Raw genomic sequence first — 64,653 nt, 5'->3', positions numbered from 1 at the left:
TGTGCTGCTTAAGAAGGCCAGTGGCGCCAGCGCCATCGCATTTATCAAAGGAAGAAATTGAAAAGACACTTGCTTTGATGCCGGCGACGCAGCGGAGAACATTTCCAAGAGGAAACAGTCACCTGCTACTGGCGTTTGAACAAGAAGTCAAGGATACCAAACTGTGAACAATTCTGTTCCTAAAAGCTTGTACTCTCCATTGAATTATAAAATAAAGGACTTCTTTTTTCTTTTCTGAAGAAGAGCACTGTACATAAATCTCATTCTTATATTAGATACCGCTGTGTAAAGAATATAATGTTTTGCAGAAGCCATCAAGAGAAAGCAACAACAACAATAACAATTTATTGGTATTCCCATATAGATGGTGTTACCTAAATGCAGAATCGCTAAATAAAAATTCAAAAACGAAACAAATTACAACAGCAACCAGAAAGAAAAATAAACATAGTTAGTTACAAGATTCTTCATTTTAAGTTCTAGGGTTACAAAGTTCTCCTATTTGTAGTGCTTCATATGTAAAGTAACCTAGTTTTTTACAAATAAAAGTATCAGCATTGTTAAATAGAAATATTGTTTTCTCTGTGTTATTAAAGGAATCAAATTTTGGATATTTCTTGATGATGTCATTTGTGACTTGTTGTCTAATATTATTGTATCGGTCACAATGCAATAAGTAATGGATTTCATTCTCAATTTGGTTAGAAGAACAGTACTGACAAATTCTAAGAGTTTCAGGTCATTTAAGAGTACAGTGTCGCCCAGATTCAATTCTAAGATTATGATTACCAGATCGGAGTTTTGCCAAAGCTTGTCTATGTTTGAGGTTCTTTACTTGATCTAGTTATTCAGATTTGCTTACATCTCTTTTAAAACTTGAGTAGAAATTCAACTTTCTGTTAGACCAAATTATCTCCGTTTGGTGTCTTTTCATATCATTTGAGATGTGACATCTTAGTTTTTGTAAATTATGTTTGATGATTTGTTCATTGTAATTGTGTGTGTTTATGTTATGCGGATGGTTTTGGTCATCTAAATAATTTTTGATGATTTTATTGACTGTTAACATGAAAGAGGACTTTGCTTCATTTGCCAGTTGATTGGAAATATTGAGGCATTGTTTGGCAACGCTGTCTTCTGGGAGAGAGACAAGATGTAGCCAAAATTTAATAATTCTTGGAAGAATATTAAATTTTAATGACAACCGTCCTGTTTCGTTTCGAGCAGCAATATTTGGTGCTCTTCTGTTGAGGCCGAGGTAATATTTGTAAAACTGTGTATGAAGTTTTTCCACAGGGTCTTTTTCCCATTTTTTGAGGTTTATGCTATCATATGCTCCCCAGATTTCGGATCCATATAAAAGTGTGGGTTGAAATAGAGTATCAAATAGTTTATTACACATATTGATAGGAAGTTTATTGAAATCAAGATAACGTTTGGATGCGAAAATGGATCTTCTAGCCTTCTCAACTAAAGCCTTTTTAGAATTTGAGAAGCTTCCATTAGTGTTAAAAGTAACGCTAAGGTAGGTGTACTGTGAAGCCTTAGCAATTGGAGTTCCATTTAGAAAGAAGGAAAATTTGTCACGTGTTGATTTACGATTTTGTTTTTGGAAAATTAGGGTTTGCGTCTTTTTTAGATTAATTTTTAATAACCATTTCTCGCTATAATTTTGGAGGGTATTAAGTTGGTTTTGAAGACCAGCAGCACTGCTTGATATTAATATGAGATCATCTGCGTAAAATAAACAATTGAGAGGAGACCCATTTGGTAAAATAATTGGATCTGTACCAGTTGAGGATCCTAGTATGCGTGGAAATTCATCTAGATATAAATTAAATAGCAATGGTGAAAGAATACAACTTTGTCGCACTCCTCTGTTGTAATTAAAGAAGAAGCTTCTTTTGTTTCCGTTTTTTATAGCGCATTTAGTTTTTGAATACATATCAGTGATTAAACGATAAAACTGTCCTCCTATTTTATTGTATAATAACTTGTGTAATAACCCATTATGCCAGATTGAGTCAAATGCTTTTTGAAAATCTATGAAGCGGCAAAATAATTTGCCTTTGTTTGTATGTTTTATATGTTTGTCAATTAGTGTTCTTAGGGAAAAGATGTGGTCGGTTGTTCTGAAACCGTTAAGAAAACCAATTTGAGAGGAATGTAATAAATTGTGATTTTTAAGATAAGTGAGTAATCTTTTATTTAAGACAGCCGAGAATAATTTACCCAAACAGCTAGTGACACAAATGCCTCTATAATTCGATGGATTAGACTTGTCCCCTGATTTGAAAATGGGACTTATTAGTCCAGTAGACCAATTATCTGGATAGATTCCTTTATTGAGCAGGAAATTAAATAATTTTGTTAAGGAGGTAGTCAGATAAGGAATCCACATTTTAACATTTCACTCCTTATTCGGTCAAGGCCAGCAGTTTCTTATTTTTGAGCATTTTTATAGAATGTTTAACTTCATCCTCAGAAAAAGGTTGATTTAATTCAGCAAATTGTGACAGGATTGTTTCTCTGTCTTTTAACTCTTTGATTATTTCATCTTGTTTATCACAGAGATTATCGGCATTTGGTGCCGAATGTAATTGTTGAAAATGATTGTATAGCTTGCGCAAAGGAACATTCGAGTCAGGTGAAGCTTTTTTCTGAGTCGATAAAGATCTTAAATTGGTCCAAAACTCGGTTGAGGTCCTAGTTTTAATGAGTTCATCAATTTTGTCATCCCGATATTTGAGTTTTTATGGCGTAATAACTGTTTGTACTGTCTTCTTACAGACAGATATTCTAGTCGAGTTTGCTCGTCGAAAGGATTTTTATGGGTGTTATGTGAAAGGCGGCTTAAAAGTTTTCTTACATTACTGCAGTCACTATCAAACCAAATTTGAGAGTGCCTTTTTTCGGAGTTCTTGTTCACTTTTACCAATGGTAACGAATGTTCGGCAGCAGTTTCTAATATTGCTATGAATTTATCTACTATTTCGTTAACGTCTCCTACATGATCAAAGTTTAAAATTTCAAAGTCATGAATCAACTTGTTAATTTCATCGGATTGTAGCGCAGAAGTGAATGAGTCTTTAGAATCTTCTGTCCACTTAAATTGTCTAGGAAGGTTGAAGAATTCACCTTCGTTACTTGTATCTTTGCTATTTAACAATGATGAGTCAAGTTTTATCCAACTTAGTAGCTGGCAATGGTCTGAAAAAGGTGATGGTTCTCGAACAACAAACGTTTCGAAAAGGTGCAGAATTTCATGACTAACAATTATATAATCAACCGTACTGAAACCTTGATTTCCGTGAAAAGTAATTTTTCCGAACGAGTCACCTTTGCATCTTCCATTCAATATTCTTAAATCTAATGATTTACACATTTCTAGGAGATGTTTTCCTAGATCGTTAACATTATTATCAAAACTTTTCCTGGGCGTTACCACAGTTGGTAAAGGGGAGTCACCCCCTGGTACAAATTTATAATTGTCGTTGCTGATGAAATCATTTTCTATTCCCGTGCGAGCATTGAAATCACCCGCTAGAACTATATAACTATTTCTTTTGAAAAGATTTATGTCATTTTCTAAATTTAAAAGCGTATCAGGATTAAAATAAGTTGAGTGTTTTGGAGGAATGTAACATGAACACAATAAAATATCTTTGTCTAACTGAAGAATGTTTTAGTTATTTTTAGCCATATATACTCAGGGGTCTGTTTGACAAGTGAGAAATGGGGCGTGAGGAATTTTTTCACAGCTACTAAAATCCCACCAGAAAATCTACCAGATCTCTTAGTGTTGAGTTTTCTGGGTGGACTAAGTGCAATTATGTCAAAACCGGGCAATTCATTCACATCCGAGCCCCAGATTTCTGACACTATGGAAATATCACTGCTATTAAATTGATTAAGAAAATCACTATTATGTAATTTGTGACCAAGCACCGAACTTTTGCCCAATCCATTAATGTTCCAACAACTGAGTTTTAAACAGTTTGTTGAACGAACTGATAACTGCCGAAGAAAACACATTAATTGAGATCAATAAAAAGGATACCTACATGAGCTTTGTTTAGAAAATGGATGAATTAGAGGAGTTCCTGGAAGTTGTCATCATATTCGTGGCAAGAGTAGTTACCTAATGTATTTGCGGTAGTTTATTATGATTGACGGATCATCTCGTAAATGTTTAGTAATTTTATCATAGTTTCAGGGTCTACTGAATCACAGTGCTTTCCAGGGGATTTGACCACTTCCGTAAAAAGCCTTGGCTGTTGCTGAAGTGGTGGTTGTACTGGCTGCTGCTTGATGGCAGGTGTAGTAGTGGGTGTGGTGTTCAATGAAGAGATCTGGTCCTTACGTAAAGGGAAGTGTTGAAGAGAGTTCAAATCATGGTGTCTTGGGGCGACCCTTTGAGGTGATGTGGGGCGTCTCGAAATCCTGTTGAAGGCACAGTCTTTTAAATTGGAGACCAGTGCTCCTATTTTCCGTCTTTTGACATGCTTTTGATCGTGCAACATGTCGCTTGTGATTATTTCATTATTTACAAAGTGAACATTGGGGTACAATCGCAGGCGTCCGAGTCTTCCATTGAGTTGTGATCTCAAAGTGTCAAAGGCGTCATTACGGACAAGAAGGGATGAGATAATTATCTTCGTTCTCGGATACTTTTGTGCTGCGATGTCGACGAGAACTTGGAGGTTTTCAAAACATGCATCGAGCGGTGTCTTTTCGATATCACTTGTTCCCGTGTGAATAATTATGGTTGAAGGGGTGCCGAAATTCTCCTTGTTCAATGTATCAGTTGCAGAGGCGATGGTAGGTGTGAAAGATTTGAGCACAATTGATGTTGAAGAGAATCTCTTGGTGTCGATAAACTTTCCGTTCGAATCAATGAGTAGGACATGGTTAGGTTTCTCATTGAGATTATCGGGTGTGATTTCGTTTTGTTGAGGAGTAATTCTGCTTGGATAATTACCATGCGGCGGAATAGAGGGATTTGTAAGGTCGGCTGATTTCATCTCTTTGTTATCATGTGGGATAGGGTGCACATGGGACTGCGAGGTACTTGAAATGTTGTCCTCCTCGTCGTTCGCTGTTGAAAGGACATGGAAAGGATTGCTGGTTAAAACGTTATTTGGGCTGGTTATATCTTGGCTGGTTTTGTCTTGAGATATCTTTGTTCTGGAAGGCACATCTTCAGTTTGCACAGTTTGATGACAAATTAGTGTGCTCGGTTTCAAAGTAATTTCCTGCAAAGTGTTTTTATTTTCATTTTCCAGAGTTTCTATCTTTTTATCCATCGCTTTAATGTGTTTCTTGAGGTTTTGCATCTCTGTTTTAAGTTTTGCATTTTCGGATTGGAGAAGTTCATTTGTCGTCTCTACATCAATCATGCGTGATGACAATGATTTGATTTGTACTTTGTAGTCATTGTCCAATTGTTTAAGTTTGTCTTCCAGGAGATCAAACTTCGAAGTGCATAAATCGTGTGTCACATTGGGTAGTTCAGTTTTAAGCTCAAAAAGATCCGATTCCACTGAGGCAACAACCGATTTGAGATCAGAGACGGACGCTTTACTTCTCACAGAAAGTCCCCGTGGCGAGTCGAGCGAATTCCTTCTCTTCCGGTGTACAGAAATCGGTGTCCTCTTGGTCAGAGATTTTTGATCTTTTCCATGAAGGATAGGTTCATTGGCCTCATCTTCAGAAAGGCTTTCTTCCGGTGGTAGTGAGGGGATGGTCGTAGGTTGTTTGAGAGCTTTTCCCTTTTTGTTAGTAATGGCCACTTGTGAGGCTTCTTCCAGGTGGCTGAGTGTAATTGCAATCTCCTCCGGTGTGAATGTTGTGAAATCGTGATCACTTACTGCTGTTGCGCCGTGGTATAAAGAGTATAGATGTTCTGTCTTCTGTTTTATGCGATGAAATTCCTTTGTACACCATAACTCGAAGGAGATGCCTTGGCACATAATAACCCCAGTTGTTAAATAGACAGTGATTGTGAATAATGTCGTTCGATGCTCCGGAACTGCTGTTAGGCAACTTATTTTCATTTCTATGTGTTCAAAGGCCGAGTCATCGCCGTTTAGATGATCAATCCATTTTATGTGATAGTCTTTGTTGTTATCAAGTAGATCAAAACAACATTCTTGTAGGACCTTGACCCAGAAGAGAATGCGATCTTCGTTTGTTATGAAAGCCGCACATCTTGCGGTGCTCTTGTAAATAGACAAATCGATTTCTTCAAATTTGAGCTTCTTTTGTTTGCCGGATTTCGGGGAAAACGGCTTGATTACATACTTGTCCCGTAATTCCTCCATTTTCGTATAGCCCACTTCGGTCGATGACCTATAAAAGGTCTAAAATAGGCAAATCTTATAGAGCCATGCGGACGTGACCGCCCGCCATGACAAGCTCTGCCATGCTACACGGATTTTGAATGCACGGATTTTGACTCTCGACCCCGCTTGTGCACCGCCCTTAACCACAACTTAAACAAAAGAAACTTTAACTCTATAAAATACCATTTAACTTAATCCTAAAAGGTTTTAACTGAAGGCAAAAAGTATTTCTTAAAATGTTTTGCGGAATTTCCTAACCGATAATTATTTCGCTGAATACAAACATAATTTTGCGGTTGGTTAAAATAACGAGAATAAGGAAGAAAATTTAAGGGTTCTTGTGAATGGTATGGTAAACACATCTTAAAGTATTTAAACCGAAATTATAAGGAAAAACAATAAAATAACGAGCAGTCCAAAGTATGTTCTCAAATCTTGTCCATAACAGTTATTCCGCGCGTCTAGTCACCGTGAGACACACACTCTTGTTTTGATTTTGCCGACGATTCTCGAGTGTTCGTCCCTGCATCTTCAATACACTTGCCGAATTCATTATAGACTGGTACTGAGTGTTTCTTTCAGCATACAGATCTGAATTGGAAGCTTTGCGACAGATTTATCATCGCTGCTGGTGGTTGCTGTATATCACAGCCGAAGAAAATGATAAAAGAGTTTCTTTGCTTCCACTATTCTTCATTTACCAATTTTGATGTCCATTTCCGAACTGATTACACTGTCTCCAAAACAATTATATCTTTTACAAGCAGGTTTTTTTTTTTTTTTTCTTTGAGTGAAACAAATATAGTGTTCAGTCAGCTTGCAGCTGGTTGAGTAAATGTTTAATAAAGTAATATTTCTTTCTCCCTTTTACAACCAATACCAAATTGCAGGAATCACTTTTCCTGCAAAACCGAGAATTTTTTATTCCAAATCCGCATTACGTTGTGCGCAGTATTATATAGTTATCAACTTCCTGCATAATGCTTTGGGAAAATTTTTCCTACAGCTTCGTTTAAGACAGAGAACTATTTACACACGTTTGACAAAACCCTCAGTTCATTATAAACTTTTACGCTTGCCCCACCTGGAGTACATTTTAAGCTGGTATAAGCAGAAATACAAACTATTCAAGATTTAGCACTTTGCTTTTAAAAATCGTTCAGATGAAAGGGTGTCTGGAAAACCCAAATAGCGAATAGCGAATAGTCTCCAATAGCGAATAGCGAATAGTGCGAATAGCGCGAATAGTCTCGAATAGTGCGAATAGTGGCGAACAGTCTCGAGCAGTCTCGAAAAGTGGAAAAATAGTGGCAAATCGTAGCAAATAGGGTAACCACTATCTCGCAATCAACCTCGCAGCAACGCAGGATGGGATTTTCCCGTTAAAAAGCACAGACACTTAACAGGACAAAAGGTGTTTCTAAACGTAATTTCTTCTGTTTTAGCCGCTGCAAAAGGGTAAATAGGTCTTTATTAGGTTATCCTTGTGTTTTCTGTTTTATTAAAATGAACAACCCTAGCCTGAGTCCGGAGAAGAAAGGTAATAAATTCACTGAGACTCTGTCGCTTATTTGAATAATTAATTAACGCAGGATATTAGATCTAAAGCGGTGACTATTGACGACTATTCGTCACTGTTCGCCACTTTTCGCCACTTTTCGCGACTATTTGCACTAATCGAGACTATTCGCACTATTCGGGACTATTCCCTATTCGCTATTCGCGACTATTCACTATATTCGCTATTCGGGTTTTCCAGACACCTCCTGATTTTGTCTGGACCGAGCGGGAATCGAGGCACTTTTTTGGTACTAAGTAGAGCCTTGTCTCGATTGTATCGGGATGACGTTCGTGTCACTTGTTTAGTACGAAGAAGTCCATTGCCAAACCAAACAATTGTAATGCAAGCGTAACGCTAGATCAAGTAGACAGGATACATTTTCACTTACAGCAGTTTTACGAACAAAATTCGATTTGCCTAGTAGTCTCCTTCGCAGCTGTTATTAGGGTCGTCACGCAAACGCCTCTGTCCACTAACTATTAGTGGGGAGAAGGGTTGCTTGACGACCCTAATAACGGCTGCGAAGGAGACTACGATCTGCCTCGATCTGGCCCGACTTAACCCTTATTGATAATTATTTTTGTGATTTATACCTGTTTGCTTGATTCCAGAAAGTGTGTATTTCATGTATTTTTTTTATCGGCTCATTGTGTAGCCTGTCTACATGCACTCCAAAAAAATCGGAGAGAAGGAAACTGCCTTAAGAGAGGTTTTAGGTCTTCAGTTAATTAGTAACAGCCACTTAACTGACAACTGACAAATAGACAATCCAAATTTGAACTGATAGCTAACGTTTGCTCCCCTCCTCCCCACCCCTCTCCCTCCCCCATTCACACCCTCTTATTTTGCCGACACGAAGGCTTTTAACTCTTGCCAGTAATTCAAGTTTTGCTAATGCTTGCAGTCTGGCCAAACCGCGGAGAGATATAGTGTGGCCAATGTTTTTAAATGATAGTTCCCGTTTTATCTACATAATTATGTACATGTGCAGATTCCCAGCGGCTACAGTCATGCCTGCTCTGGTCCATTAACTGTGAGTCGGACAATGTGCGCAACACCTTTTGTTTTTCTTAGTCCGTTCACAAGTAGTTTACCGATTTCTGTTTTACCTTTCCCGCGTCCTTTCTCATGTCTACCCCTGTTTGTTAACCTGTGAGTTCACTGCTCTTCATGCCAGCTGCTCTGCACTGTTCATAGCCGCGTCCTCCAATGGTCCTCGGTTGTTCCAGTTCCGGCATCCGTTTCGTTCCAGACCTCACACCAGTCCACGCATATTCAATGGCGACCACAACCACAAACAAATAAAGTCAGATTCAACACAGGTAACATTAACCTATGTTTTAATACATCTAAGCTTAAACCAGTATATCGGCAGACAATTAGCTACAACAAGATATGTAGCAGTCTCAAATTCAGCTTTTTATCTTTACTAATGTCAGTGGCCAACTGGTTAGGCAACCAGCAGCTAGCAATGTCAACACGATTAATGCACCTCCATTTTCAATACTGCTTCCGAGTTCAGTTTCTAGCATTGCACACAACTAACGCATCGAGGCATGGGTACATGTTTTAAATCATTTCATAACTTTACTTGTTTGTGTTTAAATAACCGTCCCTGATAGAACTGCTGAGACAAGAAAATCTTACAGGGGCTAGCTACCTTTCCATCTTTCCCGCCACCTCCTTCTTAATTGTGTTTTTTTTTTTTTTTTGGTCTCTTTTTATCTAAAAATTTCTTCTCGTGTATTACCAACAATTTAAACAACATTGAACGGATATGGGTTAATAAGTAGATAAGCACAAGGTTTATAATTTTTTTGTTTGTAGTATTTGACGAAAGATGGTTATCTGCGCAATTCTTGAGTTTGTCTCAACTAGATCTGTCTAGGATTATAGTCTGGATTGCATGCATAAATAGTGATTTTTTTTCCTTTTTCAAGTTAAATATGGCCTTTTAAAGTTGAAAGTTCTCGTCCATAGTGCATTATCCTGTAGACCTTTCTGTCTCTTTCTTATCCGCTGTGTTCATCAGCGTTAACGGGCAGGTTGTAGTAGGAGCGTGACTCATCATGTTTGTCCAAGTCACAATATGGTACATCCCTCGTCATGATCACCTCCAGTCGATCAATCAACTCAGAGAAACTGGGACGAGAGGATGGATCTTCATTCCAGCACTCAGACATCAGTTCATATCTATCATGGATTAGAAGATGACAAAAAGTTAAATAGCTGCATTGCGGAACAAACCCGATCAATCTACAATATTTGTAAAAGCCAACTTGAAATATATTACAACGCTAAATCAGTCAACAACTCCTAATTGTTTTAGAGCCCCCCTGGACAGCAATGGTAAGGGTTCAAAATATATCTTATGTAAATTTGGACGGATATAGTTCATATTGCTGGTTTTCAGTGTCACGCAATTCAAAATAGATCTAGATAAAAATCAAAACCGGTCGATAGATAAAGTCCAGAATCAGGGAAATGAAAGAAGGTAAATATGCAAAGACTCTCGCCAAAATTCTGGTCACAGCAATTTTTCTTATGCGAGATATGCGGAGAAATTTTTTAACCAAATTTATAGAGATTTGTGTGGAGACGCCATGCTGGTCACGCCCATCCGTATGGGCACCAACATGGCGGCCGGAAACCAACAGAAACATCTGTCACTGAGTTTTGCCACAAAAGCGTGAATTTATCCCTCGAGGAACTCTAAAACATTAAAACAATACTTTTTCTAAGACATGAACTGTTCAGATAGCCAAGTTCCCCGAAATAAGTCACTTTTTTAAGCATCATGACAGCTCTCTAGGCCGTCATGAAAATGCCGAGTCACGCAAAAGCTTAGAAATTCAAGCGTGGTGTATCACAAAACCAAGAACCCATTCGGAGCGAAAATTTGTATGAATATTAGTTTTCAGCTGCTCTTACACATCATTAAAGTAAAATCTCAATAGTTTTGTAGTTCGAATTTTAGTGACGTCATGTGAAAACCAGCTATTACAGATCCTTTGGAGATATTTAATTTAAGCCACTGTATGTAAATAACATTGGTTGTTCGCATATCGGCGAAGTGTTCGCAGTTTAAAAACGACGATGTTTCTCCACATTATTCGTAGTCTTCATGAAGGGCTGTCCTCTACTTTTAGTAGCAGCATTACCAGTTGTTTTTATACGAAATAAATATATATATTTAAGCGAGCCACGTGCATTCCAATTTGTGTAAGTACCGGATAATTGCTTGTTTTCAAGTATCAGCCCTATTTCGAAAGAGGGACTACTGATCTCAACGCAATTGAGTTACTTACACGTCATCACAACACATGTCAGGCCTTTCCATGCGATAACCTGTCTTCAGGAGTCGACACAGCTCCCGATTGGTTAACGTGGGATACGGTACACCTCCTGAAATGCAGTCAAAGAAAAAAAAAAAAAAAAAAAGAATAATAATAATAATAATAACAAGTCATAAGAAAGTAAGTTAACAGTAAGTGTCACGTGAGGACAACTGAAATGAATTCTCGCCTTAACATAACAAAGTAATGACTAATTTCGGAAAAAAAAAAGAAAAAATAATGTAAGGGAGATAAAAGAAATAATTTTTTTAAACTTACCCATGGTGGCCATTTCCCAAAGAAGTATTCCAAAGGACCAGCTACATGACAATAAAAAAAGATCAAGGAAAACCGTTTTGTAATTACTGTACACGTACTCAACACGGCTAAGATTTTTTAACGTCTTTCTCTTTTTCGTCCATGTATTATAATGACATGCTGCCCCACGAGCAACCTCTACGCTTCTTTCGTGGTCTCGAAACTTCCCGCGAATCATAACTCGATGATACACGCTAAATCCTCGAAAGAACAAGTTGTACTTCTTCATGTGTGCATCTGAGGGTTAAGGAAAAGGCTTTGCCGTCACACAGAAAGATTGACTAACACATCACTCTTGATGGTGTGAATGCTGTCATTAATTGATTCTGGGGCCATCCATTTCACAGGAAGCCTCTTTGTATTCTTTCCACTGTACACGTCCTCGTAGATTTCTCGCATCAACCCAAAGTCTGACACTTTGACTCGGTTATCACTGCCAACCAGAATATTACGAGCTGCAAGGTCACGATGAATGAAGCCTTTCTCTGTGAGATGATTCTAAAAAATTATGAGAGAATTACAAGAGCACAATATGATTTGTTTATAAAACCTTTCTTTTGGAGGCCGAGGGTCAAAACTAGAAAGTATTTTTTATACTTTATCTCATTTCGAATTAGCTATATTAATACCTACCATTCCTTTTGCTATTTTCCAAGCAAAAGAAAAGAGCTTTTGAGTAGTAAAGCTGTCTGCGTCTTCGTCGTTATCATCATCAATATTTTCAGTTGATATCAATATGGCGGCAGCGTTGCTGTTGCCCTGTGATGTCGATGGCATCGACATCTGTTCCATGCTTTTCTGCTCCAGAAGATCGTTACAGTTACCTTCGCCAGGGTCGGCGTCATCATCATCAATATTTTCAGTTGGCATCAGTGTAGCGGAAGCGTTGTCTTTTCCCTGTTATGTCGTTGGCATTGATAGTACCTCTATTTTTTCCTGGTTCAGAAAAGCATTATTGTTCCCTTCCTCTTTCTCGTCGTCATCATCACCAATATTTTCAGTCGATATGAATATGGAGGCAGCGTTGCTGTTTTTCTGTGATGTCGATGGTATCGGCATCAGTTCGATGATTTCCTGATCCAGTAAGTCGTTGCTGTTTTCCTGAATAAATAAGGCGAAAAAAAAAAAAAAAAAAAAAAAAGAACATAACGTAGCAAGTAATGGTTGTAAACTAAGCGTTTGTAAATTATTCCGTTATTCATATTTTGGGTAGGGAGGGAAGGATAGAAAATGTGGCGCTTATTTCAAACCTAATGTAGCGTGAGCTTTTGGTGAGTTTTTCTTATATTGATTGGAAAACACTTGTAGTATTATGTTGAAGTTGCGCTTGCTATACGATTGTTTTTTTTCTCAGTTGTGATTTTGGTTTTACTGTTTGTTTTTTTACATTTTTTCCACTTCTGCTTTAGCTTTAGCATTTTTAATACTTCATCATACTCGTAATGCTTTTTAGAATATATCTAATAATTTTGATTTTTACTGCCAGTTTGGCTATGTTGACCTAACTGATCTCATCATATTTGGCACGTGACCACCAATGAAATAAACATTCGTGGATACCTTACACATCATTGAAATTTCATTACCATACATAAGTACATGTACGTTTGTAGACACCAATGCAAATAATGATTTGCGTATTGACCAATGAATTTGTTGTGTAATTCTTTGTTATAATCTTCGCAAATGTAGTTTTAAGAGCTAAAGCTGCCATGGAAATAAACAATTATACTCTAATCACCCTGAAACGATTATAAAATATTTTGTAACTAATCTTAATAAACACAAACACAGCATCAGGGGCGGGCATCTCGTTTATTGATCATCATAAAGAAAATACAGCAGTGAATAAACAGAAAAATTAAAAAGCAAAGTTGAAAGAGATGCCTTTGAGTGGCTCTTGCATAACTTACAAATTCTTAAATAGCCTACTAGCCCCTTAGGGATTCACGCTTAAAATACTTCTACAGTTAACACGAACCATACATAGTGAACATACTCCAGTGTAATTAGCGAAACGTTACAAAATATATTTATACTCTAATCACCCTGAAACGATTATAAAATATTTTGTAACTAATCTTAATAAACACAAACACAGCATCAGGGGCGGGCATCTCGTTTATTGATGCCCACTTTCGAAAATAAAGAAAGAGAACAATGGAATCTAAGTGTTCAAACTTCAAGACACTGAAAGTAAAGATTCTAACTTATCGTAATATAGCCGTAGCTAGCCGTCCTTGGCTCGATCAGTCTTCCATCTGCCGTGACATAAAAAGTGTAGATTGCTGATGCCTGCTCCTTAGCGGCCCCCTGTTCTTAAGCTATGTAGATCAAACAAGTGTATAAGATATCCTAGTTCCACAAACGCATGCCAAGTCTAAAACTTTATTTTTACTACGAATTTTTTGAGAACAAAATATGCTCTATCTTCGAAGAAAATAAATTCATAAAATTAAAACTAAAAATTACATATAATAAACATCTGTTTTGTTCTCACATGTATAAATTCTGACAAATGCATCGCAAAAACTAACGTCACAACAACGAAGGCTAGCTAACTCGTTGTCGCGGAGAAAAGGCGATTAGACGGTCACGCAAATTGCAACTAAGCGAAGATTAGAAGGATTAGCCTTGGGGCCCGCAAACCTATTATATATCCTCAAAATCATCTCGGGAGTAACAGCGCCCCTCTTTTTATGGACACAGGTTTTGCAAGCTCAATTTTAGCCGCCTCGAGAACACTTCTATCACAAGTCAAATCACAAATCGGAAAGCCATACCGATGGTGTGCCCAATTTATGCCATAACAGGCAGATTCAAGTGTGGAGTAGAGGGAACTCTGCTGCAGCAAAATACTCCAAATAAGGAGCAAATGACGTCTCATCAGACGGTAAACAAGCGACTTCCTCAAAGCGCGAAGACCATTCTCTAAATGTTTGAAAGTCACTTGAATAACGCTCTGTTGTTGAAGGGGCCTTTGCTTTGGAGGGACGCAAGGGAAGACCATCCGTTGACTTGCGAAGCCGTCTGGATCTCTTGAGTGGGCAACCTTTGAAGTAAACACACATCCACTTTGTAGACTTGAAAGATAACAAAAGAAATGTGAGAACAATTAGAAAAAACAAAAATGCAACAACACGCAGATCAGAACATAAGGAAGGCCCAGAGGCCTAAATCTTGCATTCAGCACACTATATACTGGCAGTCCTGCACAAAAACGGCATGGCTCAACGGCCTAAAACAGTGTAATCACCTGAGATCAACACGTGATAAACGGGCAGTCCCGCACAAAGATGACATGGTCCAACGGCCTAAAACAGTGCAATCACCTAAGATCAATACATGATAAACGGGCAGTCCCGCACAAAAATGCCATGGCCCAATGGCCTAAAACAGTGCAATCACCTAAGATCAACACATGATAAACGGGCAGTCCCGCACAAAGATGACATGGTCCAACGGCCTAAAACAGCGTAATCGTGACCGCGCGGCATGACTTCTCCATAGACAGGTTCTACTGGATACTGTACTGTACAGCCCCGACAAGAAACTAAAATCCTCCGAGCCAAAAGGGAACTGTTATTTGCCCCATGGAGATAAACATCTTTACCGTTCTCAACGAAGAGAAAATCAATAACAAAAGATCTGAAACCCCACCTACGATCCACCAAAAAAGGCCAAAAAGGGAGCTGAAAGGCCAATAAAGAGTAACCAGTTCTATTGACAAAAACATATGTGGCGGATGACATTTTTAACTAACAAAACAGGTGGCACCAGGCAACAGGTTTCTCCTACCCAACTAAATGCTAAGGAATATTCGAATAGAAACTGGGAAAACTTGAATTTTTTTTTTCTTAAACTGGGAAAGTAATCAATTGAACAGGGACCTCAACAAGAGGTTACTTCATGAAAATAGTTATCTTTAACTGACCAGTCATCAATCGACGATCTTGCATAAGTAATCAGCTGAACGAGGTATCAACTCAGCCTCGATTTTGATATTACTTTCTTTGGCGGTATCAAATGTATCACCAGCGAGTGTAAGCGAACACAGTTTCATACTACCAGAATCGACGATCAAAGGTACAGTTTGGTTGTCAGTAAACCACTTAACAGAGCACCCTGAAAGAAGATGTGCAAACTTTTCAAAGCAAAACAAACACAGTGGAGTTCTCTCCACGTGGTACTCGATCTGGTATTCGTCTACATAGAATCTCAGTTTTTGTGCGAAAACAGGCATGTTACCAATGGTAATGAAAGCAGCCAATCCAATAGCGCTAACATCCGAGTATACAATACGAGATAGTCTGCGAGCAACCTCTGTAAAACACTGGAATTGAGATAAGAAACATTATTCTTCCAGAACTCCAACTGTATGGAAACTGACAACGGGTCAACAACAGCAGGAGCACACGCGCACTCGACCACTGAACCTGTGGCCAGAAGATCAGAAATAGCCTGCTCGACAAATCACTATACTGGACTGGATGGCTGAGCGATTATTAGAAAACTGAGCTGAGGGTAGAATGTAAATAAAGAGAATCTGATACCCATCAAAAATAGTATCGCGAATAAAGCAAGAAGCACCTATATGATTTCAAAACTCTACATTAACCTTAAGGTTGCCTTTAACTTAAATATAATGCGTTCCGTCCTGATAATCAGTCTTTTATTCATTCATTCAGTCATCAGGGCTAGTACAATCGTTAACCCTCGGACTAATGCCCCCATCGTTGTACAAGGGGGATGAAAACCCCTCCTTGGGTTTTCGTTCTATTAAGGTACAGAAAATAAATTTAAATTCATTATATAGAAAGCCCTGAGCTTGCTCTATGAAATAATGACATATTTTTTGGCTGTGATGTCGCATGACGTGATTTGACCCGCCATCTTAGATCCGCCATCTTGGATTTTACTATTTTCTTAAAAAGTCAAAAAATAATCTAGAATGCTTATGAAGCCAGAATGCTTATGAAATGTACAATTTGGTGAAATTCAGCAAAATGATGAACAAAGCTGAAAAAAAAAATACAGAAGTATGTCGAAAAAGTTGACTTTTGTCTAAACCTATACGAAGTTTGCGGTTGCCATGACAAAGTCAAAAGTAATAGACACAATTGACATATCCAACATTTACGCGAACGATGAATGAACAGCTACAGAAATTTTTCAGCCCCTTAGAGTAAATTGTCTTTTCAAGACTTCCAAAAAACCTTGAATCACATGGTTCAACGAAATTATCAATAAGTTCAACTGGGTCAAAGTATCCCAATCATTTGATTAAATTGAATAAATTATATACTCATCTTATCCCATTCTCTTCAATGCAGCTTGGTATTTGCCATAAGTATGTATTTTTACTGCTTGGAGGGGCTGCAGCGGCTCCTCTAAAACGACTTGGGCAGGAAGATGGATTTGCTTTGGCCGCAGCTGTAACAGCTGTCTGCTAGTTGAGGCTGACGTCCACGAAAGGACTGCATGCGAAAAAAACAAAAAGGCTGATCAGAAGAAAAATAATTGCCAGTGGACAGACCATGAGCAGATGGAGCTTCACTGGATGTAGAGCGGGTAGCTGTAGAGTTGGCCAGCTAGACGCATTTTTCCACTTTTTCTCCCGCATCTTGGGTAGTGCTCGTCTTTCGGCTGATCAGAGCTTTTCCTCTTCCTCTGAATCTTCGGCGAGTTCGTCCGATTCGTACTTGCACTGCTGCCCAAAACAGCGGGGTTCTTGTCCGCGGAACGAAACAACTTGGCTGCTGAAAGGTTTCCTTTTGAGATGGTCTTACTGGCCCCGTCTGTTGCATCCAGCAGAGAGTTGCTGGACTCGTATTGTACTTTAGAGTTAAAAGAACTCGAAGCCTTGGATACCGTTTTTAGCTTCTACAGTTGAGACTGAGTGGCAGCTTGTTTCTCGTCGAGATCGCGTTTGAATGTAGCGAACTTCTGATCAAACTTAACGTCCAAAAGACGAGGAAACAATGTTCGTGAAGCAGTCTTAAGAACAGGATCTCCGTCAGTGAAGGATTGCGCGATCGAAGCGGGAACGCTCGCTCGTTCAGTATCCAACGATATAACAGCAAAAGCAAAGTTGAAAGAGATGCCTTCTCAGTTGTGATTTTGGTTTTACTGTTTGTTTTTTTACATTTTTTCCACTTCTGCTTTAGCTTTAGCATTATTAATACTTCATCATACTCGTAATACTTTTTAGAATATATCTAATAATTTTGATTTTTACTGCCAGTTTGGCTATGTTGACCTAACTGATCTCATCATATTTGGCACGTGACCACCAATGAAATAAACATTCGTGGATACCTTACACATCATTGAAATTTCATTACCATACATAAGTACATGTACGTTTGTAGACACCAATGCAAATAATGATTTGCGTATTGACCAATGAATTTGTTGTGTAATTCTTTGTTATAATCTTCGCAAATGTAGTTTTAAGAGCTAAAGCTGCCATGGAAATAAACAGTTACTTACTTTAGCAAGATTCTCAGCGAAAAGGGTTATATCAAGGGTGATATCTCTGTTATCTCGTGACGGAGTCGATTCCATCATCAGCAAAGTTTGCTCTAGCCGTGGTTGATCTTGATCAATCCCATCCTGAGTATCATCTTCTTTTTCCTGAATGACAAAAGTATTGACCTACCGTGAAATACGGGTATTTTAATACCCTTATTTCACGGTGGGTCGATATTTTACAAATCTCTCTCTTCTTAAAAAAAACAAACAAACAAAAATTAGGAGGAGTGATAACCGAAAGGCGGGAGACATTTTTAAAACCTTATCATCCGTCGAAAGGTCAGAGGTGAAAAGTTACATCGGACTAGATTGGCGGGGGGAGGGGAGGGTGAGGTAATGGGGGAGTTCAAAGGCTGGGTCAATTTTTGTGAGGGTAGAAGAGGATAGCTCCTTTATCTCCGGGATTTTAAAGTAGCATCAAAACGCTCTACTACCTCCCTTTATGGGATATCCTGGGCTATTTATCCATACTTCCATCCTGCTATTTAAATGCAGTTAAACTGATCACGTTTTAATATTTTTCTTACGCCTGTCAACTTTTCTTTTCTCTTGGAATAAAATACCCTTTCAAACTTTCCTATTGAAATTTTGACGTCAGGGCTAAACTATTTTTCCAAAACAAATTTGAAGAGAATATTTGCCTGATAACATTATAGCGAAAAATTGGAGATTTATTTATAAAGTAGTATTCTGGCTGTTTCTTACCTGAGAAAGCTGTCCAGAGGACATGGCGATTTCTTTGTTAACTTGGAAACCGCCAGGAATAGGCAAGGCTCGATTTTCATCCTGAAGGTTCTCGTTATGCATCAAAAGTTAAATATTTTAATCCTTATTGATATTTTTATTCATTCACTCGCCCACTCGTTTTTTCGTTCATTTAATCCATTCAATCATTTGTCCGTCGGTCTGTTCTCCCCCTATTCCTTCCTCCCTTCTTTTATCAAACCCACCATCAATTCTTCTACTAACTGAAAGGTTGAAATTAAAAGGTTGTTTTCTTTTAAGCCTTAGATATTTGATTGCATATACACTAGATACATTATACAACATTCCCCATCCCTCAAGTTACATACTGGTGGAGTCAAAGGCCTCAGACCTTTTAGTCGCCACTCCATCACCCCGCTCATGTTCTTGAAGCCCTGAACATCTCTGATCAGAATGGGGTTAATGTAAGGTACCTACTTGGTCACATTCGCTCATTTCTTTTTGAGCATTAAATATTTTCTTGTCTTCATAGCATTTCTTCTCCTCGTTACCTCCAGTGCCTTGGTTTCGATTGATCTAGAGTACAATGAACACATAAATAACTAGCACGATTGGTATAAGCGTGGAAGTTATTAAGTTTCAAGGTGAGGGCTGAACATTATCGACTGGAAATCATGTTATATTTAGAAGTCGACACAGCCTACATGGGAGACATCTAGCCATTGAAAATCCTATAGCTGCATGTTAAACTGTGAGCTTTGATAGATTTGCAAGAACCCCATATAATTAGCACGAACTGTCTCGTGAAGGAATACACCACTGCCCTACCTTTAAATCCATTACTACCAAACACTTGAGGCAACATCAAATTGGTTAAATATTCGTTTGGGAAACGTCTTACCGATCGCCTCCTACATCGTAACCACTCCAACAGATCACCAAACGGAACGTACTCTATCACCAGGAACTTGTGTTCCTGCAAGGTGCAACAACCAACCAGGGATACAATATTCTGGTGTGCACCCAAAAGCTTCATCTGCTCTATTTCCTGCAAGAACTCTTCTTTTTGTTCTTCGCTCGGATCATCTAAACACAGATGATGTAGTTAAATTCCTATTTGCTACGAATATAAGATTTTAAAACCAGATTCAAAAATCGATCAGCAATCTATTAGGCTTTGCTTCAGTCACGGTCTGAGTGCATTCCGACAGGAAATACAGGACTACCTGCTCTCCAATTTAGGGATAATGGGACATGAAAAGAAAAAAATGCGACAAATGATTATATAGTTTTAATGATATCCACACTATAAAGGAAAATGGCTCAGTTGTGTCGTTCGTAATGTCACCTTAAGCTTAAGGCTGGGGAGATACAACTTGCAATCTGATGGCAAAAGACCGAATGCGACCGATCTTAAAAGGGTTAAAGGAGCTCAGTCACTGTTTGCGCATATTGAAAAGTTTAGTCTCAATTTTTCAAATTCGTCGTTTGTACTCCGTGTTAATCTTCACCATCCTTAGCCATCCTTGTTCCTCTATGGTTTATCATTATCTCTTTGGTGTTTTCCTATCTTGTTAAACTGTTATTTTCAGGTTTCCTACCATTTAAAGGTAATTTTGTATGTGGCCAAAATAACTCAAAATACCGTGACTGAACTCCTTTAAGTATTTTGCATATCCCCGAGAATTTAAATCTCTTTCAGGTGTATTTTAAAGACACTGGACCTACCCAATTAGCAAGTTGTGTAACGATTCGCCCTTTTATACATGATTTTGCATGATGATTGCAATTACCTTGCAGTTCTTTGACTGCAACCACCTGGCACGGCTCCTCGGGCTTCAGCGTTTTTTCAGTTTCAAACACTTCTATTCCAACTCGTCTCTTTAGAGTTGCTTTGTAAACCACACCAAATGCTCCTCGACCCAGCTCCTCCTCGTATTTTATTTCCTCGGGAAGAAGTTCCCACTTGTCAAGCGGGATAATTTCGCGAGCTGAACTAGCTGATCTGTGGACAGATGGGAAAATAGTTTATAGACAAAAAGAGTTGTTATCAAGTAGTATAGCGCAGTAGGCTATTATTTTACTTAAATCTTGCTGCTTAAAAGATGAATGTCTTAGAGCTTGGCGATGAAACTCAGCCATTCTGCATTCTGCCAATAAGCTCCCGACTGGATACCAAGTTCTGCAATGGTAAAGACTTCAGTTAAGCATATACAATCAAAGCTATCCCGACTTCCGAACGAGAGGTATTGTTATTTCCTCTAGGTAACATGCTAGTCCATTGCAGGCTACCTCAGCACATTTCCTCACGTTGACCTAGCACTTTGGCGTCATCCATTTTAAAATATCCCGAGCTGGAGAGATTCCCAAATAGATTTCATACTCAGGAACACAACAGAGTGACCCCAGCCAACCGTACCAACATGGACCGCTAGCAGATCCTGAGTCCAACGCGCTCAGGTAGTTAGTTGGGATGCAGCACGAAAAATGGCGAGCGAAAGAAGGAGAGAGGGGCTTGGTGCGAGGAGTGAACGATTGTTCTCTGGCTTTCCCATACCACACTCCTCTCTTGTTTTTTCTCTCCTTGGTTTTCTTCCACTGCTCCCCAACTAACCAGTGGGCCATTGCGCCTCCCATCATTTTGTCAAATCATTTCACATCCGATTTCTTGTCTGAACATCACAGTTCAAGGCTAAACTATGTTTGTCTTGGGGTACAGATCTGTTCTATGTAGGGTCAATTTATAATAGTAAGGTTTTCTTTGCTATTAGGTGAATAAATTTAAGCAACAAAGAAGCAAGGCCTCCATTTCGTGTCAAAGCAACGCCTGTTGAGAATGGAACCGGCTGTAGTTAACTTATAGATATAGTTTTTAGCTGCCGTGAAAATGCTATAACATTCAGAATCTTTCCTGTTAATTGCCCAGGTTTGCAATAACCGACGAATTTATTATGTTTCATCTGAAGTACGTAGTAACAACAACAGTGAATAACCTTTTGATTCGCTTGTGATGAGACCGTCTGTGGCACCAGAAACCTAGATTAAAGCATAGCACCAGCAACAGGATGAAGGCGATACCAGATGAGATGTAAATCATCCTTTCATTGGAGACCGCGTTCTCTTGTGTTGGTTGACCAAAATTCCTTTGCACTGGGACAAAAAGGATAATAAATTTGTATCTCAAGGAGACTGGGAGTTTAAGTAATGTTTGAGGACTACATTGGAAATAACTGGATGATCAACATTTCGAAGGCTGCCAAAATCGGATGAAGTCATAACTCCAATTTGTAAAACTGAATCTTTTTTTTAACTAAATAAAAAAGCGTGTCGTCCTGTTTTGCTTTAATTATATCGCGCTTGCAGCTGTTTACAGTTCATGATAATTGAGACTACTAGTACCGTTCAAATGAAAGATATGGAAAGATATAGACCGTAAAAAAAGAGAAAATATTGCGAGGAAATTTTCGTAATTTTCTAGTCTGTAAAAAGTCGTGAAATCCAAGATGGCCGATCCATTCTATGACCAGGACCTCGTGGAAGAAAGTTTATGATGTGCTATAAAACGTACAAAATTTATGGTCAGTAATGACTTAAATACCCCAAGAGTAACGGGATGTTGGCCTCAAAAGCCACTCCCTCTTTCCCCCGATCCCCCATCAGTCGAAGAAGACCTCAAGAAGTCCTTTAGCCCGGTCTGAATAGGGCTAAAGAGCATCTACGAGCCTGTGACTTCAGAAGCCACAAGTTCATGACCTTAAACGTTCTCTTAAACGTTATCATTTTATTTAAAAAAAATTATTAAAATTTAGTAAATCGGCGAATTGGTGGCGAATTTTACACGTAGTGATCAATAAATGAGCGTTTTCTATGCAAATTAAAATTATCTACCTTGCTACGTTTGGAATGATCTTCCTTGATTTCGTTTTTAGAAAATACAAATGATCAAAAGTCGAATTTTCTTGAAAGGAATGACCTTTGACCCTACAACCTTTTTCTGCAAAAAACTTGGACGGTCATTCCAAACGTGAGAGGGTGGAAATAATTGAACTGCATCTAAATTAACTCGTTTTTGTGGAATGATCTTGGTAAAAACCGCCACCAATTCGTCATATATTTGTTATCTTCCGCTAAACGTCACGAGACATGTCACGTGACCCGTCGGAAGTACAGTGGAACCCCGTTAATACGGACACCAAGGGGACATGCCAAAATGTCCGTATTAACGGGGTGTCCGTATTAACCGGGGTCCTCAGAAAAAAGTCAGGGACACGTGTTTTATCGATACAAACACTAAGGCCGACACTTGTACGGCGACAAAACGTTTTAATTGTACTGTAAATTACAAATCATTAACTGTATCACTCTCGGTGAAATTTTGCGTTTGCAACCAGAACCGGAAAATGGTGAGGACAAAAACGCAGTCGCCGTGCTAAAGGAACGTCGAGTTATCGGCCACATTCCATATCACCTCGCAAACACCAGAAACCGCACTGGTATAGTCACCCATTTTATTTCAAAGCCTTCTAATCGAGGATCAGTTGAAGTATGTGGAAACGCAGTTAATCGGGGTGGAGGCCTTGGTACGGAAATACCGTGTGTTTATATTTTTGATAGTCCTAGGAAGCACGTGGATTTACTTGAACAATTAATAGACATTGGCAAAAACCCAGCAATACGAACGGAGGCCGATGCTGATAGTGGCAAGCATAAGACGTCAAAGAGGAAGAAGGCTACAAGCAAGGACTGTAGCAAAAGACCAAGAAAGTGAAACTTTTGTGTAAGCGTATCAGGCAGAAAACTTGATATAAGGACTGCAGACTGGGTAATGCACCGGAAGAAAGAACTGGTCAAATGCGTCATGCTATTTTGACACTGTTTCATTTAGTAATAAAATTGTATTAACCCGCCGAAATCTGTCATAATTTGACCAGGGTACAAAATCTCCAATTAGCACATAATCATGACAATGACAATAGACAATGCACAGATACAAACAGTGTCCGTAAAGCGGGGTTGACGATGTATAACAGTTTGTCGCTCGGGACACAGAAAAGTGTCTGTTGTCCGTATTAACGGGTGTCCATAATAAGCGGGTTAATTTTAGAAAAAATATATGAGCTTTTCGTCGGGGAAAACGAAACTGTCCGTAATATCGGGGTGTCCGTATTAAGCGGGTGTCCGTAGAGCGGGGTTCCACTTTACTTAATCTACCTCAAAATGCTAAGGCCGTTAAAATCTAATTGTGTGCTTAATTTGATTCCATTGTCACTTGTGTCTTTGGAGATATATCTAATAGATTGTTTTAACCAGTAAAGGTCTTTGATCCAGTCCTTAAACTGCTTGAGGAGGGAGATAAACTTGATGAACTCGATAAGCTTAATCAACTTCTTTATTTTAAAAATGGTCCTGTAACCAGGTGGTTGATTCATGATTGAAAAACGTTACTCTGGCTTAAAAATGTAAAAACGTTAGTAAAAATTCTTTTTGTAAAAGTCCCAACGTTTCGGCTAAAACTTCAGCCTTCATCAGGGGAAAGTGACAAGGAATTTGTTGAAAAGGCACGTTCTTATACTACGCAAATCGGCAAATCGGAGCTAATTATGTTCTGTCCCGTAGGGCTAAATTTAAAAATTCGTACGGCAAACGCATACCATTAACACGATTCAGCGGATTCCTACAAGTGATAATTTCTCATGCTCCTAAAATACGTCTGTTGCGCCAATTTGTGCTTGTACGTAAGATCTTTGAAGATTCCCAGGAGATGGTGTGGCCAAAGTGTAAAGAATGTTCCGCTAAAGCTGACTTGTGTGAGTGTTTGTTTACAACCGCTTTTTGATGTTCTTTGAGCCGGGTGGAAAATTTTCGTTTCGTTTCTCCGATGTAGCTTTTGTCACAACCTTGACTGGTTCTTTTGGTTTGGGAAATAAATTGCCGATGGTATGGTGTGGTTTTAAAGCAACTTTGATATTGTAATTGCTTAGGATTCGCTTAATCGGTTCCGTAGTGCCCTTGACATACGGTAAAATACAAAAACCTTTTTTGCCATCCGGTGGAGTTGCAGGCGTTTGTTGAGAAGGCCGTTCCGGTTTACTTGCATGAATAAGAAAGCGTTTCGGGTAGCCATTCGCCCTGAGTGCCGCGATCACATGTTTCATTTCCTTTGATTGTTGGTCAACAGAAGACGGGATAGCTTTTGCACGATCAGTCAGAGACTTGACCACAGCCCTTTTGTGAGCAGTCGGATGGTGAGAGTCAAACGAGAGATATCTTTCTGTGTGTGTCGGTTTGCGATAGACTTTAGTGGAGACTTGGCCATCATCTTGTCGACAGACAGTGACGTCAACAAAGGATATTTTCCGTTCTATTTCTTTTTCAACCGTAAACTGGATCGATGGCTCGATATTGTTCAAATGACTCTGTAAGGCTAGCACCAGGTTGGATTTAACAGCGGCACTCACATCATCTACATATCGTTTCTAAAAACACGGTTGGGAAAGAGAAGTGGATTGTGCTCGTTTTTTAAGGTCTTCCATGACCAGGTTTGCCATAACAGCTGACATGGAGAGCCCATGGCGGTACCAAAGATCTGTTGGTAGTGATTGTTGTTATACTTGAAATTTGTTGTCGACAAACAGAAATCCAACAGGTCAACAATGTCATCGACAGGAATGGTGGTTCTATCCTGCAAGGTGTCTTCATTGGAAAGCAAATCTTTAGAAACTTGAATGGCGAGTTCCACAGGAATATATGTGAACAAAGAGACAAGGTCAAAGGAAACCAGCTCTTCATCTTCTTTGAATGAGATATTTTTTATCTGTTCACAAAATTCTACACTGTTCTTGACCGTGAAATCTGTCTTGCCCATCATAGGACTCAGGATCTGCGCCAAATGTTTCGATAACATGTAAATTGGAGAGTCTATGAACGAAACAATAGGTCTTAAGGGGAAACCAGGCTTATGAATCTTTGGTAAACCATAAAAACGAGGAGGCAGTCCATCAGAACTGCGAAGTCTTTTGTCAAGACTGTCACTGATCTTGTTCTCTCGTTTAAGATTGGCTAATTTTTCATTGAGCTTCTTCTCCGTTCGCTGTGTAGGGTCTTTATCTAACGCCTTGTAGGTTCTTTGGTCATTGAGCATTTGCTGTACCTTGTCGTCATAGTCCTTGCGATCCATGACAACAGTACAGTTACCCTTATCTGCAGGGATAACGAGTCGGTCTTGGTCTTTGCGGAGATTGTGTAAAACTCTGAGATCGGCTTGTGGCAAGTTTGGAGGTGGTACGGTGGCTCATAATTAGCTCCGATTTGCCGATTTGCATAGTATAAGAACGTGCCTTTTCAACAAATTCCTTGTCACTTTCCCCTGATGAAGGCTGAAGTTTTAGCCGAAACGTTGGGACTTTTACAAAAAGAATTTTTACTAACATTTTTACATTTGTAAACCAGAGTAACGTTTTTCAATCATGAACTTCTTTATTGTCCCACCCGAGTACCGTGTGAAACCAAGGGCGGTGAAACCGAGGCTGGTGAAACCAGCTCAGAGTGAAGACTAACCGATGTCCTCTTTGTTCAACTTAGTCGTCTGATTTAAACAACATTTTCATTTGGTTTCCAGTCACTATAGAAGACCTTAAAAAGCCCAAAAGCCCGGTCATAAGAGAATCCGCGAATTTGCGGCTAAAGACGCCAAATGCTCATGTCAATGTTTACGTTCATTATAGCAATCGATGACAAAACTACTCTGTTTCGGCGTATTGAAAATTACCACGCTCAAGAGACATCGTCTCTCACCACGCTATTGCTCTTAGTTTTGCAGAAAACTCGTGTTCCAGTTTTTCTTGTGGAAATGAAATGCGGTCAGAGAAGCTTATGCGATATAAGGCGAGATTTCTGTTATCATTTTGTTAGCAAACGGGAATTTGAGCGAGGAATTTGCCAGGCAGAAAGGTCTCTGATGAGTTCCTTGGCCGGGACGAAACGAGTGGCGAAAGACTAGCCACGAACAATGTATTATCATAAAATAACTGTCAACTCTAAATGAAATGTTAGAAATTATTTAAGTGGGAGATAAACCAGGTGTATTCTTCAAGTTTTATCAGCTTCTTTATGGTCCCACTTACCGTTTGAAACCGAGGGCAATGAAACCAGAGTGAAATTTAGCAGATATCCTCTTCGCTCGATCTCTCCGTCTGAGTGAAATATTATTTCCACTTTGTCTTCAGTCACAAGAAGATTTTGACCGGTCTTGTTTCCACAATAATCAAGTCTTTTGCCCATCCCGTCGGTAATTCTCAAAAAGTCTTTGCTACAAAGAAAGGTAAATTTTTTTTTTCACCAAACCAATAAAACTGAGTAACTTGTGATACTCGTGAGCAATCCAAAAAAGTTTATGATAAAAACTACATACTGCCATGGCTTCTTATGATTTAGCGTGCATTGTCGAATTATGATGCACGCGGAAAGAAGCACAAGAGTTGCTTGGGGGACAGCAGAACTAGAGCAACTAGCTTCTTGAGTGATCTCCAAACAGAATGATGTGTTCGAACACGAGATGAATTGTCATGACTAACTTTTGAAACAAAAACAGTTAAAAATCGAAGAAAATGATAACCTACAAATGCAGGGATGCAGTCGCAAATGACATCCCTTATTCCATGGCTTGACAGGTAATACGAGCGGACATTTTACTCCAGTCGTTGCTCTTGAATACTACGCAACTTGCAAAATATATGCGCGAATTATCTGTCGAGCAGAAAAGAAGTAGCTATATAAAATACAAAACGTGCAGCTGACTGTTTCCAGAAAGTCATTATAGCACTAAGCCTTAAAGAAGGTATGCTTACATGCACCAAATTGTACCAGGCTTTGGAAAGTCCACATATGCTTTTGTATAGACAATCGAATCAATCTAAGTAGAGTGTCTGGATAAGAGAGTTGGATCGGCTTAGTTATCAATTTTCCGTTTTCGCGGATCAGAAAATTTTGCAGAAATCAGATCTCAGCAATAAGTTGAAAAAAGCGTCAGTCCGATTCTCAGCTAACTGTTAAACCCACCCAGATGCTACGAGGAAAATTTAGAGAGCATAATACAAAAGAACTATTCGTACTTATTTTTACGCGCCTGTATTTTTGGGTTAATTTTCGAGGATTGACAGAAATCGCGAAACTTAAGACTTGCGAACAAAACACCCGGCGAATTTTACACCCTCAAAGTTTAATACTCAGCACGAAAACGGCGTCCATTAAAGATAAATCACTTTTTTCGATCAGTTCTTTCAGGCCCCGTCCACACCACGTGGGTGAAATTTGAAAGCGCAGCGTTATTTCTGTGATTACGCCTACCATCCGCACTAATCCGTCGCGAAAAGGGTACATTTCGAAAACGCTGTTCAAACCGGAGGCATTTAAACTAAAACCCCGGCTTCGCACTACATGAAAATGAGAAGATCTCCTTTTTTGGCGATTTATTCAGAATACGGTCCAGTTATGAAACCATGTGAAAGGGGTGCCATTTTTCAATTAAAGGTATACGAAAGGGTTACCTTTTCTGTCAAAATGGTACACAAAAGTGTAAGGGGTTGGACCTCGGAGCGGAGCCTCCCTGTATAAAACTTTGTAAAGAACCCCTCCTAACCCTAATACCCCTCGAAGCGATGTTCACAAAAACGAAAAATAATGACAAAAACAGTTTTAAAATGGAAATGATAACCTACAAATACAGGGATGCATTCGCAAATTGTTATCATACTACGTGTGGATCAAGCCCCTGTACATACATGCAGTAGTACTCAGGTTACGCAACAGTCCAAATTTAAGGATTTTTTTTAGAAAAATGGTTATATTCTTAAGCCTAAAAAGTACGAAGGAGTATGAATAAAGATAACCCTATGTACATGTGGTTTCCACGCCGATTTATTGCAATTTAGGTGATTTTTGGGATAGATAGAGAACAAAGCAGTGAAGCTAAAAACCTCCTAAATTGAAAGAGCTTAGAAACCCCACGGAAACCAAGTCGGGAATAAATCCTTAAATTTGGACTGTTGCGTAACCTGAGTACTACTGTTTGTACAGGGACGCTCATTTGGAATCTTGGGCCACCTGTGATTATACTATAATTTAGCAGGAGTAAAATTTAATATGCCCAACCCCCTGGAGCAAATGTCCGCCTATTGTCCGGGGGGGGGGGGGGGAAGGGTACTGCAAATTGATGAAATTAGCGTTTATCAGATCAAGAGAAACATTTCCGGTCCCACATTCAAGTAGACTTCTGAAATCTTATTACTAATAAACGTAATTTGGACCATCGTAAAGGGAGTTACGTGTGGATTTATTAAAAACAGAGTATTTACAAATAAAGCTCACAAAAGCTGATAAGGCTATGTTCGCATTGGTCAAATGCATAGATCCAGAATAGATAGAAATTCATCCGAAGAGTAACACCATCACATGACTCTACACCACATTAGATAAACGTAGCTGATACACTCGATCATCACAGCTATATCACTTACAGGCAGTGTTTACTTTTTTCCAAATCAAAATCCTAAAAGTAAATGTTCATCGACAAGCCTTCAGGAATAGGATATGCGGATATGTTGTCCATATTCCTTGGGTAGCTGTAAGGATATCCGTCACCGGTCAGAAAGCCGATCTCTGGGCCATATTCTGTCAATACAAAGACGGTTTTTGTATGTTTCTTCGACGTTACAGGGCGCACATTTTAACCGAAATTTTTAGGAGAATGCACATTCATTAACAAAGGCCTAGCAAAAATCTCTCCCAGCTTAATTTAAACTAAACTTGATATGACTTGAAGTGTTATATGATAAAGCTGAGTATAGAATGGGATAAAACTGTTCTCAGGGACGTCTTCAAAGTTTGGACATCGAGCTTTAAATTTTGCAATTGAGTATTTTTTCCGTGTTCAGCCTCATCTAAGCACTTGAGGGGCTGGGAGAATTCGAGATAGTTACTCAAACCCGACACGCAGGTCGAGGGTTTGCAAAACTTTTGAGAATTCTTTCAACTCCCCAAGTGTTTAGATGAAGCTACGTAAACACGGAAAAAATACTTAATTGCTTTTATAGAATAGCTCTTAAAAATACGTGCGAATCTAAAACATCCAAGCACTTGAGGGGCTGGGAGATTTCGAGATTGTTACTCAAACCCGACACGCAGGTCGAGGGTTTGCAAAACTTTTGAGAATTCTTTCAACTCCCCAAGTGTTTAGATGAAGCTACGTAAACACGGAAAAAATACTTAATTGCTTTTATAGAATAGCTCTTAAAAATACGTGCGAATCTAAAACATCCAAGCACTTGAGGGGCTGGGAGATTTCGAGATTGTTACTCAAACCCGACACGCAGGTCGAGGGTTTGCAAAACTTTTGAGAATTCTTTCAACTCCCCAAGTGTTTAGATGAAGCTACGTAAACACGGAAAAAATACTTAATTGCTTTTATAGAATAGCTCTTAAAAATACGTGCGAATCTAAAACATCCAAGCACTTGAGGGGCTGGGAGATTTCGAGATAGTTACTAAAACCCGACACGCAGGTCGAGGGTTTGCAAAACTTTTGAGAATTCTTTCAACTCCCCGAGTGTTTAGATGAAGCTACGTAAACACGGAAAAAATACTTTATTGCTTTTATAAAATAGCTCTTAAAAATACGTGCGAATCTAAAACGTTAGGTGCAACCGTGTTTACATTTGTTCATTTAAACACGCCTATCGACCAATCAATGGGAGCGCGCACACTATCTCAATTATATTATAAAATCTCTTTTAGAAGTAATTATTTGGCCATTTGTACAATTCATATACTCCTGACAACCAGCACTGTCCAGGGGGCGGTGGGGAGTAAATTGAAGTAAAAAATCAAGAGAAGATCAAGGTACTCTTAAGGTACTCTTTATACCTTGATCTTCTCTCGCCAAAGTGTTATGTCACGTGTGACATTACTTTACAAGTGAAGTTTTTTCTGATCATTTGTACATTAAAAACTTTACTTAACATACTTAGGCCGACTAAAGGGAATTCCCCATACAAAGTGTTTAACGCGTTTGTCTATTGAATCAAAAGTCACATACTGCGCTTGTGCGACCTGTGGATTAGTAACAAGCATTCAGGTGGTCTCAGATATGTTAAACACTATTTTGTTACTAGAGCCAAAAAGAATGAGAGTCAAAATTAAAGGCGCAAACAAGTGTAAGAAAAAAAGTACTCAGTCTGCACGGTCTGCAGTGTTTTGGCGTGACCAATTTCGTGGTATTTGAACGTGACAGTAAGAAATACTGAGCGAATAAAGTAAAATCAAGCTTTTAAGCTAATAGAACTTGACTCTAGCTTCTAACTGTTCATGAAGACAGCCAATCTCACTTTACATTTTGGGAGATTGTTTATTTTGGGGTTGCCTATGGAAACTGTCAGTGGAGTTCAGGTTGTTTTACAACAAACATGCGGTCGGCATGTACATGGAATTTAAGGCAGCGGGCAGGTAACGGAACATTAAACATTTCTTGTTTTCGAGGTTTCAAAATCTGGATTCAACTTGTTTTGAAGGTTAATCCAAGAAGACGATTCTGCTATAAATATAAATATTCAGGTAAGTATCGGTTAACATACTTCAAGTTCGCAAATTTCACTGGAATACGTTGACGGTAATTGACCTCCAATTCGCAGCAAACAAAGTTCTTGTGTCAAAATGTGCCTTTTAGCTCCTCCTTTGACCCTGTAAGATTTCATATCTGGAAATATAGTTTCTTGCAGTGATGGTTTCGGAGAGATATCACTATAAAATGTTGCAAAATAACAAAGCGTTTGCTTTTCTTGCAGTAATCGGTTTCGTTACGCCTGGGTCAAATGTCACGTTTTCGGGAAGAAGTGCTGCATTTAGTTCGCTATCTCAGCGCTCGCGATTATATTTAGCAAAAAATTTTATTCTACAAATCTGAAGAAGAAAAAATAATCTTTCAGGACAGACTATCGTTTTGGAGAAAGCCGTGCACCAGAACGCCTTTTTAGCATTTGAAAATAGGGTAAAAGTAGACCTCTTGTTAAGCTGTGTTGGGTCGTTAACTTAGAAAATTCGTCAAATACTTTAGTTCTAATAAAATCTCGACCTATTTAGCTCTAAACATACAAGAACGAAAGTACAAATACGACGTGGAATCAGTTTGTAATGAATTTTTTTTCTTTTCAGTTTACAAGCGTCTGAATATACCACTCGTTTTCGATCGCTTTTTGCCGATTTGGGGCATGGAATAGAAAAAAATTGCGTAAAAAAATAATTTTTGATTTATGGAACTTAAAACAACATTTTAGTAACTAGTGCCCGTAGGGCTTCATTCTGGGCTAGTTTGAAGAAATTCGATTTTTTCGCTATTTCCAAGCCTAGTTGATATTTTTGCGAAGCTGCTCTTAAGTGCGATCACTGCATGAGATGTCCTTTAAATCAAGAGATGCTATGGCCAACGAGTAGTCAGAAAGAAATCTTTTGATAACAATATGGACAGCATCATGGATGGAACGTCAGTTTAAGTAATAGTCTCCAACCTGTTCATTTTTTGCATTACAGGTGCTTAGTGCTTTGCACCCAGAGGGCCATTACAGGGCGTTTTCTCGAAGTTTACTTGGGACTCACTCTCAAACATTGTACTTTATTTGACAAGAAAAGAGAGATTAGGCCAGAAAAAACCCTTACTTGTGAAATTGACTTGGAGTTCTTTCACGTCAGTTCCATACTGGTTGATGGCCTGGCAGGTGTATTTTCCATCCTTGTCCAGAAGGATTGTTGCAGTGTTTGTTGTATTCACCAGTACTGTAGAGTTCCGTATCAGTGCTGTGTATATAGGAAGAGCCGCCATGAGTAGAGTAGGATGTCAACTGTTTAAGATTCCCGCAAGATCTCCAGAATTAAACAGCTGCGAAAATGTGTTCAACATCGCTGCAAGCAAATTGAGGAAAGACGCATTGGAGAGAACCATTACACGGGAATCCTATGAACAATTTTGCAATCGAGTGCGGCAAACTACTGAAGCAGTACCCGTACAGACAATAGATATAATAATCGAGTCCATGAATGGTCGTCTGCGACAAATTATAGACAAAAATGGGGAAAGACTTAAGTGTTAAAGGACATTATCAGCTTTACGAAACAGGCAAACGTTTTCAATTAAAACTGAGTTAAACGCTTTTATATTTATTAAGTTCAAGGCACCGCTAACAATGACAATTTAGTTACTGAAAGTAAGCTAATGATAGTGGTAGTTGTTTAAACGCGGTTTACGACGGTTTACTCCGCATGTATTATTGAAAAACACGTGCCTGGCAAGAGTTACAACGGTTTACATTGGTTTACAACGGTTTACATACACATTAAAAGGAACAATTAAGTCTTTTTATTTTATTGTGTAAACCGTTGGAAACCGTTGGAAACTGCATTAAACTTTTATTAACTACTTTCGAAGAATATGGAAATCGTCACAATTTCAAACAAAATTAAATAATTTTAGCCCACTGCCTGCTTATAGCGGAGCTCCGACGGCCCGAAGCGCCGCCAGGCGGAGCCCCATACTCATATAGGCACTGGAAAAGTTGAAAATTTACAGAGTATGTAAATAACATGTAATTAACATGTAAATAATCAAAAAGAGACTGTAAAGAATAATTTACATGATTTTTCCCCTTTTACATGTTTTGGAGGTTTCATGTAAATAACATGTAAATATTTTAAGTGAAACATGTAAATGATGAAGAAAACACTGTAAATGTTTCAAAGCAAAGGGCTAAGATCATGTAAATAACATGTAAACTGTTCCTGCAAATACTGTAAATAGCCTGTAAATTTCTTGTGATTCAACCTGGAAACCCGTAAATAACATGTAAATTTAATACAGGGAGGGTGCCATAATACTGTAAATAACATGTAAATAAAAAAGGGGAGGCTGTAAACAACATGTAAATAAAAAAGGGAGGCTGTAAATAACATGGAAAATGAAAACAGGAGCCTGTAAATAACATGTAAATCGAAGAAGGGAGGCTATAAATAACATGTAAATCGAAAAAGGAAGCCTGTAAATAACGTGTAAATCGAAAAAGGGAGCCTGTAAATAACATGTAAATCAAAACAGGGAGGCTGTAAATAACATGTAAATCGAAAAAGGGAGCCTGTAAATAACATGTAAATCGAAGGGAGCCTGTAAATAACATGTAAATCGAAAAAGGGAGCCTGTAAATAACATGTAAATGGAAAAGGGAGCCTGTAAATAACATGGAAATCGAAAAAGAGAGCCTGTAAATAACATGTAAATGGAAAAAGGGAGCCTGTAAATAACATGGAAATTGAAAAAGGGAGCCTGTAAATAGCATGTAAATGGAAAAAGGGACCCTGTAAATAACATGGAAATCGAAAAAGGGAACCTGTAAATAACATGTAAATTGAAAAGGGGAGCCTGTAAGTAACCTGTAAATTGAAAAAGGGAGCCTGCAAATAACCTGTAAATTGAAAAAGGGAGCCTGTAAATAACCTGGAAATAGAAAAAGGGAGCCTGTAAATAACATGGAAATCAAAAAAGGGAGGCAGAAATCCTGTACGATAAATGACTTGTAAATAATAACTTGAAGAAAAATGCATGGAATGTACTGTTTTATTGTAATCAAATCTGTTGACCCTAATTATAATATGCAAATTTAAACAGAATCAGAAATTTATTGCAATCAAAACAAACTCAGTAAAATTCAAATAGTTTTTATATGCCATGAATAAGGTTTACAATGTATACATTGCAACAAATAAAACATGTTTTCTTTTCCATCTATCCATAACAAGACGACTTAAATGTAATTTTGTGCATGACCAAAATATTTTAAAATACCATGACTGAGCTCCTTTAACCGAATTCAAGCACTTTTCAAGAAGACTACTAAAATTCAAGACCTTTTCAAGATTGTGCGAGACCATGTCATATTCAGCTCTATTTAATTCATAAATAATAAAATGATTAAGAACTATACTGTTGTCAGCTACAACTAGTAAAAGTTTTGCAATTTAGGTGTATTACTAAATTAAAATTGTTTGCGAATGGATACCTGTCTTAAATATATACTAAATCCACAAAGTCAAATGTAACATAATGATAATACCTTTGTCATAAAATGAATGAATAAACTGTTTTTTCTTACTAAGTAATTAATGTAGGATTAAATTAGCCTTAATAATGAAAAATGGGGGAGGCACGATGGCCTCGTAGTTACATGTAGTGCCCTCAACTCCTGATCGAGCGATCCGGGTTCAAGCTCTAGGCGGGTACATTCTGTTGTGTTGTTGGGCAACACACTTTACTCTCAGTGCCTCTCCACCCAGGTGTATAAGTGGGTAGCAGCGAATTTAATGGTGGGGTAACCCTGCAATGGACTGGCATCTCATCCAGGGGGAGTAGAAATAGTCCTAGTCGCTTCCTGCTACAGAAAGCAGGATAAGCTCCAGCCTGTTGGGCCACGTGGCTCGTATGCAGACTTTACCTTTACCTTATTATGAAAATTACTGCAATGTAAGTGTGAAGTATTGATCAACTTTTTTCATAGAGTGAATTGTTCTTTTGAAATAACAGAAAATAGGGAGAAAAACCATTTGCCACAAGATAGAGATTGACATTTTAAATTCATCATAAAAACATTCATGCTAAAGGAATACTACATTGCATAACATAAAACAAGGCTTCTGACATCTTTTAGGCTATGTTTACAAAGTCACAGTTTCCTTCTTTTTCCAAAGCTGTACGGAATCCAAACTGTACAAACATTTTGGACCCCTGACAAAACATTCACTGTAAACAATATTCAAAATTTTACTTTTTCTTTTTGTGATAAAAAAACTGCACTGTAAAAAAAAAAATTCATAGGGGCCTGTTGAAACTGAAAGGCCTATCTAGTACCATAGTTCCCTTAACACATCGTAAGTTAATAAATTATTGTTCTGGTACTACATGTATGTAAACATAGCCTTTTCTTTTTATGATGAAATGTTATAGCTGCTGTATTGAACAATAAGTATCAACCTAGCAGTCTAAGATATTTAAATTTGATGCTAATTCACTAACACAGGCACAGTGTAAGTGATACTTCAAAGCATTAAAAAATAATGTTTAAAGTGGTTGAATTTATGCCAGAATGCTGCCTGAGCATATCAAAGTGTTGCAGGTCACCATGTTAGACTGTAATGCACCAGGGGCCCATTTCTCGAAGGTCCCAAAAAGTTTTCGCACCCAGAAAGCCATACCAAAATCTGAAATCTTATGCTTACAGAGCTGTTTTAATCGCTTATTCTCAATATGAACAGAGGTTTCCTTCACACAAGAAGTTCCAGGCATATACAGCTCTTAGTTTTTAGACACAGCTCAATTAAAGATGGCTTTGTGGGCCCAAAAAGTTTCCAGGGCCTTCAAGAAATGGGCCTTGGACCCCTTACAGAGTCATAAGTACTGTAGACTTCTCAGTGGCTGATTTTTTCCTGATCAAGCATCAATGCCAAGGAGTATGCACGTATTGACCACTCTCAATTTTACTTCATCCTACAAGTAACATAAAACATTTCGTTAAATAAGATAAGTTATGTCTGAGTATGAATCAGCAAATTCTGTGTATGATATCAATCAGTGAATTTTACATTGGAGTTATTATTTTGTTTCTTATCATTCCAATTTATACTGTGACCTTTGAAATCGGACTGTAGCCAGTCATGTTGACTGGCCAGAGTAATTTTAGCTCAGTCACGTCTTGTTTCTGACCGGTCAGGATATTTATGCAAAAATCAAGTACATGTAATGTGAGCCAAATTAAACCCACAAATATAGTTTGTTTGTTCCAGTCACTGCTAGACCGTTTAAAAATTGGCCTAATATTTTTTCCGAACGGATTTAACCCCAGTCACTCGAATGGCATTCCTATCGATCTTGAACGCATGACAAACAGCAAGCGAATGGTCTTTAGCTGATTGAACAGATACATGTACATGTATGCATTGGTGTATGTTTTCATTAGAGGTCACAATAAAAAAGAGATTAAAAACTCTCAGATTTACAGTTGGGGATTTGATTGTTTATTCAAGAATGAACAACGTGACCGTCTCAACATGACATGACGGGTCAACATGACCGGCAAGTGAAGTTTTTGGCCAGTCAAGTCACCATTCTGGCCAGACATTGCCCATTGACCGGCCATTGTTTTGAGCCCTGAATATTCATCAATCAAACAGATCTTACATCTACATCTGTAGCTACTGTGTGACAAAACTTTGCATCTCTGATTGGAAGGCACTGAATGTCAGAGGATGTATAAGAACTAAACTCAAAATGTGTGGCGGTAAATATTCAATGTTCACTACCTTCTACATTGTAGTATTCATGCACAATACATCAAACTTCTATCAAACAATGTTTAAATACTAAGTCAAGTTATTTGCAGGCACAATTTGATTGTTTCTTACACGCACTTATGCTCTATTGGTGGACAAAGGTACAGCTGATGTCATAAATGTTTGTTTTTGTTTCTTTGTTATGTATTACGAAGCAGAGAGATTCTACGTTGTCGTGCATCTGTTCAGTAATAGATCACAGAAGACATCAAAATGTGGTAAGAACATCAGTGACACACACCTGAAAAATTCACAGATTCTGTGACACACTCTGGTAATGGCTTATGTGAATATTTTTTTGTTTTTACCACATTTTGGTGTTATCTGTGATCTACTCAGGGCAGGAAAAAACCAGGTCTGATTTCCTCAGCCAAGTGAATTTTGCTCTTGGGCAAGTGAAAATAGAAGTTCAGTGGCCCGGTGGGCAAGTGAAACTACAATGTAGCCTCAGTAGTCTTGTGAGTCTTACTAAAAAGGCCAGCTTGATAAATGATAATTTCCAGTCATTCCATTTCAAAACTTAAGACCTAAAGATTAGTTAATTATTAAGTTGAAAGCAAGAATTAGTTAGGAATCCGAGCGTACTTCATTCGCATTTGTCCTCTGATTTCCTTACCGGCCACCACACTGGCAACTAATATTTAAATGCGGGCAAGTGAAAACTGAAATTGACTGGCCCACTGGGCAAGTGACTTACAATTTTTTTCCTGCCCTGCTACAGATGAATGAAAAGATGCATGACACATGAAACCTGCATGTATTTGGTAAGAGCCCAATTTTGTATAAGTAAAATGTACAGCTGTAAGAGGTCTCTAAAATGCTGTCTGGTCATCCCAGGGTAAGGCAATCGATTGAAATTGATCCATAAATTGATATAAATCAATAAATTGAAATTAATGTAAGTGTTATCAGTGCTATCAATCAATTGAAAGAAATTCATATTCACATGCTAGAGAAGTTTCAAGTTATCAATTTGATTTTACCAAATTTATCAGTCATTAGAGAATCAATTGAAAGTTGGCCTCTCTTTGTTAGTTCACATAAACTGTAGAAAAATTGTGTCCCTCAACACAATGTTTGATTGTAACTTTTTTATGTAGATTTCAAAGGCACTACCAAAGACCCCCAAAACATAGTCCCCGATACATGTATGCCAGCAAAATATTCTGTTTACAAGATACAATGTTATGTTTTTATGCAATTGTATTCATGATTTCATATTTCACTTGGTATCTTTTGTTCATTTCTTTCTTATTAAATGTTGCTTAAAAGATAAGCTAGTATCAGCAAAATTGATAATGCTTATTGAAAGTTTGATCACAATCGATTACTCATGACGAATCCTTTTATTGATTTCTGATATCATTGACTAATTCCTATTGATTGTTATGAAATAATCGATTGACTATACTGTGTCGTCCAAGACAAGTAGATTTTCCTGCCTGGGCAAGTTACTCTTCCTTTTTTTTTTCAAGTCCTGTGTAGTTTTCATGACAGTTTGAGGTACATGTATACCTCTTTATAAAGTATCGTAGTGTTTTTTTTGTGAAAGAAAATTTCACAACATTTAACTTACTATCAGCACCAGTGGGTGCAATGTCCATGTACAGTTGTGTAGCATATTGTAACTTGCATGTAGGTACAACTGTAGACACTTGAGTAACTTCAGAATACTTACACTAGCATAAGAGAAATTTCTGTGCTGAAGATGGCACATTACATTTTAGCTTACTAGCATTCACATCAGAGGGCAACATAACCTTACAAGAGAATGCATCAGAAGGAATCATAAGGTGCATATAAGCCAATAACAAATGTCGCATGCTCTTACTCGGTTATCGAGAACAGATAATAACAGATATTAAAGCCCTTTATGCACAGCGGGTAAAGATCAACAAAGTCGATTCCACAAGCAATGTAACTTCTCCTTGATAATGACACATTCACAACCAAAGGCAAAACGAAATGTATACGTATCTTGACGTTACTTTACTCTGCTCGTTCAGTTTATGCAAAACTTGCTTACCTGTTGTTGTTGTTGCCTGTAATCGCTATCTTCAGCTTCTGGGTAACGGAAAATTTTGCCTTGAAACCGTGCACGATGACGAAGCGAAGGTAGAGTGGATTCTGGCCCGCTAAAACAGAGCTCGAGTTCGATGCAAGTTTCAACGAACTGCCAAACATGGCGGGAGAACCGAGAGGACCTGGTACCTAACATGAAGACCGCTGATTCCTGTTTGTTGGAGATCGGGCACTCACAAGGCTGGTATGCTCTTACAAAGGGACTGGGATAACAGTGACGGTAATGAAAGCACAGAACGGTAGAAATCACCAAAACAAAACAAAACAAAACAAAACAAAAAAACAAAATGTCATTTTGGGTACCGAAAAAAAGTCAGCTATCATTTTCGGAAAGGCGATAAGTCCTAACGTTTTCGGGAAATGGACAAAAAAGTCCTAATAAGTACGAGATACACAAGCTCCTCTAGAATAACCGAACACATAAAAAATTTTTTTGCGCAACCTAAAATTAACCTACAGAGCTTTGAAAGTACACCAGATAGCCTAAAACAGCGTTTCAAAGCATTCGAGAGAAAACGGTCGTTGGGCCGGCCGTGTCCCTTATGGTTCCCTGCCTAACCTAACTCGCGTCAGTTCAAACTCGGTCACCGGGGCTCTTTCCGTCTTGAACTCACACAACACGTGACGCTTTCATGGTCCTTCATGAATAAATACGTACGTGTCCGAGAATTAATTTTTCTCTCTTCTAGAGACGTAAGCTTGGGACACCTGCATGTGCAGTAACAATTCTAGTTTTATTTTGTCGTTGTGGATGCGCGGAAAGTTCACAAGAAGACAGCTTAGTGCGGTGTCGATCAATGCAGCGATTTAGTTTGGTGCATACCTTCTAACCCAACTTCAATTTAAAGCACACTATAGCACACACTTGGATTTTAGAGAAGTTCAAATGCTTCAACGTAAAAGGCACCTTAATGGAGGCTTCACGGTAGGTTTACGGAGCTTTAGGGCGGTGTTACATTTTAACTTCACGCGCCTTTAAAAGGTCCCATTTATATGTTCTCGGTTACCCGAGACAACCCTTCCTCTCTCTCCCCCCCCCCCCCCCGTCCCCCCAAGTTTTACCTGGCCGGGGTAACTTTTCATTTATTTCTTTGCAAAATCCAACCAACCGTTTACAAGAGGATAGCGAACCTGTCGGTAACTTGGAATTTACATCATTTCAACAGTCTCCGTTGGTTGAACCGTTACACCAGAGTTATATTAAATAAGCTCACTTTTCCGTTACATGGTTTTTGCAGGGTTTAGGCAGGCCTTCTCTTAAATTTAGATCTTTTTTTTTTTCTAAGAGTCTCCATTTTACATTAACGTGGTCTTAACAGTTTTTCGAAAAGCCCTCATTATCTCATTTAAATTGTTTTCACAGCCTTTGCAAGGTCCCCCTTTTTAATTTACATGTTTTTAACAGGCTATTTACAGCCCCCAACTGCACCCGTGCAACTTCTAGGTTTTCCATTTACATGGTTTTTACATGTTTCTTACAGGCTCCCTTTCTTTCATTTACATTGTTTTTACATGTTTCTTACAGGCCCCCTTCTTTTCATTTACATGGTTTTTATATGTTTCTTACAGGCCCCCTTTTTTCATTGACATGGTTTTCACATGTTTCTTACAGGCCCCCTTTTTTCATTTACATGGTTTTTAAATGTTTCTTACAGGCCCCCTTTTTTCATTTACATGGTTTTTACATGTTTCTTACAGGCCCCCTTTTTTCATTTACATGGTTTTTACAGGGTTACAAACATAACATTTCCAGACTTTTTACAGCATTCGCTTGAATTATTTACACGTTTCTTACATGGTTTAGCAAAGCAATTTACATGTTTTTTTACAAAGGCAGATACTGTAAAAGTGCGTAAAATATTTTACAGGTTTTTACATGTTCTTCAAATGATCATTGTCGACAAAGACAATGTAAATCACTATTTACAGAACATTTACATGCTGTACTAAAAGCTGTAAATTTCCTGTAAATTTATTTTACAAAACTCTAACATGTAAATTGTAATTTACAAAGAATGTAAATCAATATTTACATGCTGTAAATTAAAATTGACATGTCCATGTAAATTTTCAACTTTTCCAGTGAGGAAAGAAAAGGAAACCCATGAGTTGATTTTCTCATGGTTATCGTGGCTAGCGGTATTGCTCGTGGGCGCGTACGCACGACGACGACGACGGCGGCGGCGGAGTTGCCCAACATGGCGGCCATACTCCAAATAATAGGTTGACAGAGACATGCAGCCTTGGTTTACCGTGTACTTCCTTGATATTGGAAATCCATGTTATGATCAATTGACACCTGTCAAATCAAGGTATCTGCTGACCAGTATCACGTGACCGTACCGCGGGCTTAAGTTTACAGCTCCTCGAGGTCACGTGTTTTTTGAAGTTGACCGCTGACCAAGTGCTGGTTATCGATTGGATCGCGGGCTCATATTGGGTTAGCTTGTTGGAAACAGGGCAGGATTGTTCGGAAGCCGGATTACGCTAACCCAGGATTAAAGCTTATCGATTTATAACTTTTTCTTCTATACAAATGTTTTTTGCTGTTTTGTTTTGTGTATATGGTGATTATTAAAACTCAAAACAGAAGGCCAAACAATATACAGAAACCTCACCGCAAAGTTACAAAACTCAAATCAAAATTCTCCCCTTTTGTGGGTTAGCTCAATCGGGCGTTGAACAACCCGGCCCAGGAGCTACGCTTTTAGGCTGCCCTAAATCTATAAATTAGTTCCTATAAAGTATTCAGTTCTCCTGTTCTCCACTAGACGCCCTTCCGATTTCACTGAGCACTAGACGTGCAAAACATTTTCCGCACGGTGGTACTGCGTTTTGGTCTTGCTGCGAAATTTGGCGGCTAAGATGAAAAATTCGCCATCGTACCTGCATCATCTCGGTCTCCCTCTCATCGACCACACCCCCTCGTACAAAAACTAACTCGTGTTTGCTAGTGCCAAATATAGGTGTGTCCTTATCAAACACGATGTCTTTGCAAAAGTGTGACTTCGGAGCTGGTAGGTGTGCCGGCTGTCCCTCTAACATAAGAAGAAGATCGTGCCACGGTATTATTTGGGGGCTCCAGCGAAAGTCGTTAAGAAAAATGACTTCCGACTGCTCCGCGCCAACCCATGCGAAGGTAGCGGTTGCTGGATTCGAAAAGGTTTCGAAGATGACAGTAAGTGGCTGTAGCAGGAAAGTCTTGGCAGAATTTGCACGTCCCACGAGAAGAATATTGCGAAATTTTCCACGGCCTTTCTCTAGTAGGTTAGTGACTGCTTCCGCAAACGATTGGTGGGAAGTTCTGTTCCATTCCAATACTTCTTGGGCACAGTTGAACCAGACACCATTGCAGTCATCAGGACAAGGGCCTTCCTTGGCGTTTTCCAAGATTTCTAGCCGAGATAACCCGCTTCCCTGAAGCCTCTTGTTAGACTCCGCCATTTCCCAGCCAGTACTTAGTGCTTTGGCAACAGCTTTCGGTCCCCTGTTTAGGATAAACTCTGCCAAGTCCGTCTTTCCCTCTTGCTTTTGTTCATTGGCCAAAGCCAGCAGCTCGGTACGGGTCTTAATACCTTTGCCAACAGCGATTTCCGAGACCTCAAAAACACTCAGACGCGAATGGCGTGGGTTCTTGTCTGCTGGACGCGAACTGCCCTCTTCACCCGAATCACCACCACTGCTCTCTTTGTCACTTCCAGGCTCCCGCACACGTGTGCGGTTTATCAAGGTTTGACTAGCAGCTAACGTCCGAGGTGGTCCTTCGTTTGTTAGATCTGGGTGGTTTGGCGACTCGACATAACTGTCGTCCTCTTTTGTCACATATACCCAGGCAGAGTAATAATTGCAGTGTTTGCTTGAGAAATCAACATTAATTCCCCAGTTTTCCTTGATGTAACGCCGGATTGTATTCCAGCGTTTTACTTTGTTGAGTTTTATCGCCATGTGAAAGTGAACTCCAGACTTTCCCTCCGTTCGGCCGGATCGATGCCTTTCTTGGGCGCACAACCACTGCACCACGGAAGCATTTGTTGCTCTTACAGCTTCCAACACTATATCTGCGAAAGCTTGTCTAGTCGGTATTGCTCTGATATCTGCTTGGCTGTACGTAATTAAATATACTGCACGAGGTTGATTTTCCCTTAAAACTTCATCTGCACCCGGGCTATCCTCGCCACCACAGGTCTCGTTGTCTTCTAAACTTTCATACTGGGATAAAAGATCCATGCTGTTCATATGTGATGCCAAGACTGAGAACTGTGCTTGTTTTGGATTTTGGAAAGAAATTATTTATAGAAAATAACACTGGCCCTTAACAATGAAAGTCTAATGAACATTGCCGGTCTGTTCAGGTCTCAATTCCCTGAAAACGCTACGAACAATCGAAAAAGATTATCATTACATCTAATTAACACTTTCATGGCGTAATCCTCTTTTCTGTAACCAAATGCAAACAGGTAATAACACATTTTGATGCCGCTTCCCTTTTTTTTTTTGTCTCCCGCCAATTGTTATTAGGTTCAGAGTGGTCTCGTTCTCAACATTACAGTTCATCGTGTGGGTCTGTAACGCAATTCTCATCCTCAGACAACCGTGGACGTATTGTCTTGGAAATTTCCCCCGTGCCCCGTTCAATGTTGGAGATACCAGCGCAATCGATGGACACGAATTTCTACCCCAACATTGAACTGGGGGGAAGGGGGAATTTTTCCAACTTTTGAGACCAAGGTTGTAGATTCAAAAACCTTAACAAGTTTCTAGATCAGACCAAGTTTAACAGGCAACCAAAATTGCATATACTTTGGAGCCACCACATCATTTCCCAGCGATTTCCTCACGGCATGGTGCACGGGAACAAGTAAGTCACCACTTTCAGTTAGTTAAGCCGTTAGTAATTTTATTTTTGTGTGATCTTTTTTATTTTAGACTTAAGGTGAAATTGTAACAATGTTAAAGCGTTATGAATGTGAACTTGCGCGACAACCTAATTTGCATAATGAAGTGTGAGATTAGCACAAAGCACAGAAAGTTCGAAGTCGCTTTGGGAAAGGAAGATAAAAAGCGCAAGGTATTTTTTGCATTTCTATGCTTCCTAACCTTTTCTTAGCAGAATTCAGTTGTTTTTTTTTAGCGGCCGGGTCTGGACTTGGGAAATAAACGCCAGGGAAGACAAGCTATTTTCGCAGGTTTTCAGAAAGTGATATAACGGGTGGTAATAGATAAGTTTTCAGGATCCCCCAATACAAAATATATCAAAAGTAACGTGCATTTCTTACCTTTGAAGGATCACTTAATGTAGGGATAATAACAATTTTTTGTTACGTTTGGTGGTCTTTGAGCAACGAGCTTGTCAATTTAGACAATTTTCCGTCCTTGCAACGCTCAAATTTAGGCGTTTTCCGGCTTTGATTGTTTTGAGCTCAAAAAAAAGAGAAATATTTTGACGTATTTGCAAAACCTAAATTCTTTGCATTTACTTATGACCCAAGATAGTTCACTGAAAAAAGTTTGAGGGAAAACTTTTTTCCGACCCGAAATGCAGTGGACCGCTTTTAGAGAGACTGCCACTTAAGAGTCCCTGTCCATAAAAATGGAAAATAACTCGGCAAGGGTCGAAAATTCGATTTCGCTCATATTTTCATGGTAGATAGGCTAGGGCATAAAAAAAACTACTGGATAGTTTTTTTTGGCAAAATATCCTTTTATTTCAAAGAAATATGCAAATTACCAACTTCCGTTAAAATCGTCATTTGACGCACCATTTTATTAAGCAAGTTTGAGAGCCTCGCATGCAAAACCACATTATTCTTCCGTCTCTAAAACACTCAAATATTTTTGTGCAATGTTTAAGTGTGTTCTGGGTTGGTTTTAGGGAATGTTGCGTTGTCTTTTGGGTGCAAAATAATTAAATTTCGAAGACATGTATTTCATTCACTTAAAAGCACTTCGTGTATATAATTCATTTTCACCATGTGCGAAACCTTCAGATGCTTTAAGCTCCTGGTGGTTGAATCGCAGAAGAATGATCTACAGATTCCTGTAAAAATTTCTTTGGGCAAATGATTGTGAGCGACGCGAGAGCTTTTCAAAGTACGTTAAAAATGCAAATATTTGACCATTCCCTCGTCAAATTTCAATTTACGGGTTAGACGTATATTTTAGCATGCGCCACATGACTTGACCAATGTTAAGTTGAAATAGACACAGAGCTGATAATTTCGAAATGTTCTAACCTCATTTGTTGTAAAAGGCAGGTCCAAAACCGATTTGACGTGTTTCTCTCACCACTCGTCGCACATAAAGCAGAAGTTTGCTTTTGTTTACATATCGTCCGATGTACATCGCCAACTGTCAACTTATTTAATGGTCGAATACCATGAATCTGTGACCCTCTTTCGACACATAAAATCACCACTGCATCTAAGTCAAAAACGGCTGAGTCATTTGTAGATAGTTGCTTGCTTTGCACTACACCAAAATATTACGTTTGATCATCATGGTTTGATGGCTCTAATCCTTGCTTGCAGCGGTTCCTTGTTCGTCACGCAATACTGTCATCCCATTTTAGGGGTAGGGATAGGACAATTTCTATCCTAATACATAAGGCTCCGTAAGGCTGGGAACCATTGGGAGCACACAGTCGTGTTGAGTAGGGAGAGATTAAATTAAGAAATGAGAAGAATGAATAGTTTACAAATTACCCCTGTTGTTATCTTTAACTCGACCACCGCTACCTACATGCCCTGCGCTGAATACTGTAACGCTAAACTCATACCTAAGTCTTTTCGCCCTGTGCAATTATTTTTGGTTTCCATGTAATACAGTGGGCTGCCCCCGGCGAAATGGGTGGTGACCGTTTAATGGGGCTATCCGCTTAAATAGAGGTTGGTGTACTTTGAATATTTAATTTTTCACTATCGGGTTATAAATTTCTTGGTGAACATGCAGTCAATTCAAGACAATCATGACAGACGTGTATTTGAATTATCACTCGTCATGCACCTTCAATTTCAGACTCTTATCTGCCATCGCCCTTTCCAAAAAAAAGGTGTTTAAATTTTGGGTGGCCGCTGAATAGGGGTAAAAACAATAATGAAACCCTTACCGGAACGACCAAATGGTGGCCGCAGAGGTAACCGGTCAATAGGTGTTTTATTTACAATATTTTACTGAAAATAATTTTGGACTCTATTGACAACAGTCCTCTATTTTCTGTTACAAACACAGCAATGCCTCGCCACTAGGCAAACAAAATACGTCAAATAAAATGGCCTGGTCAGGGCTATTTACTCACGTAATTACTAGTTAAATTTAGTCTGTTTTTCTCATGAATTAGATACGTTGTGATTTCCTATTTTTATTTCAGCTAGTTCTTGCTTCATTGATCTATAATTTGGTTCATGGCGATTTTTTTAAAATTCTAGTGAGTACAGGCACTAGCTTTATCAGCTGTTGTCTGAAACATCAAAACGTACAACAGACGTGATTTGGACCGAGGCCACGTACACTATAGAATAAGATTATATAAATATACACATATTATTATATATATGAACAAACAGATGAAGAATAATTAAATTGTTTCATTTATCGTGAGAGTGCTCTATACAAAATGGATCAAAATGTGCAGCATATGCCGTGACAGCATTGTGTGACGAACAAATAACGGCTGTAAGATTGTGCTGCGCCGACACGCTTATAAGCAATGGTCAGCAATCGATCAAACGTATTATTTTGGCGCAGTGCAAAGCAAGCAACTATCTACAAATGACTCAGCCGTTTTTGACTTAGATGCAGTCATGTTCATATGTGCAGAAAGATGGTCACAGATTCATGGTATTCGACCAATAATAGGTTGACAGTTGGCGATGTACATCGGACGTTAACCTGTAAACAAAAGCAAACTTCTGCTTTATATGCGACGAATGGTGAAAGATCGACTAGAAACACGTCAAATCGGCTTTGGACCCGCCTTTTGCAACAAATAAGGTTACAACATTTCGAAATTATCAGCTGTGTCAATTTCAACTTATTATAGGTCAAGTGATGTGGCGCATGCTAAAATATACGTCTAACCCGTAAATTGAAATTTGACGAGGGAATGGTCAAATATTTGCATTTTTAACGTACTTTGAAAAGCTCTCGTGTCGCTCACAATCATTTGCCCAAAGAAATTTTTACAGGAATCTGTAGATCATTCTTCTGCGATTCAACCACCAGAAGCTTAAACCATTTGAAGGTTCCGCACATGGTGAAAATCAATTATATTCACGAAGTGCTTTTAAGTGAATGAAATACATGTCTTCGAAATTTAATTATTTTGCACCCAAAAGACAACGCAACATTCCCTAAAACCAACCCAGAACACATTTAAACATTGCACAAAAATATTTGAGTGTTTTAGAGACGGAAGAATAATGTGGTTTTGCATGCGAGGCTCTCAAACTTACTTAATAAAATGGTGCGTCAAATGACGATTTTAACGGAAGTTGGTAATTTGCATATTTCTTTGAAATAAAAGGATATTTTGCCAAAAAAACTATCCAGTAGTTTTTGTCATGCCCTAGCCTATCTACCATAAGAATATGAGCGAAATCGAATTTTCGACCCTTGCCGCGAAATTAAGAATTTGTCTGATTTTTACAGGCACTCTTAAGTCGCCAATTATTTCTACCTGCATGACATTTTAAATCCCTTTTCTTTGCGTGTCACGAAATAAAATTTAGTTTCGAGAAGTTATTTTTGTTGAACATGTTTATCTTGTGAATTACAAGCGTTACTGGCTGATAACATTCATACTCACTATGTCAATAAATCACTATGAAACGGAAAACAGTACCATTTCTTCGTTGAACTGCTTTCATCGGCTTAAAATATCGCATTAGTGGACAAATGCGTGGTCTGGCGGTCTCTCTACCTCCAAAATAAACTTCCTTTTCACTATTACTATCCGAACAGAAGTCCAGTGTGTAGTTTTCTTGTGTATTTTGATAACGAGGAACGAGAGTGTCAGTCGGAATTCTCCATTTTCGAATAAAGCAGAAATTTAAATGTTCGGAACGCCACATTTTGTTGCGATGACCGAATTTCCACCGTATTTACATTAACAATTACGAACCTTGTTCTGAGTGGATATTACAAATCACTATGTAAATAGTTCACCCCTGAACTGAAAACAATACCGTTTCGTCTCTGAGGAAACGAAACAAAACCAAGTTTTCCTCTGAATGCCCTGGTTTTCGGTTTGCTCTGCTTTATTTGCTTTCATTGACCAGTAACAAATATTTCATAAGTTTCTATTTTGTATCTCTTTTTAGCATGTCACCAGACACTTTGTTAACTTGTCACATGTACGTTCAATTCATTTCTTTATACCGTCAACTGCTGACCGATGTTATAATGGATGAAGCGCGCGACTCACAACTTACAGGTAGTAGGTCACTTTCGAAATATCAAAATTCAGCTTGATAGTGAGGCCTACAGGACACAAACAAAAGAAATGAATGAACATGTCATTCAGTTTCCTTTGTTTGTGTCCTATAGGCCTCGCTGCCAAGCTGAATTTTAATATATCTACAACCTTGGTCTCAAATGTTGGAAAAATTCCCCCTTCCCCCCAGTTCAATGTTGGGGTAGAAATTCGTGTCCATCGATTGTGTTGGTATCTCCAACATTGAACGGGGGCACGGGGGAAATTTCCAAGACAATACGTCCACGGTTGTAGCTTTTCTTCTATTGACGATTTAAAAAAGCAATATGTGTAATTCAATATTTGCATGCACTTAAGGTTCTAATACTTGAACACGTAAAATTCAGCTTTTAATACGGGCGAAAGGCTTCTACAATGAACACTGTAATCGACAGTTTGTGACCAATGCATTCAATTCAATTAGCTTCTGTTTTGTTTATTATCTTCTATTCGGCAACTGAAAGTTGAAAGCTTTGTAGGTTTGCATGGGTTAATATATCCGTATCATATATGAGCGAAGTTAAATATGTAGTAACTTGTAATAGTTTGCGCGGCAAGAATTAATATCAAAAAATCAATTTTCGCTTGTTTTAGTACCCGTTGAAGTGACCGCCTAACAATAGGAATAGGCAATTTTATAGCTAATTTTGGTGGCCTCGTTTAGTATCAATTTTGTAATTTAATGTTTGGGGCATTTTTGGGAAACAATTTCAGTGCTAGTTTTCTAGTGTTAGTTTTGGCTAAAGCCTAGCTTGCGTGATTAAATTATGCCACCATGTCTGACAAATCAGATTAAACTGATACCTATCTCAAAACAAAATGTCGTGCTTTCTATCGCGCACGTGTACAGACCTTTGTGGGAATTCAAGAGGAACATGGGTATCGTCAGCTTACGTCAATGCAATGACTCCATAGAAAGTCACCTTGCTTCCATCCACTTGTCACGAGAGACCATAACAGAGGGACAGCTTATCTTGGCGAGGGCTGGCCTTTTTGATTTAGACGAGTCGGTTATCGCACAAATGTCCGTATGCGCCAAGCACAGGCACACCTATGGGGAATTCTGTCGACCCAGAACAGCCTGTCAGTATCCAGCACATCAAGGGCGTCCTGGTAGGAGCCAGAAAGGGGCAAAGAGCCGATAGTCAGTGAATCTTGAAATGGCTAAAGCCATCAAATGTATGGTGTTCTTCAATGCAAGTCGGTTCAGGTGCGTACAAGAAATTGTGACTTTCTTACACACCTTTTGTTACATAACACAGGCGTTAACACATTTCATCGTTTTTCTTTTCAAAGTAGTTTACCTCAGTTTTAGATTCTTATATGGGATAGTTTTTCTTGTCGCGCGTGGAAGCGGAAGGTTATTCGCGTCTCCTGTCTGACTTGTTCGTGTCGTGTCGGCTAACAGCCCTTTTTAGGCTATTGCCGGATAATTCGTGTTCTAGAAATAGCTCATTTTAGAAGTACAGACGGCAGAAAATAATGATAATTTAAAAGTTACTAGTTTAGGGGGAAATTGCCCTCGGTATGCTGTTGTGCTTTGTAGCTCAGTTTGTTTTCCTTAACCGGAGTGATTAAGTTAAACGTGTCTATGGTAATATCGAGTTAGTATTCTTGGGTTCCTTAGAAATTAGAATTTGAAAAGAAAAGCGACACATCTCATAAAAGTTCTCAAAGAAATGACCCTGGAGACTGTACTTTGGATTTAGTAGGTTAACCCGGGCTTTTAAGATACATACTGTATTACACCTCAGTAAACAAAGGGAATGTATTCATAAATAAGCTTCATTAGTCTTGATTAAAAAAATCAGGTCGGCTTCTGGTATACAACAAATGGACAACGTGATATCCGTTTTTTCCCCGCACCGCAAATCCAAAACGACTACCTCAGAAAACGAGGAGAAAAATAAGAAATGGGGAGTTAAATGGGAAAAATGGAAAGTATTACCCAACCCCTTCTCACTCAAAGACGCATTTGTGGAGGAAAGCAATGGTACGGAAATTCATGTTGTGCTTGGGATAATGTTACGTCCCGAATTTGTTAGGAACGGACATATTTTATCGCTCTTTCAGGGGCTAGGGAAGTTACAGTTATGATTAATTAGATACACGACCCCTCAAAGATGTAGTGCTTAAACGATAATCGTGTTTCAAATAAAGGATTTTACTTTACCGGCTTTAGCTTACTTACAGTGTAGTACCTTACTTATATTGCCTACTCTTGAGAAATGAAGAAACAGGATTAAACTCGAACCCTGCTAGAATTTTTATTCAATTGTTATGACTACTAGTGACTGACTATTATTTGTAATAACTGCCGCAACCAACACAATGCTTCCGTGAAAGAAATGCCCTGGGTCTTACATGCCTCTTCGGAAAAGGAATCCAGCCAGTCACCCAGTTGTGCGAGGTGAGTGCATTTATTTTTTAAATCATTAACCATGCATGCCAGTAAACAAAAACATAGATAGAGCCATGAGTGAACCACAGTTTCCAAGACCCAGGATGACACGCCAAACTGAAATCTCCTTTCGTTTAAGAATGCAGCTGGGTATGTTTTCAAAATCCTATTTAATTAGTTTGAATCGGTTGGTGACAGTAATTTAATAAATTGGACACTTTTTAGTTGCTGACAATCATCATAAAAGGCGCCAACAGAAGAAAAACGCAATTAAAAAATTCTATTAATATAGCAAAACGTGGTGATGAAACGTGGACGCCTTCAGCTCTGCTTGCATTTGACGACAGCATGCAGGAATTTGGACTGATTCTAGAGAATGTTGAAGGTTCAGTCCAAGTTTTCAACCTCTTGTATGGACAGCCTTGCCGATGCTGTGAGAAAGCCTCGGATTGATCCTCTTCAATCGCAGGTACCTTGCTGGGAAAACTGTTCTAATGCTGAGAGATCAGCAGTTATCCATAAAGCAGAAGAAGCGTGTCAGCTGATGTGTGATGTAATAACGCTAAATGATGGAAAGCAATTGTTCCAAGTCATCGTAGAACAACAACAAAATAAGGGGCAAACTCGCAGTGCTGGTATCCAAGCCCTTGTAAATCTTTGAAAACACAATTTCTGAGTATCTATGCCAATCGATTCACTACAAAAGAGCTTAAAGACATTCACAAGCCATTTGAAAATCTTTCTGATGGACAAATAAAGAAATTTAGAGCTCAAACGAAAACTGGTGGGCCCGGAGTACCTGTTGAAAAAGTACCATAACACAGAATCCGTCTGAGCCAGCACTAACTAGACCATTTTTTAGAGTTTACCATGAGGCCATATTACTACCAAGACGTAGCTTGCGGTACTCGCACCCTTAAACTTGAGAGTGGTGAAAAACTTACTATGCCTAACGTCGTTCGCACCGTGGCCAGATGCACGATTATCAACCAATACCTGGATCATTGCCAACAGACTGGATTTCAACCAATAAGCAGATCCACCATGTGGAGAGTACTTGAAGTCCAGGAAGCCTCGCAGAGAAAATCTTTGAGAGGTCTCGATAATACGGCAGCTGATGGTGCAGATTGTTTTAAGGATTTGTTAAGAATCGTGGACGAGTTAGTGCGTGCTGGGGCTCTTAAGGACGGGTAGGAACAAGCTCGAAAGAGGCTACACGGAGGCAAGTTGTATCTCAAGACAACATATCGCGACCACTGCAGAGAGGATGGCAGCTGCTGCCCTGATCACTGTAGAGCTTTTGCGTTGAGCGATGTCAGTAACACTACCTATAAAGACACATGTGGCCTTAGTCACGACATGGCGTGTGGTAACTGTGAGAGCCTCAAACGTGTTGTGGGAGAAGCAAAAGATGCCATTTCTGAGTACACGACCCAGCTGGGTGAAGATTAAGCAAATGAACTTCAGTATGAAGCGATCGGTGCTGCTTCTAAAATCTTCGAATGGAAAGCGCATGTTCTCAGAGCGTAGAATCAAGATCAAGTTAAGCGCCAAATTCTCAACTCTCTCGAGGAAGTCGAAGCATTCATAGTAGTTGACTGGGCAATGAAGTTCACGGCCATGAAGTTTCGCGAGAAGCAGGCAGACTGGTTTGCAAAGAGAGGATTCAATTGGCACGTGATCAGCGTTATCACGAGACGAGACGAAAGCGTTGAAGAAACCTGTTACGTTCACCTTGTCAACAGTTGTCGACAAGACTGGTTTGCAGTGCTATCAATCCTGGAAAATCTCCTGTCTACCATAGAGCAAGGAAATCCAGAAGTTAAAAAAGTGTACCTAAGATCAGATGAGGCAGGCTGTTACCCCAATAGCAAGCTAGTGTCGTCCTTCCAAGAAATCGGGTATCGCCTGGGGATTGAGATCGTGAGATACGACCACTCCGAGCCTCAGTCGGGAAAGGATATGTGTGACCAGATTTTGTGTCTGATGAAGGCAGCTATTAGAAGGTACTGCAACGGAGGCCATGACGTTGTCTCTGCTCAAAATATGTATACCGCCTTGCCGAAGAGAGACCAGCAAAGGGCACGACAGCGACGGTATGTGCTATCCAGGATCAGTGCGCAACGCTGGAGATAAGCAAGATTCCCAACTATAGTAACCTGCACAACTTCAAGTGTACGCACGAAGGCCTACGTGTATGGAAAGCCTTCAATGTCGGTCCCAGAAAGTTTATCCCCTGGAGTGACATTGTAATTTGTCCCCAAACAAAAACAAATCTCTTGGATGAGATTCCATTCTTCTCTACTACTGCCAGGCGGTTTCCATTAAAAGAGCAAAGCAAAGCCGATGTCAATGAGGACAAGCTCTACGAATGTCCTGAAACTAGCTGCACTGAAGAGTTTCAAAGTCAGGCCGACCTTGACCTCCATATGAATTTGTTTGATCATCGTATAACGCCGCAGCGCGTGAATGAGTGTCTCTATGATAAACTGAGGAGAGACTGGGTTGATCACTTACAGACATTGACTTTGCAAAGTGAAAGTTCAAGCGGAGTAATAACGGCGGAGGCAGAATCCCTGACAAGTACCTCACGATTGCAAATGGAATAGGCACTTCAAAAGAAACGCGCAAGTGTGGATTCTCTCAAAAGATTAGGCAGTATCTGATACAAGGCAAGACCCTGGAAAGAAAGAAGATCCAGCGCAGGTTGCGAAGGATATGCGGATTGCTTCCACAATAGACGGAGAGAGAATGTTCGATAGAACGGAGTGGCTCTCGAAGTGTCAAATTCAAGGTTTCTTTTCGAGATTGTCTGCAAGCATCAAACAGGGAAGTCAGAAGCGAATAGAGTTGATGAGTGGAGGTGAGCTAGATACAGACACAGAGGAGGACGACGATTTAGAAACAAGGGAAGCTGTCCTGGGAAAAGTAGGCTTGACCCACCCAATCTTGTACGATATTTACGATCTGTGCACGTTTGCAAGAGAGGCAAAGCTACCAACTTTCAAGGTCAAGATGCTTAGAGAGATCTGTACACATTTCGAGTTCCCATTTCGATCCAGAGATACCAAGGGAGTTCTTGTTACAAAAGTGAAGGAAATGATTTCAGAATGTAGTTGTAACACCCAACAGTAATGACAGTCAAAGACGCTGTTATTTAAAAACAGTATGCAGGTGACTACACGTTTTCTTGAAACTTGCTCTTGAAAGGGATTCTTCGCAGGATATATCTTATCTGGGGACAAGACTAGGTATTAGTGGTACCTGTAAGCGTTTAGACCGTATTCCCTGTGACAAACGGCCCCGCCCCGGGGGCATCGGCCTCAGTGTCGAATCCAAATTTAGGGAACATGCCCAGCAATTTTGATTACTTTGCCTATGTATAAAATTGTAACATGACAGAAAATTGTCCTAGTCATGCGCATGCTCCAAGCTTGTGACTTCATATAAAATATGTTATATGTTTTATGTTATGTTATATGTATATCATCAAAACGACATTTAACGTCATTTCTCAAGAAAGCGATTGAAACGGATTTTACGACAGCTAAGACCCTTTAGGGTCATCCGGTGTTTTATCTGGCTGTAATGTATTGAAAGCAGTTTTAGAGGTAATAGGGGCACTGCTCCACAGAGAAAAGGCCAAATTAGCTGCCCCTGAGAGGGATCTGAGTTCACGTAGCTGTTAGGTCAGGACACCCTCAACACAACATGTACACAACCCATCCTCATCCTTGTGTTGACTTTTTTATCATCCTGATTCCCGCTCTTTTGGAGTATAGTAAAACATCCGACAGTCATTTTTGTTGGATCCCTGTAGCTTAGACGTGGCATGGTTAATTGAAACAATGTCAGAGCGTTTTGAATGAAAACAAAAATGAATTAGCATTAGTGTGACAACCTAATTTGCATAATGAAGTCAGATTCGCACGAAGAACAGAAAGTTCGAAGTCGTTGTGGGAAAGGAAGATAAAAAGCGCAAGGTATTTTTACATTTCTTTGCTTCCTAACCCTTGTTTAGCAGAATTCAGTTGGAGTCTTTAGCAGCCGGGTCTGGAAATAAACGCCAGCGAAGACAAGCTATTTTCGCAGGTTTTCAGAAAGAGATATAACGGGTGGTAATAGATAAGTTTTCAGGATCCCCTAAAACAAAATATATCAAAAATAACGTGCATTTCTTACCTTTGAAGGATCACTTAATGTAGGGATAATAACAATTTTTTGTTACGTTTGGTGGTCTTTGAGCAACGAGCTTGTCAATTTAGGCAATTTTCCGTCTTTGAAACGCTCAAATTTAGGCGTTTTCGGGCTATGATTGTTTTGAGCTGTTAAAAAAATTATTTTGACGTATTTGCAAAAACTAAATTCTTTGCATTTACTTATGACCCAAGATAGTTCACTGAGAAAAGTTAGAGGGAAAACTTTTTTCCGATCCGAAATGCAGTGGACCGCTTTTAGAGAGACTGCCACTTGATAACCATTAACGTTAATTCGGTCTTAACAAAAGGCACATCTCAGGTAAAGTCATCTACATTTATTACATCTCGATAGATGACACGGGGATGTCTGTTTATGGCATTTAGTCCCTTCCTCTCTCCGCCCCCAATTAACTTTTTCGCCAGCTGCTATCAGCTTATTACGCTACTGTCGCGTTTTTGGGTATGTTTTATATTTTTCCTCTTCCCTACTTGCTGCGATTATTTTATTGCTTGAGGTTCCCTCTTATTTAACCTCATGGAATATTCAGGTGAGCATGATGTTTCGTTGCATCACAAGCATGCACAAGTACAGAAAATTTTCTCTGGTTTGAATTAAATTGTAGAATCACAAGTGGAAGTCTAGGAAAGCAAGAAATGTTATGAGAACAAGAAGTCACAAGCGACTGTTTCAGCAATTTTTCCGTGTTCTCCTAAACTGCACAAGTTATAGAAACACAGCTTTTAGTTCGTGCTTCTCTTTTAGCATTTCTTGGGTTTCTTTCTTCCCCGATTATAGAATTTGCGGCCACTTTGGAACATATCATTTATCTGTGTCGCAAGTTTCTCTAAAGCGAAACACATAGCAATAGAATAGAAATAGAATAGGAAAGTTTTTTTAATATCAAAGACATGAAAACCTCTTAATTTGAAGGTTTTAAACATGGAGCGATCCTATAAAAGGCAAGGACACGCTACCTGTTGGCTTTTGATGTAATGGTGGAAAGCCCAAATAACGGTCGCACAACAGAAGTCGTTGAGATTATAGCGTTTTTTTCGTTAAAACAACGGAGTCATTTACGTAAAATACTATAAAGTAAATAATAAAAATACAGTGAAAATAAAACTTATATTAAGACTTTAGAAGATGCCTTCGGAAGAACAAAGACAACGTACTATCTTCGTCACTTCACGGAACATTCAAATTTCGTCGCTAACCAAAATGGCAAAGCTAATGCCTGCAATCAATGAGCTATCGGTTTTCATTTATCTCAGCATGCCGAGAACAAAAACAAATCTCGAAACAGGTGATTTTGGTTAGCCTGTGAACAGAGACGGATTTTGGTGGAATGTTTAAAATCATTCAGATTTATGAGCGTTATGATGGTGCATGCAAGCAAAATGCAAATTAAACAACGTTGGTTTATTCCTCAAGCTATTCTATTTTCAGAGCAAAGAAACTGGAAACAAAAAGTATTACGAAGAAAGAAGAGAACTTCAAAAATGGCAAAGTGGGGTTTTGCCTGAATATTGACGTTAGAAAGGAGAAGGAAGACTCATGACTGAATGCAGTAAAAATACAATTTGCGTTTCTAAAAGGCCGACTGAATTTTAGCAGCAAGACGGTACAACAGCAGCCAATGTTCACCCTGTTGAATTTCTTTCAGCTAACTAGCTGAAGAATGACCATATTAGCGTAGATATAATATATTACCTTCGCAGTCTGCTTGTATCTGGGGTTTTTACGCGTTTTAGTTTCCAAACTTATTTCTCAGCCGCGTTAATCTTCGAAGGGGCATAGACACCTGGCATCAAAAGAACTTCAGACCCCATTTTATAAATTTGAGTGAACAGCTCGAATTCATACGATAGGCTTCCGCAAGTGGAGGAACAAAATTATGAAGTCGAAATTAAAAAAGTCAATTTTCTTTGTAAACTCTTCTTTTGAAGTTATCCGTTCATTCAGTTCAAAAGGCATGCTTACTTGTAAAATAAGACAGAAAATTACACCCGTCGCTCTGCAGAATTTTGTGGCAACGCGCTAAAATTAGACCTGAGTGAACAAGGCAGTCAAATGGGACCGTTGGTTGTCAATTGGGATTTGTGATTGGCAGGCTGAACACCTCAGTCTTCTTATATAGATCGTTTTCATGTGACGTCATCATTTTCTAAACTCCAAAATTAAAGAGCCACCAAAGTTTTTTCCCTGTCAGGCATTAGACGGGGTAGATTTATATCTGGTTACAATGTTACAGCTCAATAGTGTGCTTCGTTTAAAAACTAGCGTATTTTGAATTTAAGAGTTATGTCGGTGCGTGACACAAAGCTACAATTGCATTTGTCGAAAAACATATACCTTTCTCATGATTTTTAGCTTTTTTAGAAGTTAGATCATTAGGAAAAGTGCTTAGGTAAATGTTTGTTTGGTTAGTACAGATAATCAGTCGCCTAGATAGCCAAAGTAAGTTCCAGATGTTTACACTATTTTCCGGCCGCCATATTGGTGCACCACAGAAGTGCACCAACATGGCGTTTCCATACTGGACTCTGTAAATTTCTGGGAAACATTTCGACAAATATCCGGCAGTCGGGAAAACGCACAAACCTAAAACTTGGAGAAGTGTCTTCTCTATGTAGTTCCTATAAGATCACAATTTCTTGACTTTATCCAGTGAATGGTTTTCGATTTATTTTTTTATTCGGCGTGACAGTGAAAACGATCTATAGGATCGCTCCGTGCTTAAAAGGATACTGTCCACGCTAATTATCGAAAGTTACATTCCCTAATTGTCCACTGCGAATGCCACCAAAGATACCAATAAATTGGAATGAATTAAAAAAGTAAGAGATTGTACATGTCAAGAGCAAAATAGAACAAGTATTTTGGGGAAGAAGCTGGATTACAAGGATGGAGGTGAATTATCGTTGACTTTGTGACAGGATATTAAGAAATCGAAATTGCCATTCCACTGAAATTTTGAGTCTTTTAGTCCTTATTTTAACTCTTTATAAAATAGATACTATCACTCAGACCTTTTAATTAAATGTTGATGATTCCAAGATTTGAAATAAGTAACCTTGTAATTACTAAAGGAGAAGGTCACTCCAAAAAACGTATATTTTTTGTCAACGCCAATAAAAACCTTGCACTAAGTTTAGCCACTCACCGAAGTTTCAGCCTCTAAAGTGCAGGTTTTCTTTTTGAAATTCGTCTCCGAAGAAGCCCAAAATCCGAACATCGTTGCCGCCATTTTGAACGGCACTCAGCAACCAGGCTGCATTTTCGTGACGTAATTTCGTCCGAGAGATTTTGTCCAAATGGCTTCCGACAAGCCTTTCAACAATCACTTTGGGATATGGCTGCTCTTGAGCTTTGTTGCTTTGAGCCAAACATGCTCCAAACTCCGAAATGATGGCATTGAAGATAGTGAAGTGGATAATCGCTTGGAATAAATAGATTTTGCTGACCTTGTGAAGGATGCCAAGTCAGCTGCAGGTTTTTTCTTCCTTCCCGCCAATTTCGAGTCAGACGAAAGGACGTCACATAAATACGGCCTAGCTGCCAAGACAGTTTCAAAATGGCGGGCCCCGAATTCCCTTCTTTCAAGAAGAATTTCTTCAGGATAGCGGGAACTTCAGAGGCTGAGACGTCAGAGAGTGAAAAAGCTTGAATGTTTACTTGCTTGTTTACTTGGGAGGCGCGGTGGCCTCAGGGTTAGCGCGCTCGTCTCCGGATCGAGCGGTCCGGGTTCGAGCCCTGGCCGGGGACATTGTGTTGTGTTCTTGGGCAAGACACTTTACTCTCACAGTGCCTCTCTCCACCCAGGTGTATAAATGGGTACCGGTGAGCTTAATGCTGGGGGTAACCCAGCGATGGACTAGCATCCCATCCAGGGGGGATTAGAAATACTCCTAGTCGCTTCATGCTACAGAAACCGGGATAAGCTACGGCCTGATGGGCCGCTTGGCTCGCATGCAGACTTTACCTTTACCTTTACCTTTACTTGCTATAGGCGAAAAGATAAAATGTAAGGTTGTTGGTGTGACCTTCTCCTTGAAAGTGAGATCCTTTGTCCAACTTTTCCATTTGACGACTGATTAGAATAAGGAATAGTTCCCACATTTTCTTAATTTTATTTGATAATTTATACATTCTGAACTTTAACTTCGTGAATGTAGAATAACTAACATTTTTAGACTTTTAACTTTTAGCTTTATGGGTATGCAGGGCCCCTCTGAAAACCATTTGTCGCAAAAATCTTATATTCTTGGCGTGTTTTTTTAATCATACGTAGCAACTGACACGGTTGCCCCCTCCCCCTCCCCAAGAATCTTTGACAGGCGTTCTTCCAGTTAATTTGATAATCATTTTTCTGCAGAAATGGCAATTAACAAATAAAAGGCAACAGACTGTGAGACAAAAAAGACTTCTACATCATGAAAATGCTCTTCTTAGTGCTCTTGCTCTTGTTGGATGATAAGGAAGGTGCTCACGCAGCACAAGGTAAGCAGAAACCTTGTGTCGATATGCCATCTTTTCTAATACACCAATGTGCTAATGCCAGCTCCAGTCCCTTATGGGGGCAAAATTTGAGGCCATTTTTGGCGGAGTGATCACTTCTTGCCACCACAAGGAAATGGAACTAGGAAATATTTGCATTAGCAAAATGGCCTTTTGTCGCAGTTTATTGTAACAGATGCAACGGAAGAGGAGGAGTCTTTGTATGAAAAAATTAAAATTAAATTAAATGAAAGAAATGTAGTAATAGACAGCTTCGAACGACTAGTACATTATAGTAAAACAGATTATTCGCTCTCGAATTCCACTCGTGACAGATGACTCGGGGTGTGCCCTTGTAAACTATCATGCGATAGAAATCTCGAGCTCATAATCTAATTCTTAAGGTTACACAATAACTTGAGTGTGCTACTTTTGTATTTTTCCATAAAGGGTCGCTATAAAATATAACATTTCCCAGAAAATGAAAATAAAAACTTAAAACGCGCGCGAGTTATTTGAAAAAAAAAAAAGGTATGAAAGTTAATAAAACAGTTAGGTGTCATAATCCTCATAGCGCGTCGACTTTTTGCTCGAAACGGGTTCCTCCGGTAGTTCTTATTACAAGGGCCTCATTAGCATTTTTTTTGGTTAAATGCTATTGATTTCGTAGGTGAGTTATCGAATTAATTCGTTTTTCCATGCTACCTATCACTCCTTATTGAGGTCATGAAACGTGCTAAAAAAAAGGGAGAGAAAAGTCCTGGTACAGCGAAAAAATCGATACCAGGACCTAAGAAGAAGACAAAAGAAAACTTTGAGCAACAACAGCAAGGGATCGTGGATACTCATACCTGTACTCTTACCCCGCTTATTCTCTTGGTTTTTCCTATTTCTCACGAGCGGTGAAGACCTCTCTACAAACGCACGCTGAAGTTCAACAAGGAGAACGTGACTGTTATTAATACTATTATTGCCTTGGAATTCCAGCGAAAATCATTTCTTTCGCTGTGAACGCTAGGGGTGCCATGATTTCATTGGCTGGCGGCATATTCTGTTGACGTACATCGAACTAAAGGCGTGACATGTTTGCAATTGCTCAAACGGCGATAACTCGCAAACGTTTTTCGCGAGAATACCATCTCTTTAAATGAATTAATAGGCTATGTAGAGCTGGTAGATTGTCACAAAATTTTGCCAGAACATTACTTGGGCATGAAGGAACAAAAGGATGTCGGGGATTCTTCATATCATGAATATTTCTCTTGTGAAAGGCGCAAACGCAACAGGGTGGGCATATTATTCGTATATGAAATAGGACTACATGCTGTTCAATTTGGAAATAATTGGATGAGAAAAAGTTCCGAGGACTGCCAGTCCGAGGAATTTTTTGAATCCAGTTATTTCCAAATTGGACAAGCATGTAGTCCTATTACTTATTAATTATATAGGATCAAAACAGATGAACGAGGCAAATATTTTTATTCTCAAAAGTACAGTATTTCTCACTTCGCTTCGCTCAGTAAGTCACAGGTCAGACACTTTAACCCAGGGTTTTTGCTTGTTTGAGTGTTCTGGTTCTGATTATTCTCCCTCATCTCGAGTAAATCAGTACCATCTATCTGTGGAAACCTAGCTGAAAACTCCCTTTGAAAGTTTAGACGTCAAAAAGGTGGAGAGAAAAGTCGGGAAATTCCGCCATTATCAAAACATAAGAAAACTTAGCGAGCTACAATCGCTCGGTGACGTTTGATGGCAGTGATAATAGCTGCAACCTGATTGGCCAATACTCGGTTCGTTTGTTTATCTTGACATTTCATTGGTTGATGGAAAGTATCCAGATTTTTCTCAAATTGGACAGTTTGTTCAAAGCTAAACTAAACGTTCGAGCAAAAACTATCCAATTTATTTTAAATTTGGACAGTTTGCAAACATTAATAAAGAATAGGTCTGTTGGCAATATTGGATTTCGATGGAGCTATATAATTAAATACTATAATTTTACGGGTCTATAAAAAGATAACCAATAACAAAACAGGAAAACCTCGCCACCCTTTGAGAGATCGTTACTTGCTGATAAACACTGTGCAGTTTTTAAACATTACTGCCTGCGTTTGATACCCGATAATTTCGGCCGAATGACAGCCGGCCGTTTTCCGTTTTCCAGCTTCTTTCTTGTCAACAAAGGCACGGCCAAAACTGTGAATATTTTCCCCGAATTCCACAGTTTATAATATATCTATTGATATATAGTTTGTGGTAGTTTCCTTAAAAGCAAGGCTGGTACGAATTTTTTTCTGAGGGGCACCCCCAAAGGTATTGTGTAACCTTAATTATGCATTAAAGCCAATTATCTATTAATTTAAAAAAAAACTTAGCCTGTCCTAAGGTGAGGAACATTGTTTGGTATACAATTGATCAAAAGAGTTACGATATTGATGTAATCTAGGCGTTTCTTCCTGTCGAAGTCTTTACAGTCACGACTGTCATGGCATCGATTCTTTCGGCTATCTTTGAAACGGGCAACGGGGGATCGGGGGGTCGGGGAATGGGAATGGGGTACGGGGAACGGGGAACGGGGAACGGGGAATCTTTAAAATGGGGAATCTTTAAAAGCGGGAATCTTTATTCCCCGTTTTAAAGATTCCCGCTTTTAGAGATTCCTCGTTTTAAAGATCGATTTACCGTAGATATAACATATTACCTTCGTAGTCTGCTTGTACCTGAGGTTTTTTACGAGTTTAGTTTCCAAACTTATTTCTCAGCCGCGTTAGTCTTCGAAGGAGCAAAGACACCTGGCATCAAAAGAACTAGACACGGCATTTTATAAATTTGAGTGAACAGCTCGAATTCATACGATAGGCTTTCGCAAGTGGAGGAACAAAAATTATGAAGTCGAAATTAAAAAAAGTCAATTTTCTTTGTAAACTCTTCTCTTGAAGCTATCGTTCATTTAGTTCAAAAGGCATTGCTTACGTGTAAAATAAAACAGAAAATTACACCCGTCGCTCTCCGGAATTTTGTGGCAACGCGCTAAAATTAGACCTGAGTGAATAAGCCAATCAAATGGGAGCGTTGGTCATCCGTTGGGATTTGTGATTGGCAGGCTGAAAACTTCAGTCTCCTTATTGCGTTCGTAGAACGCAGTCCTAATGTAGACTTGAGTCAAGTTTCATAGGACGGTGGATCTTGGATCGTTCGACACCGATTTGGCCGCGCCGTAGCAGGGGCAAAAACGAATGACATCATCGCCAAACCATGTGCTGTATGTCCATCCAATAGCCGTGTCCATCTGCTATGTCATTCTTGTTCTCTTTTGTGGCTTCTTTCGTTGTTTTCGACGTTTTGGAGTCTTCTTCGAACTGGTTTTTCACTCTGATTGCATTCGACAAAAAAGGGAATGCAGTTCCGGTGTAGCGCTTGCAGCGACTGGCAAATTCCAAAACGAGACGAAACAAAACGAGCTCTAGGCGTGTCGCGACAAGCTAGTGGGTGGGACTACTTTACAGGTCGTCTTCAAGGATAGACAAGTAAACCACGGAAAACCAAAGCTGACGGTTGTTGGCGATTTATTACATCAAAATAAACGATCGTAAACTGAAATAACAATATGTAACGAATTTCTATCAATTTAGCGGAAAGGTTGCGTAACAAATAGTCAAAACTTACACGAGACAAACTACCGATTGGGAATCGATAACATAACGAAATTGAATAGTACAACACATCAAAAAATAGCCAGCGTAAATACTACGCTAAGATACTAAATAAGATTCGATCACAGAAATACACAACGAAAAGAACTGATTAACAGCTCAATGCTTTCGAACCTAAAAGGTGGGCGTTCACTCTAGTAACGTTAAGAACATTTTCTAATTTAGACGATCATAAATCAATCAACATTGTACAAATGTTTCTTTGTATTCCTTCGCCCATAGCTATAAAAACGTAACTTAATCAAAATGACAAAGGTACTCACATATCGGTCCTGCTTAAACCTAGGGTTAGGAAATCAAAAACATCAAGAGTTCAAGGTTGACAAGGCCACGCGAGAAGGAACGAAAAACTACTTTAAAAGGACGCTAACTCAGTTTTTATATGCGCGTGGTGACGCTTAAAGGTCCGATTACAAAACCAATAAAAAAGAAGTAAACATTGTAACTACGTTCGTAACTAAGATAAAGAGACAATTATTAACTAATCATGATTGGCCTGGCTACTAAGTAGTGTCCTTAACACCCAGTGCAGACTAGAGTGATATGTTTTGGCCGGGGGAAAACAAATGACATCATCGCAAAGCACGTGTAAACAAGATTATTTGCTTTTTAGATCGATCGTTCGCGATCGCTTGTTTGTTGTTTTGATTCTGGACCGTGAGTGGCCTCTTTTGTCAGGATGTCACATTCACAGTCCAAAGGGAGTAAATCGGCTCCTAAATTCAGCAATAAAGATTCTGACTCGGAAAAGAAAGAAAGTGAAGAAGACGAGTCAGACAAAGACAAATTCGACTCGAACGATTTTGACAGATTGTTCAAAGGAATCAAGAAACCCGCCTTAATCGTCTTCAGCGGAGATAAAGACCTTTATCACAATGGAAAGTGCAATTTGAAATATTTGTGGATGGGATAAAAGTACCAGCTAAAACCAAGATAATGATGTTGAAAAATTCTCTGTCTGGCAAGCCGTTACGAATTGTGGAGCGGTCACGTTACACATCTAGACAATATCAAACTGCCTTGGAAAAACTTGATCAGAAGTACGGAGGTGAAAAGCGACTTTTGCAACGTTACCTCGAAG

General features: G+C 39.1%; 2 protein-coding genes and 1 pseudogene across 4 annotated transcripts; all 3 read right to left on the bottom strand.

The window, feature by feature from the left end:
• Positions 1-9,596: 9,596 nt before the first annotated feature.
• On the bottom strand, positions 9,597-39,653 carry LOC110063213 (uncharacterized; annotated as a pseudogene). The gene is made up of 15 exons (XR_016208916.1): positions 39,237-39,653; positions 36,266-36,368; positions 32,501-32,743; positions 29,312-29,465; positions 26,921-27,105; positions 21,791-21,947; positions 20,591-20,802; positions 19,699-19,883; positions 19,275-19,373; positions 18,051-18,194; positions 12,192-12,455; positions 11,845-12,056; positions 11,520-11,560; positions 11,214-11,310; positions 9,597-10,098 (listed from the first exon to the last, which is right to left on the bottom strand). The product of XR_016208916.1 is annotated as an uncharacterized LOC110063213 (transcript).
• Positions 13,355-18,042, bottom strand: LOC149108083 (uncharacterized). 2 transcript variants are annotated; one of them, XM_089295602.1, is made up of 3 exons: positions 15,493-18,021; positions 14,815-14,872; positions 13,355-14,641 (listed from the first exon to the last, which is right to left on the bottom strand). In XM_089295602.1, exons 1-3 carry the CDS (start codon positions 15,515-15,517, stop codon positions 14,227-14,229), a joined length of 498 nt encoding a protein of 165 aa, XP_089151728.1. In that variant the 5' UTR covers positions 15,518-18,021; the 3' UTR covers positions 13,355-14,226. The 2 variants fall into 2 exon arrangements, 1 of the variants encoding a protein (XP_089151728.1); XR_016209004.1 differs by lacking the exon at positions 14,815-14,872 and having other exon boundaries at positions 14,515-14,641; positions 15,493-18,042.
• Positions 39,654-42,040: 2,387 nt separating the features above from the next.
• On the bottom strand, positions 42,041-43,519 carry LOC149108082 (uncharacterized). The gene has a single exon (XM_089295246.1). It carries the CDS (start codon positions 43,517-43,519, stop codon positions 42,041-42,043), a length of 1,479 nt encoding a protein of 492 aa, XP_089151372.1.
• Positions 43,520-64,653: the final 21,134 nt, after the last annotated feature.

This window comes from Orbicella faveolata, unplaced genomic scaffold (assembly GCF_042242905.1).
Source record: "Orbicella faveolata isolate gen_17 unplaced genomic scaffold, um_ofav_v1 contig_26, whole genome shotgun sequence".
NCBI classification, from domain to species: domain Eukaryota; kingdom Metazoa; phylum Cnidaria; class Anthozoa; order Scleractinia; family Merulinidae; genus Orbicella; species Orbicella faveolata.
Note: the sequence above shows the minus strand (reverse complement) of the source record. Positions and strands in the feature narration are given on the sequence as shown.

What these genes read in the sequence shown, in the direction of transcription:
- LOC149108083 (XM_089295602.1), bottom strand. Translation starts at nt 15,517, where the DNA reads ATGCAAGATCGTCGATTGATGACTG. An exon ending in AGATCGTCGATTGATGACTG is followed by an intron (nt 14,873 to 15,492) that starts GTCAGTTAAAGA and finishes GCACTGTTTTAG; the next exon opens with GCCGTTGGACCATGTCATCT. An exon ending in TTATCACGTGTTGATCTCAG is followed by an intron (nt 14,642 to 14,814) that starts GTGATTACACTG and finishes TTATCTTTCAAG; the next exon opens with TCTACAAAGTGGATGTGTGT.
- LOC149108082 (XM_089295246.1), bottom strand. Translation starts at nt 43,519, where the DNA reads ATGGATCTTTTATCCCAGTATGAAAGTTTAGAAGACAACGAGACCTGT.